Below are 69988 nucleotides of genomic sequence, written 5' to 3'. Positions count from 1 at the left end.
AGCTACGACGACGTACGAAAAACCACTTCGGTGGCCCTATGCCTCGGAGTCCGAGGCCTCTGGGGGGGGGGATAGTGTTACGAACGTAGACCTAGACCAACCAAGCATCGGACGACGTCGGATGTTCAGGGGTATTCACGTGACCCCAACGCTGAACGTATAAGGATCACACGATTCGCATGGATCGTGGGAACCCCAGCGTTCAGTCTCCGAGTGAGGGGACCCCTACGTTTTACGCACGACTCCCTCCCACCAGTTGCGGGCATCGTACCTACTTAGCTCTTTCGTATCCCTAATCCTGGGAAAACCTACGTGACATACGACCGGTTCCCCTAACAATATGGTATCAATTCTGTCTATCCCCCATGTAGCAACAAGCCTATCCTTGATCTTTTGCATATCAATGCAACATCATTCAACATCCAGGGTAATCTTTCAAGCATCATGGAAATCAGCTTCAAAATTGGCGTGCATAACATGTTACCAAGCTCTGGATCTTTCAACATATCAATAGAAATGGGCCACTAAGTCAGTGACTACATCAGTCACTTGCATAAGTGCATTCATCAGCTCAACTTGGAGATCATATCAACAGTGTGGAGCTTGGTTATCAATGTATTCCATAGCTGCTGTTAGGTTATTGAAGAAATGGCCATCCAAGTTGACTCCACTGTCTCTGGTAACAACCAGGCCTTGGTTTTCAGTTGCTGGTGCTAAAGGAGGCAGGTTGCTTCATCCAGCTATTTTTGAAGAATATCAGGGATCAAAAAATTTGCAAATGTCAGAATAACAGAATAGAAGAAAATGTTGAATCTGTAAAAAGAATCAAGCTTGAATGTAAAAGAAAGTAAAAGCTTCAGCAAAGAAAAATTGACCTTTAAATATCTTCAGAAAAAGTGAATGCTAAGCAAATAATAAAGAAAGAGAAACTTCCCAAAAGAGCAAGCAAAAACTTCACTTTGCAGACAAATAAAAGAAACTTCCTAAATAAGCAAGCAAAAAACTTTATCTTTGCAAACAAAACACAACAAATTAAACATCTTGTGGAGGTATAACAACAGCAAAGCTCCAGTCATCTGGTATAACAGTTGGAAATTGTGTTTGCTCTATTTCTTCTTGATCATTTTTATTTTCACTCTGATCCAAGAAGCTAACATTCAAGAAACTGCTAGAGGGAATGTTAGGTCAACTTCTGATGGCATATCTTTAAGAGATGTTCTCCATCTCTACATCAGAATCTGCTGGACTATTATTGAATGGCTTCATTCCAGGTTTCATAAGATACTTCTTTAATCTGTTTCCTGTAATAGATTCTTTGAGTTCAGTGCTATCTAACTCTTCAAGATGATAGGCACCTAGTTCTTGATTGGCAGACTTAACCCTATAGGGTCCTAGCCATCAAAAGTGCAGGGTGTTATTCCTAGACATATTCTGTTCTTCTTTGGTATTGTGAAGCAAGACAAGGTCTTCAGGTAGAAGAGGGTTGGTCCAAACATTATGGGTATCATTAAAGTATTTCTTATTTCTAGTGCACATTCAGAGCTGATGATGAGCTGCTTTCAGGACATTCTCATCTCATCTTTTGATTTGCTGTGCTCACATCAGAAGCAGGTCTTCAGTTGTTTGAACCTTTCACCAGGGAATTGTTTGTCAAGTAGGAATCTTGAGTTCAATCAGAAGAACTGCCTCCTGGCCCATTAGCAATCTATAAGGGGAGACACCAGTACTAGCCTTAGTTGTCATTTGATCTGCCATCAGAATCACAGGAAGATGTTTAATCCAATCCCTTCCAGTGCCATTGGTAGCTTTAGCTAGCCTATCAGCCAAAGGCTTATGGCCAACTTCCACCATACCATTCACAGGAGGGTTATAGGGTAAAATAACAATGTGTTTAATGTTGAATTTCTTCAGTAAGGTCTCCACAACATTCTTATTTTCTGGTCCTCCATCCATAACAAATTTGGCAGGCAGGCCCCATTGACAGATGATATTCTCATAAAGAAATTTGGCCACAGCTTCAGCTGTTGTCTTTTTCAAGGCTCTAGCTTCCATCTATCTAGTGAAGTCACATCTGGCAACAACCAAATAATTTTGTTCTTGACAGGAAGGCATGTGCTTGATATTTACCCCAACTTTCTCCCAACAGATAGGGGCTCAGGTAGAATGAAGCTCTTTACTCAATCTTTGTGAATCTCTTTGTTGACATTGAGAACAGTGCTTCACATAAGCAGACACATCTTTATACATCCCTGACCACCAGAATTGAGCTTGTAGGGCAGAGTATGTTCCCTCTTGCTCTTTATGGCCAAATTCATTGTGCATCATGTGTAAAATTTGTTCACACTGTTCTTTATTGTCCACAACATGTCTTAGAGGCACACCAGATCCCACTTGCCTAAATAGCTGATTGGCCTCCACCACATATTTAATTGCTTTTCTTTGGAATCTCGCGTACTCTTTTCCTTCCATGCCCAATGGTTTTGATAGGGTGGTTAGGTATTGTGCAATTTTCTCTGATTCTTCTGAATATGTGGAGTCCAGTATCCTAAGGTCTTCACTATTGAGAGCTTGGCCAGCTAAAACTCTTATAGAATCCATAAAGGCAAACAGATCTTCATCTTCTTCAGATTCAGGCTGTTCTCCAATATCTAGTTCTTGGCAAGATAGTCTGTCAGCAGCTGTGTGTTTTGTCCCAGGAACATATTTAACAGTAAAGTTGAAGAGGTGTATCCAAGCTATTCAATTGGTAACCAAAGCTTCTGGAACATCTGTAGCAGTCCTATTAAGTTGGATGACAAGAGTTTTTGCATCAATTTTCAAGATAAAGGGCACTCCATAGATATAGTATTGGAATTTCTTGAAGACTTTCAAAACAGCTCTGCATTCTTGTTTGCCAGCATCATATGTTTTCTCTGAATCACTCCATACTCTGGATTTGTATCATGTAGGATGTTGAGCTCCTTGTTGCTCCTGAATAATGTATCCTCCCCATTCTAATCCACTGGCATCAACAGCCACAGTGATAAGCAAAGAATCCTGTTTGTAATTGATCAGGAGAACAATAGGGAATGAACATAACTTTTCTTTCAAAAGCATAAAGGTGTCATTTTGCTCTTCAGTCCATGTTTATGTAACATTTTGTTGAAGCAGATAATGTAAAGGTTCAGTTATCCAACTATAATGCTTTATGAGTATTCAAAAATATCCAGCAAGCCCTAGGAATCCTCATAATTCTGTAACACTTGTAGGAGTAGGCTAATTTGCAATTTTAGCCACCTTGGCTTTCTCAGATTGTTGTTCATTATAGTCACAGACCCATCCAACAATATTGACTCCAGACATGCAGAATTGAGATTTGGCACCAGAGATTCTGGCCCCAGAGATTTTGACAAGCCATAGAATGTAGTTCAGGTTCTGCAGATGGTTATAAATAAATCTTCTTATTCCTGGGAGGACTTCAGTTTCATCTTTGACACACAATTCTTTTACCCCAAGGTCATTCATAAAGGCTCAAGCAATCTCTGGAAAAACCTTGTGTATTATCTTCATTATCCTGTGTTGGGCTTGAGCTGGTGAATTTGTTGCCCCTTGAACTAAAGTTGTATGGCAAAAGAGCCCAATAGGGGTTGCAATGGCTGTTATATCTCTGCTTTCTTCAGCTAATGGAAAATTATCATATCCAGAGAATAAGTTGTATAGGCTAGCCATAACAAGTCCACTGAAGTCTTCAGTGTATTTGTCAACATTAGGAGGAATAAAAGCATCTCAAATAGTAACTTTGTTGTACATATGTGCTGCATCAACTAAATGATATTTGCCTTTCTATTTCTTTGCGACCAGAAAATAGGGATTGGTATATGAATCATGGCAAGGCTTCAATATTTTAGCTTCTAACCTGTCCTGAATGATTTTAATTAGCTTATTATGTAGAGCACAAGAAATTCAGTAAGTCTTAGTCTGCCAAGCCTCATGGGGCTCTGTCTGAATAACCTGGAGAGGCAAGCATTCAGAATGAACACCACATAGGTCTTTGAATGACCAAGCCAACACCCCTTCATGTTTATAAAGGACTGATATGAAAAATTCCTTCTCCTGACTTGTCAGTTTGAATCCAATTTTGAGCTTCTCAATTCTCTCATTTGTTAGCCATTCTCTAACAAGAAAGGGTGTGATTCTAGGCCTAATATTGTCATCAAATTCATAATTAAACACAACACATTTCTTCTCAGAGTAATACTTATCTAAACAAACATCCACTCAATTATCTAGGCCTTCTGGCTTGCTTCCATCAGATTTTCCAGGTGCTAATGGCCTTATCTTATCAGCTTTCCACTTATAAGCAGTGCACACTCTCCAGACCTCTGAAGAAGGTGGTCTGATGTCCCATCCACTATTGAAAATGTCTATCTGACACAATTTCTTTGTGACAAAATCATGATTTTTGTTCAGAGATGCATAAATTGATCAAGCACTTCATGAAATAGGTTTGTGAATTAAACTGGAATTTATATTGTGTGTGTAATGTTTGCAGTGAGCCATGACACTGTCTGGATCAGGAAGCAGAGGTCAGAAAATCCAAACTCCTGATGCAAAATTATCCTTGTCTTCTGATTGGTCCATTTGATTCACCAGCGCGCTGGTCAATCCAATTAGGCTTAGCACACTTTTGGATTCACCAATGCTGGAATTATGTTTCTCCTCATCACCATAAGCACTAACACTGGCAATGCTGCCAATGCTCCTGACTTCCCTATTCTTTTCAATCTCCTGACCTTCAATCTTCTCATCATTAATTCTTATACCCATTATCTTCATCACATCTTCTTCATTCTTCTCAGGCCTTATATCCACAGGCACCCGCCTGATTAAATGCCTGTTGAATCATTTAAATGATCACTGTTCAATTTATCAGTCACATATCTCATATTGCTCAAGTTTAGCTTAAAGTCTTCAAAAACTAGGCAACACATTCATCCTTCATTATAAATTTCACAGTTCACTTCACTGTCTTCTGAGATGTTGCACCCCCAACAGGCAGCAAATTACCAAGATCTTCCAAGAATAAGTTACTGATCCCCTTCCTCAAATATAAGGAAAGGGGTATGTGTAACAATATCTCCAATTTGAACAGGCACTTTGTCACAAAATGTGTAAAAAGGAGCAACTTCTCCCATTTGAACAACCATGGTCACTTGTGGCTTATTTTCCATTGGCAATTTCAACATTTCAGCATACTTTCAAGACAACAAATTGATTTCTGAACCAGTATCAATCAACATCATTAATTCTTGTTGATTTATAGTGACTGGTGCATATAACAAACACATTCCATATGCTGTTTTGGATTTTGGCACCATGGGCTTTGAAGTAAGTCAACCAGAATTGATCTTTAGCTCAGGCTGAACTGGTTCAGAGACTCCAACCCTTGCATGACTTTTGCTAGTACTGTTATTCCAGCCTGATCCAAAGAACACTCAATAAAGCTTTGGTGATACATCTATAAGCTTCTTGACTGACAATTCAACTTTTCCATTGAGAATTCAACTCATTAATTCATTGGCATCCATTGAATCACAGATCTGAGAGGATAAGCAATCTGTTGCAGAATATCTTGGTCTTTGTTTCTCCACAGACTTGTTCTGAATTTCAGGCTTCTTCTAATTGATTGGTTCAACATCTTCCATGACATTGTCATCAACACTAGCCTGATTATCCCAGTAAGTAATAAATTGTCCAGTACACTGAGTATGGGGCATTGCAATCTTAGCTCTTTGATTGTTCTTAGCTTCTCCAACTGTTCCAATATTGACTGATGTCCTTTCTTCCAATGGTTCATATTTCTTATCTGAATCAGATTCTTCATCAGACATTAGATATGCAAGCCATCCTGCTTGGACCTTCATACTGATTGAATTTGCAGAAGGTATCTCTTCTTGCTGATTAATCTTCTTTTTAGGGCTTGTTGACTCTGGAATCACCCATTCATCCTCTTCCATAGACTGCACAATATACATGTTTGGGATTCCAGGTTTAGGAGTGACAGCTCAATAGTTTTGACCCTTAGAGCCCATGCATAAGTTCCCTTCATCATTAATATGGCAGTATCCATTACTCATATTGGATTGGTATTCATAACACTGAGATTGACAATGTCCAGGTTTTCCACAGTAGAAGCATGAGGGACATGTCAAAATTCCTCCAGTTCAAGCTCCTCCTCATCCACAAGAACTACTATAGCCTGTCATAGGAGAGCCATTTTGAGCCAAATAGGGGTTGACTGGCAGTTGAGTATTCTCTTGTACAGTTGTAGGATTAACAGTCACATTTGTTGGATAATTTGGTATAGGTTTCAGAGATCCTTCTCTCTGCAGCATATAATATTGATCAGAATTCTCTTGTATCTGATTTGATTGTACTCTCATGGCCAATGCCAAATTTGTGAACTCATTGGTCATCTTTTCAATAGCAGCTTCAATATTGGCACTGTCAGAGCTCTTGGCTTTGGCTTTCAATTCAGATTCTTCAGTCTTCACAAAACTAGCTGTTTTCTTTGGAGCTTCAACTGTAGGGGGCTTGTTAGCCAATTGATATTGCTCACCAAGCTTCTCCATTTCCTTCTGTTTCATTTCATCTTCTTTAAAGACCTTCTTATTCCCTTCATACTAGTCAATCAAATCCATGGTCACCCAAACAACTTTTCTAAAATCAATAGGCAACATATCATCTGAAAGATTGAGCTTGGCCTTGTCAATAACCTTATTCTGGAGCTTCTCAGGTAGCCCCTGAAGGAACCAAGACACCTTAGTGAATTCATTAAGCCTTTCATTTGCTTGAACTGTACTGGTGATAGTAGTGTATTCTCAAACATAGGCATGAATGTTGCCATCCCAAGCACATGGTTTCTTTGTAATTGCCTGGAGGTAATCCTGATGGTGAATCTTGTAAGTAATGTCTTGATCATGAAATTCATGAATAATCTCTTTGGAGAATACTTCCCAATTACCTTCTTTGTAGCCTTCCAAGGTCTTCATCCATTCTCCAATCCATGTAACACAGTACCTAGCCAACCATTCAATAATGTTTTTAGGGTCAATTACCCCATGATCCTTGCACATCTGATAAAACCTTTCAATAAACAGAGTAGCATCTCTGCTGTCAAACCAAGATGCATTTGCTGTGCCAGGGGAAGGCATAAAAATGTGGGAATGAACCACAATTCTCTTGTCCTCACCCAGTAACATAGTTGCATATGATCCTGTAGTACCTTCAGCCATAGTTGATTCTGATTCCAATTTCTTGATTTCTTGATCTTTAATCATGTCACACAGTATGTTCTGTCTATTAGTCAATATTAGGCTGGTATTCGGGACCGGGACAGGATCCCATTTCCCATTGAACCTGGTCCCGGTCCCGAATTTAGAAACAGCCGGGATCCCAAATATGAAATCTCAGTCCCATGTCCCATCCCACTCAAGAGCTTGAGGTCCCGTTCCCATCCCTATCCCAGAAATTATTTCCCGGTCCCATCCTCAAATAGAAAATTATGTCCCACATCCCATCCCAGCAGAGATGGTAGACTCCCATTTCCCATCCCGGCCGGGTCCATAGTGGGACCGGGATGGGACCAGGATTCCCGGTCCCATCGTGTCAAATTCATAGGGAAGAGTCAAACTGATCAAATTTTGTGTGGACCGTTACCAAATTTCGTTACTTTTTTGATGAAGGCGGAACCCATAGAAAAATCAATTTGATTGTCAAAAGAAACAAAGTATTAAAACTAACTAATGGCCGAAGCCAGCAAACAAACAGGAACTGCCTAAATGGCAAGTTAATCATCATCGTCATCATCTTCATCATCATCATCGTCCTCCTCCTCCCCCTCCTCCTCCTCCTCCCACTCCTCCTCCTCCTCCTCCTCCTCCTCCTCCTCCTCCTCCTCCTGCTCCTCCAGAACCGGCTTTGTGAACCGGACAGGGGCTCTAATACCCGCCATTTGACGGGCGGAGACCCTGACGGCGCCGGGGGAGGCAGGGAGGCGGTGGTGGGCGGGGCGGGGGCAGCACGCAGGCGGCGGGTGGTGGCGGCAGGGGCGGGGCGATCAGGCGCATCAATCGGGCCGAAATAGTTCGACCCGATTTTGGCACCGATGCCAAGAACGAGCTTCATATCGTCGGCGTTGACCGTAACGCGCTTACGGTGCGCCATTGCCATAACAGAGCCTATATTACTCAGTATAATTGTTGGTGCCATTGCTAAGGGTGACTTACACTCAAACAGAGCGCACAAGGTTGCTTCAGCCGCCTCCTGAAGTGACTCAATGGCAGTACGTTGCCAGCGATATTCATGTCCTTGGTGACAGGACAAAGTAATTTCCCGAACCAATCGCTGGAACGGGGCCACCGGCAAGATTAGCTCGGTAGAGCTCTGGAAGTGGCGGATTTCCTTGATGGCACCTATTTTCACCAATTAGCATCAAGACCGTTACCAAAAATCGTTACTTTTTGACATACGAGTGCCGGCCTTCCAATTTTGAACGGGGGGGCGGGGGCGGGGATTCTCCTGGTCAAAGTTGGCCAGGTCAACATCTTTATTGGCTTTACGCCAATTGCCCTTCTTCAGGGCCCATTCTTTCAATGCGGCCTTGTGCCGCTCCTCTCCAGCTGTGCGAAATGGACGTGCACGGGGAAAACTAACATCTTGTCAGTAAACAATGTGCGCCAGAGCAGTATTCTGCAAGCACTCACCTCTTAACGCGACCCATTTTGTCGCAGTATATGTTCGTTGTACGCGCGGACGTCGAAGCGCAGTAAATAAAAAGGTGGTTGGGGGGGGAGGGGGGGAATCGTCAACGTTAGCCCTGAAGAGAAAGAAGAAGAAGAGGAAGAGGAAGAGAAGAGAAGAGAGACTGACCTGATGTTATTATCCTGTAGCCAGCATAGCAACAATGTGTTGATCTTGCCCATAGCAACATGCCTGTAGAATGTAAACAATGTGTATAGTAACCATCCTACAGTACTTGGTCAATACACTCTATAATCCCATTATCCTGTAGCCAGCATAGCAACAACGCGTTGAGCTTGCCCATAGCAACGTGCCTGTAGAATGTAAACAATGAGTATAGTAACCATCCTATGCAAGTACTTGGTCAATATACTCTATAATCTCATTATCCTGTAGCCAGCAATTCAACTCATCGCATACGATCGTGAAGATGGGGCCAAAACAATATTCAATGAGAGAGAAGACCCGTGCGGCACGGGAGCACCGCCAGGCCTTGGAAGGCCATCAAAAAGACATATTCAAGGCAGGAGAGGCGGATCGCAAGGCACGCCATGACGTGCTGAAGAGGATCCGAGCAAAACATGAGTGGTATGCACCCTCAGTGGTTTGCGTTGAATCATATTGACATCCATTGCAGGCAGAATAGCAGCGAGGAGGATCGCAAGATGATTGAAGATAAAGCCATTGAAGAGTTGATGGCCAAGCGATTTGCCAAGGGCAAGTCAAAGGAGTACCATGAGCACCAGCTCATGGTCTCTCAGCAAAAGGAGAGGGAGGAAGAGAAGAAGCGTCGCCGAGAAGAGGCCACAGAGGCCGAGAATGAAGCTCGGCAGAAAAAGAAGGTAGGATCCAAAAGTAACGAAATTTGGTAACGGTCCTGACATATTTAGGCCAAAACAAGCCAGGCGCAGCATCCTATTGCTGCACGTAGGGAGGCCCGATTCTGCCAAATGATAGCCAGGCTTGAGGCCAAGGTCATGGCCCATGGTCATGATTGTCTTGCTGCGGTCGGTGTGTCGAGAGAGGGGGTTGAGGAGGAGATGAGGGGATTCCTGGGCCAATTACAGGGTCCGAGTGAAGACAACAACAGCCCACCTGCCCCAGAGGAGGTGGAGGAAGATGATTTTGAGGTTGTGGTGTCCTCTGATGAGGATGATGAGGAGGACAATGAGGCGGAGGATGATTGGATTATTGATGCCTAGGGGAGGAAGTTAGGTTTTTAGTTCTTTTTTCATATTAATTTGAGAATGGGGTGCCATTAAATTGGCAAAATGTTTTATTTTCCTGAAGAAGAATGTTCCATTTTGTAGAAGAAGAAGATTTTGTAGTTGGTTGCTGTACTTACAGAGTAAAATGAGGCTAACTACCTAGAGATTGTCAAATTTTGCGTGGGCTCTGACCACATTTTGTTACTTTTTTGACTAAGGCAGAACTTAGAGAAAAATCAATTTGATTGTGAAAAAAAAAAAAAAAGAAAGAAAAACCTAATGGCTGAAGCCAGCAAACAAGCAAAATCTACAGAGGTTCCTTCAGAATTGACCATAGTTCAACATGGAAAAAAACAATTTGTATTGTGGAAGGAGCTGCATCATAAGTTGTTTGTTACTTGGTGGTTGACTACTGAAGCTGCTCAGTTGGTTAATGATAAGAAGCGTGGTGACCCCAACTGGAAGGCAAAGCAACGCCATTCTGATTTTTGGTCAAAATTTGATCAGGTGGCAGAGCATTCTAAGGGCACTCCAGGGGTGATTTGCAAGCATTGCCAAACCTTTCTCAGCCATCCAAGCTTTTCTCGAAACGGTACAAGTGGTCTGAAGAAGCATTTAACGAGCAAAGATTGTACAAAAACTGGTGACGGACAGGGTAACACTCTGGTTAACATGATGGTAGGTCATGGATCCTAATTTCCCAAATGTAACGAATTTTAGTAACGGTCCTGGTGTCTTAGCAACAGTTTCCGAAGCGTCCTCGAACAGATTCAGATCTGCCTGTTCCTGAATGCAATCGAGACAATTTCCTCCGGCAGCTTGTGCAAACATTAATATCCTTGAATCTCTCATTTCGTGCTATTGAGAATCCAGCATTCCGCACATTAATAACCATGCTCAACCCTGCAATGGCTTTACAGATACCCACACGAGGAACATTATATCAGGTCATGAATGATATGTACAATCAGCTATTCCGAAATCTTCTCTTTGACCATGACCCAACAACCAAGGTATCTCTGGCAGTGGATAATTGGACAAGTCCCAATAACCTTGCCTTTATGGCAATTAATGGTTATTACATTACAAAGGATTGGGAGTACCGTGAGCATTTACTGGGTTTTGAAAGTTTAGAGGGTGCTCATACTGGCAAGAATATGGCAGAGATTCTCCAACAATCACTAGCAGCATGGAGGCTTGAGAGCAATCTTCTTGCAATTACAAGTGACAATGCATCAAACAATGGTACCATGCGAGCACATCTTACACATCAGTTGAGGCCAGCATTGCAGCAGTTGAACAAGACAACTGATTGGGATGCAGAGAGTGGGACAATACCCTGTCTTGCTCATGTGATTCAACTTGTGGTTCGAGAGCTGGTTTGCAATCTCAAGATTCAGCCAGACAATGATGCTCTACCCACTACCTTTGATGAGAGCTCAATTACTGATGACCTAGCATCAACAGACACATTTGCAAATACTCTTAGAAAGGTAACGAAATTTGGTAACGGTCTTGATATACTTGAGTTGATTTACTAATCTTTGCTTGACAATAGATTCGTCTTGTTGCCAATGCAACCAATGCCTCCCCCCAACTCGCTGCACGTTTCCGAGAATATCAACAAGAGAACCAGCGCAAGATGATCCAAGATGTTCGCACAAGATGGAATTCCACCTATGAGATGTGTGTTCGTGCCTTGTTGCTTCGACAAGCTGTGGACTTATGGATCCAGGACTCATCACCAAAATACCAAAGGCTTCGCTTATTGGACCATGACTGGAAGCAGCTAGAGTATATGGTTGGACTGTTGCAGCCATTCAGTCGATTTACCAAGGTACTGTCCAAAACAACAGGCCCAACAATTCATCTGGTATGGGCAACGTACAATCATCTTTTCCAGCATTTAGAAAGAGAGGAGGACAAGGCCCAACAGTTGACAACAAGAGAGAACATTCAAGAAGCTATCAAAGCTGCCAACTTGAAATTCCAGAAATACTATGGTGATACTGAGCATCCAAAGGGTGAGCTGCTAGCTGTAGCTGCTGCCCTCCATCCATCACGCCGCATGAGAGCATATGATTCAGAGGATTGGACCAGTGATGAGCGTGAAACATACCGACAATATATTTTGAGGTTTTACAAAAAGCATTATGAGAAATATGAACAGCCAAGAGAAGTAATACTTGATGTGAATGATGTATGTTTGTTATAAGTATTATTCTGATTTCTTCTCTGCTAACTTCTCTAGGATATTGAGCAAATGATTTTTGAGAGACCCCATCAAAGACGAGCAAATTTCCAAAATGAAATGGAGCGATATTTAAATGACGAGAATTTGACATCACCTCGAGCTCCAATTCTGGAACAGTGGAGGATGCTAGAGCCTGATTTTCCAACTGTTGCTCGGATGGCAAGGGACATTCTGGCTATACCTTTGACAGGGGTTGGGGTAGAACGGGTTTTCAATGTTGCTCGGGATACATGTCATTATCGACGATCGCGGCTCCATGCATCTACAATCAAGAAGATCATGCTGCTTAAACATGGAGATAAGGTGCATATGCTGGATGAAGCACTCATATCGCATGAGGAGTTGGCCAAGGAAGTCATCCAAGACAATCAAGATGATCAAGATACCCCAGAGATTGTACGGGAAGAGATTGCAAGCCTGCTAAATCCACTACTCAATCCAGATGAGGAACAGGAAATACGTCAACGTTATCAATAGATGATAGACTCAAGTAGCTAATAGCTTGCAATATGATCCAATTATGCAAAGAGCATTACCAAATTTCGGTACTTTTCCGAAGTTGAATAAATTGATAAAATTATGTTAGGACCGTTACCAAATTTCGTTACTTTTTGACAACACAAATGGACCGGGGTTCCCGGTCCCATCCTACACTTTACTGGTCCCGTCCCATATACAATATTGAAATCCCGGTCCTATCCCATTTTGTCATGTCAGGTCCCGGGCCCGTCCTACTAGCTAGATTTTGATCCCGGTCCCAATGCCATCCCAATCCCAATTCCCACGGAACTGTCCCAATATGCTGTTAAACAACCCGGTCCCATCCCATTAAGCTGAGCTTCAACCTGATCCCGTCCTCGGGACGGGAATTGGGACGGGAATCTGGGACCGGGACGGGAAATCCCGGAACCGGATACCACTCTAGTCAATATCTTCCAAAAACCTGTTTATCAGGCAAGCTCTAGATAAGAGGCATTCAAATCTAAGCTCCCTAACCTTATTCCTAAAAAAAAAACTGATTAGTACTGTGTTCCTAGTCCATAAGATCTTACCTTGAAATAGTGTATCACTTCATGTGTCTCAGAATTTGTTTTTCTCTTCCTTGGCAGTCACCAAATCACTGCATCATCATCTTCAGGTCTCAGCTTGGTCACCAAATGGAGCGGGGTATGATGAGATGCCTTGTCAAAGTAGGTGAGTTGGTTGATATGGTGAGAGCACAAGAAAGGTGAAAAATCACCACATAGTAAGGGTATGGTTGAGTAGTAAGTGTAGAGATAGATATGTTCTAACAGACACCTAAGCTTGCAAGGAGTAATAGTACTAAAGAGCCCTGTACTAATACAGGCAGCTCTAATGAGGAACAGTAGCACATTTCATGAACAAGAAATCTTCATATTCTCTAACTAATAGCCGAACTGGTAGTAAGGAACGAGTGTGTAGAAAAGAGTAATGGTGCGTGAAGGTAATAAGCAAGATGCAGGGGCTACAGATGGTTTATATAGCTCAAGAATAGTAGCTTTGGGGTGGTTTGTGCCTCAGACCAGAACAACCTTTGTCCTAATAAGGTACCGGAATCCCCACTACAATACTTATAGTTGATTTGTTATAGATCTTTTTGTTTTTTGTTACTGTGTTTGCACACACACAGAGAATCCAGGATCTCCTGCAATTTCTTTATTAAGTCTTCCCAGTATCTTTGGCTGATGCTCCCTGGACTGACTTAATTATCTTGGTGCCACCAGGTCTCCCCTATGCCACCTCTACTCCACTGCTTTGAACAGTATGAGCAGCATGTACTTGAATATCTTCTTTATTAAAGAAAGTTCCTTCAAATAGATTCCACTCTGGAACATCATCTGTGTAATGTTGTTTGAGTATATATGTTGGCAGATCAATGTCTTCTTCTAGTTTAACATAATCTGGTCTTTGTGATAATGTTTTGGCTGGGTTATGCTTCCCAGGGTGGTAGAGAATCTTAAAGTTATATACCCTGAGAATCTCTATTCATCTTATGTGTTGTTGTTGTGCCATCTTGTTTGTGAACTTCATAAATGAACAAAGATTTGCATAATCTGTAATAATCTCTACAGAGTACTTCATTTCTTCTAAGTACTGCTGCCAATGAATAAACACTCAGATGATGACCAACATCTTCTTATCTGGCATGTTATAGACTTGTTGGGTCTGGTCAAACTTGAATAACCAGTAGATAACTGGATGCCACTTATCTTTAAACAGCTGTAGCAATATTATACCTGCAGCATGTTCTGAAGCATCTGTCTCCAGATGTATTCTACATTCTGAATTATAGTGTCAGATGACAGGCTCTCTAAAGAAGATCATCTGCAACTTGTGAAATACTTCTCTGACAGCAGATGTCAGAAGAAAAGATTCTTTCTTTCTTTTCTTTTCACTGCTCTTCAAGAGATCTGTTAATAGTGCTATAATAACTGAGTACTTTTGTATAAATCTCTGATAGAAGTTTGCAAAACTCAGAAATATCTGAATATTATAGAAACTTCATGACAAGGGCCACTTCATGATCATCTGTACCTGCTTTGAGTCCATCTTAATACCTTTGTTATTAATGATATATCTGAGGTATGAGATTATTCACCTTTTGAAAGCACACTTAGCAAGCTTTGCAAACAACTGGTATTCTCTTAGATACTTCATAACTAGTCTAACATATTTCTCATGCTCTTCCTCTGAGGCTGAGAAAATAAGAATATCATCTAGATAAACTACACAGCATACATCAATCAGGCCTGCCAGCACTCTATTGATATAGAACTGGAAGATCACTGGTGCATTTGACAACTCAAAAGATATGACAAGATACTCAAAACTCTCAAACTTTGTACAAAATATGGTCTTTCATTTATCTTCTTCTTTGATCCTAATCCAGTGGTAGACATTATATAGATCTATCTTGAAAAAGTAGCATGCTCCCACCAACCAGCTTAACATCTCATCTATCAATGGCAAGGGGTAACAGTCCTTCACTGTGATTGCATTAAGATCATAATAATCAATACAGAGTCTGAGTTCTCCATCAGCTTTAGATGCAAACAATACTGAAGCCCCTGTCAGACTTTATAACAGATGTATTCAACTCTTGCATAACTTGTTCTTGATGTACTCTTGTAGAACCTCTGTCTGCTTGGGTGATAGTTTATAGATTGACATGTACAGAGACTTGTGACTGTTTTTAAGAACAATCAGATAACTGATCTTCATTAATTCTAGCAACTCTGCTGCTTTTTCTTCTGAGAAAATATCTTTATAGTCCCTCAACCACTCAGGCACTTCTGTCAGAACTTGGTTGTCATCTGATGTGAAAATAACATAAGAGAATTCATTCTTGATGTGCACTGCTTGAAGAAATCTATCTGCATTCAGAAGTTCCATCATTTTCTCTAAGAGTCAGTAACACCACATCTTGTTCTTTCAGTTTATGTCCAGATTGAAATCTTCTAATCATGGCATGCCTAGAACTATATTCACATCAACCATGTCAATCACCACAAATGTATGTTTTACCATCTTTGTGATCCCCATGAAGTCTGTCATAGTGAGTTGGATCTTGTAGATGCTGTACCAATCAGCCTCAGCTTCATTCAACATCTCAATGACTTCCATGGGTGTCTCTGGTTGATCCCAGTCCAATTAGGATGCCAGTTTGTAGAAGATACTGTTCACTGTGATATCTGAGTTCAACAGTGCAGCTTGCTCCATAAGATCACCTGACAGTGTAGTCAGTATGGCTGACAGACACATACTGCACCTGCTTGTCTTCTCTATTAGGTTAACACCCCATCTTTTTAATGTTTGACCTGGGTCTTGCATGAGCTTTGTGGCCCTAGCCTTCATCTGATTCTTGTTCTTTTTGTCTGTCCACTGGAACTTGTTGAAGCTGTTTGTACAGAACTTTGCTCTATAGTCTGATTGGCCACATCTTAGACAGAGCTCTTTATTTATTTATTGTTTGTGTTTCTCTTCTGATATTTTTGAAAGTGGTTTCACCAGTATCTTCTTCATTCATGGATAATCTTCTTTATTATCTTGTTGGGATGCATCTTTCTCTTGAGAGATTGAGATTTTCTGTTTCTTCTTATTTTGATTCTTGTTCCACTGATGTTGCTTCTTCTTTTCTAGAATGGACTCAATAAGCATTGCTTGTTCTCATAATTCCACAACTGTTTTTAGTTAGTGTTGTAGTTTATCTAGTTCAGCCTGAATGATTAATCTGAGCTTTGTCTGTAGAAAGAATACATAAAAGAATTCATCTGGTAAACTATCCAGATTCTGTTTGAGTTCAGCAATGTATATAAAAAACAAGAGTATGAGTTGGTTCTCTTGTTGGACAGTATCATGATAATACTGCATTGTGCCTTGACTATGAGTTATCTTGAGTTCAATGTCATTCTTATACCACATCTCAAATTTGTTTCATAATGTGAGTAGTTGTTCTCTCTCTATTTTCAACCTCTGCCAATACATCTGGGGTTTGTTATGAAAATGACTGGACATCTAATCAATTCTGACCATATCTGGTGTCTTTTGTAATGATTTTCTCAGGCAAAACTGCTGTCTTATTGAAGCTAATCATAATTTGCACTCACCAAGTAATTTGTCATAGTAGTAAGGTGCTTTTGGTGGCTTCACATCATTAAAATTATCTGACTCCTCTATTGGTCTTGTGTGTAAGAGAAACTCTAAAGAAAAATCATTATTTGCTATTCTCTGTTTGTATTCTATCTGCTTCTGCAGCCTGCATATCTTGTTTTATTCATATATATCTGCTAGATTCTTTTGCAGACATGTCTTCTTTTCTTTAAAGGTCTTTTTTCTTTAGGTTTTATCCAATATATTGAGAGATATATTGTAGTGGGGATTCCGGTACCTCATTAGGACAAAGGTTGTTCCAGTCCAAGGCGCAAACCACCCCAAAGCTACTATCCTTGAGCTATATAAACCATCTGTAGCCCCTGCATCTTGCTTATTACCTTCACACACCATTGCTCTTTTCTACACACTCATTCCTTACTACCAGTTCAGCTATTAGTTAGAGAATATGAAGATTTCTTGTTTATGAAATGTGCTACTGTTCCTCATTAGAGCTGCCTGTGTTAGTACAGGGCTCTTTAGTACTATTACTTCTTGCAAGCTTAGGTGTCTGTTAGAACATATCTATCTCTACACTTACTACTCAACCATACCCTTACTATATGGTGATTTTTCACCTTTCTTGTGCTCTCACCATATCAACCAACTCACCTACTTTGACAAGGCATCCCATTGTACCCCACTCCATTTGGTGACCAAGCTGAGACCTGAAGATGATGATGTGGTGATTTGGTGACTGCCAAGGAAGAGAAAAACAAATTCTGAGACACATAAAGTGATACACTATTTCAAGGTAAGATCTTATGGACTAGGAACACAGTACTAATCAGTTTTTTTTTTAGGAATAAGATTAGGGAGCTTAGATTTGAATGCCTCTTATCTAGAGCTTGCCCAATAAACAGATTTTTGGAAGATATTGACTAATAGACAGAACATACTGTGTGACATGACCAAAGATCAAGAAACCAAGAAATTGGAATCAGAATCAACTATGGCTGAAGGTACTACAGGATCATATGCAACTATGTCACTGGATGAGAACAAGAGAATTGTGGTTCATTCCCACATTCCTATGCCTTCCCCTGGCACAGCAAATGCACCTTGATTTGACAGCAGAGATGCTACCCTGTTTATTGAAAGATTTTATCAGATGTGCAAGGATCATGGGGTAATTGACCCTAAAAACATTATTGAACAGTTGGCTAGGTACTGTGTTACATGGATTGGAGAATGGATGAAGACCTTGGAAGGCTACAAAGAAGGTAATTGGGAAGTATTCTCCAAAGAGATTATTCATGAATTTCATGATCAAGACATTACTTACAAGATTCACCATCAGGATTACCTCCAGGCAATTACAAAGAAACCACATGCTTGGGATGGCAACATTCATGCCTATGTTCAAGAATACACTACTATTGCCAGTACAGTTCAAGCAAATGGAAGGCTTGATGAATTCACTAAGATGTCTTGGTTCCTTCAGGGGCTACCTGAGAAGCTCTGGAATAAGGTTATTGACAAGGCCAAGCTCAATCTTTCAGATGATATGTTGCCTATTGATTTTAGGAAAGTTGTTCAGGTGACCATGGATTTGATTGACTAGTATGAAGGGAATAAGAAGGTCTTTGAAGAAGATGAAATGAAACAGAAGGAAATGGAGAAGCTTGGTGAGCAATATTAATTAACTAACAAGCTCCCTACAGTTGAAGCTCCAAAGAAAACAGCTAGTTTTGTGAAGACTGAAGAATCTGAATTGAAAGCCAAAGCCAAGAGCTCTGACAGCACCAATATTGAAGCTGCTATTAAAAAGATGACCAATGAGTTCACAAATTTGGCATTGGCCATGAGAGTACAATCAAATCAGATACAAGGGAATTCTGATCAGTATTATATGCTGCAGAGAGAAGGATCTCTGAAACCTATACCAAATTATCCAACAAATGTGACTGTTAATCCTACAACTGTACAAGAGAATACTCAACTGCCAGTCAACCCCTATTTGGCTCAAAATGGCTCTCCTATGACAGGCTATAGTAGTGCTTGTGGATAAGGAGGAGCTTGAACTGGAGGAATTTCAACATATCCCTCATGCTTCTACTGTGAAAAACCTGGACATCATCAATCTCAGTGTTATGAATACCAATCCAATATGAGTAATGGATACTGCCATATTGATGACAAAGAGAACTTACACATGGGCTCTAAGAGTCAAAACTATCAAGCTGTCACTCCTAAACCTGGAATCCCAAACATGTATATTGTGCAGTCTATGGAAGAGAATGAATAGGCAATTCCAGAGTCAACAAGCTCTAAAAAGGAGATCAATCAGCAAGAAGAAACACCTCCCATAAATTCAACCAGTGTGAAGGTTCAAGCAGGACAGCTTGTATATCTAATGTCTGATGGAGAATCTGATTCAGATAAGAAATATGAACCATTGAAAGAAAGAACATCAGTCAATGTTGGAACAGTTGGAGAAGCTAAGAATAATCAAAGAGCTAAGATTGCAACACCTCATACTCAGCATACTGGACAATTTATTACTTACCAGAATAATCAGGCTAGTGTTGATGACAATGTTATGGAAGACATTGAATCAATCAATCAGAAGAAGCCTGAAATTCAGAACAAGTCTGCAGAGAAACAAAGACCAAGATATTCTGCAACAGATCACTTATCCTCTCAGATCCATGATTCAACAGATGCCAATGAATTAATGGGTCAAATTCTCAATGGAAAAGTCAAATTGTCAGTCAAGAAGCTTATAGGTGTATCACCAAAGCTTCATCAAGCATTCTTCAGATCAGGCTGGAATAACAGTACTAGCAAAAGCCATGCAAGGGTTGGAGTCTCTGAACCAGTTCAGCCTGAGCTAAAGATCAATTCCAGTCAACTTACTTCAAAGCCCATGGTGCCAAAATCCAAAACAGCATATGGAATGCATTCATTATATGTGCCAGTCACTATAAACCAACAAGAATTAATGGTGTTGATCAATACTGGTTCAGAAATCAATTTGTTGTCTCAGAAGTATGCTGAAATGTTGAAATTGCCAATGGAAAATAAGCTGCAAGTGACTATGATTGTTCAAACAGGAGAAGTCACTTCTTTTTACACATTTTGTGATGAAGTGCCTGTTCAAATTGGAGATATTGTTACACATACCCCTTTCCTTATATTCAAGAGAGGGGATCAGCAACTTATTCTTGAAAGACCTTGGCAATTTGCTGCCTGTTGGGGGTGCAACACCTCAGAAGACAACAGAGTGAACTGTGAAATTTATAACAAAAAACAAACACATCACCTAGTTTTCAAAGGCTTTAAGCCAAACTCAAGCAACATGAGATATGCAACTGATAAATCAAACAGCAATCATTTAAACAATTCAACAGGCATTTAATCAGACAGGTGTCTGTGGATACAAGGCCTGAGGAGGATGAAGAAGATGTGATGAAGACAATGGGTATAAGAATTAATGATGAGAAGGTTGAAGGTCAGGAGATTGAAAAGAATAGGGAAGTCAGGAGTGTTGGCAGCATTGCTGGCATTGGTGCTTACAGCAATGAGGAGAAACATAATTCTGGTGTTGGTGAATCCAAAAGCACACTAAGTCTAATTGGATTGACCAGCACACTGGTGAATCAAATGGACCAATCAGAAGACAAGGATAATTTTGCATCAGGAGTTCAGATTTTCCAACCTCCACTTCCCAATCCAGACAGCATCACAGCTCACTGCAAACATTACACATGTGATATAAATTCCAGTTTAATTCACAAACCTATTCCACAAAGTGCTCAATCAATTTACACATCTCTGAACAAAAATCACAATTTTGTCACAAAGAAATCATGTCAGATAGACATTTTCAATAGTGGATGGGACATCAGACCATCTTCTTCAGAGGTCTGGAGAGTGTGCACTGCTTATAAGCAGAAAGCTGATAAGATAAGACCATTAGCACCTGGAAAATCTGATGGAAGCAAGCCAGAAGGCCTAGATAATTGGGTGGATGTTTGTTTGAATAAGTATTACCCTGAGAAGAAACACATCACATTTAATTGTGAATTTGATGACCATATTAGACCTAGGATCACACCCTTTCCTGTTGGAGAACAGCTAACAAATAAGAGAATTGAGAAGCTCAAAATTGGATTCAAACTGACAAGTCAGAAGAAGGAATTTTTCATATCAGTCCTTTATAAACATGAAGGGGCATTGGCTTGGTCATTCAAAGATCTATATGGCATTCATCCTGAATGCTTGCCTCCCCAGGTTATTCAGACAGAGCCCCATGAGGCTTGGCAGACTAAGACTTACCAAATTTCTCATGCTTTACATGATAAGCTAATTAAAATCATTCAGGACAGATTAGAAGCTAAAACATTGGAGCCTTGCCATGGTTCATATACCAATTCCTATTTTCTGGTTGCAAAGAAACAGAAAGGCAAATATCATTTAGTTGACACAGTACATATGTACAACAAAGTTACTATTCAGGACACTTTTATTTCTCCTAATGTTGACAAATACACTGAAGACTTCAGCAGACTTGTTATGGCTAGTCTATGCAACTTATTCTCTGGATACAATAATTTTCCATTAGCTGAAGAAAGCAGAGATATGACAGCCATTGCAATCTCTATTGGGCTCTTTCACCATACAACTTTAGTCCAAGGGGCAATGAATTTGCCAGCTCAAGCCCAACACAGAATAATGAAGATAATACACAAGGTTTTTCCAGAGATTGCTCAAGCCTTTATGGATAACCTTGGGGTAAAAGAATCACATATCAAAGATAAAACTGAAGTCCTCCCAGGAATAAGAAGATTTGTTTATGACCATCTGCAGAACCTGGACTACATTCTATGGCTTGTCAAAATCTCTGGGGCCAGGATCTCCAGCACCAAATCTCAATTCTGCATGTCTGGAGTCAATGTTGTTGGATAGATCTGCAACTATAACAGACAACAACCTGAGGAAGCCAAGATGGCTAAAATTGCAAATTAGCCTACTCCTACAAGCATTACAGAATTACAAGGATTCCTAGGGCTTGCTGGATATTTCCAAATACTTATAGAGTATTATAGTTGGATAACCAAACCTTTACATTATCTGCTTCAACAAAATATTACATGGACATGGACTGAAGAGCAAAATGACACCTTTATACTTTTGAAAGAAAAGTTATGTTCATTCCCTATCATTCTCCCAATCAATTACAAACAGGATCCTTTGCTTATCACTGTGGCTGTTAATGCCAGTGGATTAGAATAGGGAGGATGCATTATTCAGGAGCAACAAGGAGCTCAACATCCTGCACAATACAAATCTGGAGTATGGAGTGATTCAGAGAAAACATATGATGCTGGCAAACAAGAATGCAGAGCTGTTTTGAAAGCCTTCAAGAAATTTCAACACCATATCTATAGAGTGCCCTTTACCTTGGAAATTGATGCAAAAACTCTTGTCACCCAACTTAATAGAACTGCTACAGATGTTCCAGGAGCTTTGATTATTAATTGAATAGCTTGGATACACCTCTTCAACTTTACTGTTAAACATGTTCCTGGGACAAAACACACAGCTGCTGACAGACTATCTCACTGAGGACTAGATATTAGGGAACAGCCTGAATCTGAAGAAGATGAAGATCTGTTTGCCTTTATGAATTCTATAAGAGTTTTAGCTGGCCAAGCTCTCAATAGTGAAGACCTTAGGATACTGGACTCCACATATTCAGAAGAATCAGAGAAAATTGCACAATACCTAACCACCCTATCAAAACCATTGGGCATGGAAGGAAAAGAGTACATGAGATTCCAAAGAAAAGCAATTAAATATGTGGTGGAGGCCAATCAGCTATTTAGGCAAGCAGGATCTGGTGTGTCTCTAAGACATGTTGTGGACAACAAAGAACAGTGTGAACAAATTTTACACATAATGCATGATGAATTTAGCCATAAAGGGCAAGAGGGAACATACTCTGCCCTACAAGCTCAATACTGATGGTCAGAGATGTATAAAGATGTGTCTGCTTATGTGAAGCACTGTTCTCAATGTCAATAAAAAGATTCACAAAGGTTGAGTGAAGAGCTTCATTCTACCTGGGCCCCTATCTGTTGGGAGAAAGTTGGGGTGGATATCAAGCACATGCCTTTCTGTCAAGAACAAAATTATTTGGTTGTTGCCAGATGTGACTTCACTGGATGAGTGGAAGCTAGAGTCTTGAAAAAGGCAACAGCTGAAGCTGTGGCCAAATTTCTTTATGAGGATATCATCTGTCAATGGGGCCTGCCTGCCAAATTTGTTATGGATGGAGGACCAGAAAATAAGGACATTGTAGAGATCTTACTGAAGAAATTCAACATTAAACACATTATTATTTTGCCTTATAACCCTCCTGCAAATGGTATGGTGGAAGTTGGCCATAAGTCTTTGGCTGATGGGCTAGCTAAAGCTACCAATGGCACTGGAAGGGATTGGATTAAACATCTTTCTGTGATTCTGATGGCAGATCAAATAACAATTAAGACTAGTACTGGTGTCTCCCCTTATAGATTGCTAATGGGCCAGGAGGCAGTTCTTCTAATTGAACTCAAGATTCCTACTTGGCAAACAATTCCCTGGTGAAAGATTCAAACAACTGAAGACCTGCTTCTGATGCAAGCACAGCAAATTGAAAGATAAGATGAGAATGTCCTGAAAGCAGCTCATTATCAGCTTCAAATGCATACTAGAAATAAGAAATACTTTAATGATACCTATAATGTTCAGACCAACCCTCTTCTACCTGGAGACCTTGTCTTGCTTCACAATACTAAAGAAGAACAGAATATGTCTAGAAATAACATCCTGCACTTTTAATGACTAGAACCCTATAGAGTTAAGTCTGCCAATCAAGAACTAGGTGCCTATCATCTTGAAGAGTTAGACAGCACTGAACTCAAAGAATCTATTGCAGGAAACAGATTAAAGAAGTATCTTATGAAACCTGGAATGAAGTCATTTAATGATAGCCCAGCAGATTCTGATGTAGAGATGGAGAACATCTCTCAAAGATATGCCACCAGAAGTCAACCTAACATTCTCTCTAGCAGTTCCTTGAATGTTAGCTTCTTGGATCAGAGTGAAAATGAAAATGATCAAGAAAAAATGGAGCAAACACAATTTCCAACTGTTATACCAGATAACTGAAGCTTTGCTGTTGTTATACCTCCACAAGATGTTTAATTTGTTGTGTTTTGTTTGCAAAAGTGAAGTTTTTTGCTTGCTTATTCAGGAAGTTTCTTTTATTTGCCTGCAAAGTGAAGTTTTTGCTTGCTCTTTCAGAAAGTTTCTCTTTCTTTGTTATTTGCTTAGCATTCACTTTTTCTGAAGATATTTAAAGGTCAATTTTTCTTTGCTGGAGCTTTTACTTTCTTTTACATTCAAGCTTGATTCTTTTTACAGATTCAACATTTCCTTCTATTCTGTTATTCTGACATTTGCAAATTTTTTGATCTCTGATATTCTTCAAAAATAGCTGGATGAAGCAACCTGCCTCCTTTAGCACCAGCAACCAAAAACCAAGGCCTGGTCATTACCAGAGACAGTGGAGTTAATTTGGATAGCCATTTCTTCAATAACCTAACAGCAGCTATGGAATACATCAATAACCAAGCTCCACACCATCAATATGGTCTACAAGTTGAGCTGATGAACACACTTATGCAAGTGACTGATGTAGTCACTGACTTAGTGGCCCATTTCTATTGATATGTTGAAAGATTCAGAGCTTGGCAACATGTTACACACACCAATTTTGAAGCCAATTTCTATGATGCTCAAAAGGTTACCCTGGATGTCAAACAACATCACATTGATATGCAAAAGATCAAGGATAGGCTTGTCACTACATGGGGGATAGACAGGATTGATGCCATATGGTCAAAAGTGAAGAGCCTGTGGGCCACACAAAAGCTTCACCATACTCTAAATATCTACAAGAATTGGGATAAGTTTGCCAACAATATTAACAGCACAGTGCTCCAAAGACTAGATGCTACAGGAGCTGGACATCACCAGAGCTTAGCTATATTGCCAGGCAATTATACTACAGCTGACAAAGAAGTCAATCACACTTGCAAACTTTCTTCAAGAGATGCTCTACACCAACAAGAACTGACTATTGGAAACTATGGTCTTCTACAGCCATTGGCTCTTCCACAGTCATCTAGCTCCCAACATTCAATTCAGAATATTACTAGGAGCCCTCCCACTGCAAGCAGCCCCCAAGATCTACTAGAAGAACCACAGTCACCAAGATCATCAAGAGATGTTCCAATAGGTGGGATGTCAATGCTGCATAGCTGCAATGTATCAGGAGCCTCTATACATAGTACAATGTCAATTAGATTGCATGGATTGGAAACTGGCCAATCACAGCCACCATTTGGATTCACCAGTGTGCTGGCCAATCCACCCAGCTAATCAGAAGCTCTGAAGCACTGCAGTGAAAGAATCACAGCCATGTCAGCACACCAAACCCTCCAAGGTCTAGATGATGAAGATGAGTCCATTATTCCTCCTGAAAGTGACAAGGAAATACCCCAACATGAACAAGAAGAATCTGTCATGGCAGTACACTCTGATACTTACCATTGCCATGATTTCAAACAGCAGCTTCTCCAAAAGATAAAGAGTACAAAAACACATTCAGAGTTGGAGCTTATTCACATTCTGAAGCAGTTAGGAAAGGCCTTTAGCAATAAGAAAGCTGACATCTATCTATACTATAATCATGCTAAACTAATGGCTTCAAAACTTGGTTTACAGACTCACACACTTAATAGAGAGGAGCTTCTCAACTATTTGGCTTACATCCATAGGAATCATTGCAACATTGGCTCAGTCAAGACTGATGACAGCACCTATCTCTGGTTCTAGGAATTGCTGCTATCACTCTTCTTATTCTTATTTCCTATGTTTTTCCTTACCAGACTGCTCATTACTATTTATTATTCTCTTATTTTACTAAATTGGTTTTGTTTTATTTTATATGTTGTTTGTTGTCAGGGGACACCAACATTGAAGGCCAGAAGAAAATGTAGTGGGGATTCCAGTATCTTATTAAGACAAAGGTTGTTCCAGTCTGAGGTGCAAACCACCCCAAAGCTACTATTCTTGAGCTATATAAACCACCTGTAGCCCCTGCATCTTGCTTATTACCTTCACACACCATTGCTCTTTTCTACACACTCATTCCTTACTACCAGTTCGGCTATTAGTTAGAGAATATGAAGATTTCTTGTTCATGAAATGTGCTACTGTTTCTCATTAGAGCTGCCTGTGTTAGTACAGGGCTCTTTAGTACTATTACTCCTTGCAAGCTTAGGTGTCTGTTAGAACATATCTATCTCTACACTTACTACTCGACCATACCCTTACTATGTGGTGATTTTTCACCTTTCTTGTGCTCTCACCATATCAACCAACTCGCCTACTTTGACGAGGCATCCCATCGTACCCCGCTCCAGTATGTTGGATCTGCTGCTAGAAGCACAGAGAGATAATCCCTCTGTACAAGCAAGATTCATCAAGACAGAATCTCAGCAGTCAGAGTGGAAAATAGATGAATGAGGTCTTTTGATAAAGAGCAGCAGGATCTACATCTCTAATAATCTGGCTCTAAGACAGGAACTACTACAAGTCCACCACAACAACCCATTTGCAGATCACTTTAGCATGGCAAAGACATTTGCCTTGCTCCAGCAAAAATACAATTAGTAATTGATGAGACAAGATGTTCAGACATACATACACAAATGCCAAACCTGCCAATGAGAGAAGACTCCAACACACAAACCATATAGGTTGCTCACATTATTGCCAACATCCAGTGATCCCTGGTGTTCAATATCCATGGACTTTATAATGGACCTCTCTCCAAGTGGAGAGAAGAGGAACTTATATGATGCAGTTCTGGTTGTTGTGGATCAATTTACAAAGCTTGCACATTTTCTTGTATGTAGAAAGAAGATTGACACACCAGAGATGGCAAATCTTCTGTTCAGAAGAGTATTTAAAGACTTCAGATTTTTAAACAATATTATTTCAGACTGGAGATCTGTTTTCACAAGTGAATACTGGTCAGAGCTATATTTTTACATGAAAGTTAGATGAAAACTTAGCACAGTATTCCACCCACAAACAGACAGCCAAACAGAGGCACTGAACAAGATTTTGGAGAGATATCTTCATGCTTATTATAGTCATAGACAAGATGACTGGGAGGAGTGGCTTGTATATGCAGAATTTGCATACAACAGATCAGAACACTCCACAACACACATGTTCCCATTCAAAGCAATGTACAGCTTCAAATCTAGGGAATCAGACAAGATCCAGAAGTCAGTCAATGACAATAATGATGATGCACAGACAGTGCCTGACAGAAGACTGAGAATGATCTCTGTATTAAGAGATAGTCTGGTAGAATATTTGACAAAAGCAAAAGAGGACCAAGCATGATTCTATAATCAAAGATATCAAGATAAAGTGTATGCATCTGATGATGAAGTAATGTTGTCATCAAGAAACCTACAAACAATATGTTCTTGCAAGAAGTTAGACAACAAGTACTATGGATCTTTCTCAGTGATAGAGGCCATAGAAAATAACATATATCAACTGAAGCTTCCTCCAAGCTATCAGATTCATAATGTTTTCCATGTCTCATTGTTGGAACTGTACTGCATGAGAATAGGTGAGACACCAATGTATCCTCCTGCAGTACTGGTAGACAACCATCATGAGTGGGAAGTAGATGAAATCTTGAACAACAAAACACACTACTGCAAGAGATATTACCTAGTGAAGTGGAAAGAATTCTCTATTAAGGAATTGATGTGGGAACCTGAGGAAAATCTCAAAAATGCACAAGAAACTCTTAAGAATTATCTAAAGAAAAGACAAAATTACAAGAAGATAAACAAACCTATATACAGAAAGAAAGATAAATGTGACATGAAACAAATATAAAGATTACAACATATCTACAAAATCAAGAATTTAACAGCAAGAAGACATACCACAAGAGCATCTGAGATATAGCTGTGACAGTGGCAAATCAGCTATAGATGAGTGAGGCTCAGAAGTTACAGATACATTTGATATGATGATAGACAGAATCACAACAGAAGATGCAGTCATAGAGAAAGATATCACAGATAAAGAAGTATAAAGAGAACAAAGTATTTCTACAATACTTCAAAAACTAGAAGAAACAACATCAGTTAGATAATTAATAGAAGATATAAGATTGGCCTAAGCAGAAGTTAGTCTGAGAATAAGTAAGATAATACAGAAGATCTATAAGATTAGTTTCTGTGCTGTCTTGAAGAGCTTTGGTTCCACTCATTAAACAAGTCATAAGATAATCAAGTAAGACTCAGATATTTGCAACTTCATCTTCTACTCAAGAGAGAACAGTACAAACTGGGCTTGATAAATAAAGAAACTCAGACAGGCTATCTTTAATAAATTCTGTCTTGGACATGAGATTCACAGTCTTGACTACATAGCATGAGACAGAACAACAATGTTTCATGAAAGATTCTTTAACAGTAGAAGTAGTCTGACAGTGACAATATTTAGCAGCTTCTGAGTCAAGCCCACAAAATTCACACATGAGTATACTCATGCACTTGACATTGTACAGATGATGTGGATCAGCTGTGTCAAAACTATAGTATTCTTCTCAAAGTTACAAGAGCTAACAAACTAGTTTGACAGCAGATTCTGGAATCTACAGTTATGTCAGAACAATAAGAAGAATGGATAAAGATGTACTTATATTATAACAGATACAGATTTGACATTCTAAATAATAAGAACAAGATTTCTTCTCAGCATCTTATAGACAAGACTTGCCTTCATCCAGACAGTCTGTAAATATTGAGTAAACACAGACAGAGTATAAAAGAGTGTCTTCTTTATTGTGTGTAACAAGATCTTTTGACAACAACATTATAACAAGTTATAAAACAAATGAGAAACAATGCCTGAGCCCAAACAAAGCAGAAGAAAAGAAGAAAGAAAAGAGTCAGAAACTCTCTATTTATATTTATTATAACATACCAAGATTGCTAGTCCCATGACTTGTTGATAAACAATGTGATAATGAACAACAGATGATATAGCAACCAGACAAGCAAACAAACAAAGAAATAAGTACATGATGAAATGCTGGACTTTTATAATAAAATAATTGCTGTTCTATAATGAAGAATGTCTACTGCAACTGGTGGTGATATGCATGCAGAATGTCTATATAGACAAGCAGTAAGTAATGCAGAAGCTTACACATTCAAGAATCTATAATGCTCCACCAATGATAGAGAAGCTATGATGATGTACAAAAAATCACTTTAGTGGCTCTATATCTCAGAGTCTGAGGCCTCTGGGGGGGGGGGATAGTGTTACAAATGTAGATCTAGACCAACCAAGTATCAGATGATATCAGATGTTCAGAGATATTCATGTGACCCCAACACTGAATATATAAGAATCACATGATTTGCATGGATTGTGGGAACCCCAGTGTTCAGTCTCTGAGTGAGGGAACCCCTACATTTTACATACAACTCTCTCCCATCAGTTGCAGGCATCATACCTACTTAGCTCTTTCATACCCCTAATTCTGGGAAAACCTATGTGACCTATGACCAGTTCACCTAACAATAAAGAAGATTCTCAGAAGCTTATAATTCTATCTGTATACACTAGTAATGAAAAAAGTTCTCAGATTTTATGTTTTAGGGCTGCTTTACATACAAGAAGAAGGGACTCTGCTATATTTAGAAACTAGAGACTGCAGCAGCCAAACATCAAGCTCAAAAGAAACTGAATGTCTTGAATATTGACTGTGAGATAAAGACAAGAAAGAAATAAGAGCTTGTCAATGGGATTCACCATCTACAAATTCACTCAAACTGTGGAAGAAAGCTAACTTTTAAATTCACTGTGAAAACTGGCAAGCTTGTTCAACAAGGCAAGGAGGGAGTTGATTAATATAGGTATCAGAAGATGTTAAGATTCTATCATCTTACTATTGAATTCTCTAGCTAATCTGATACTTCTTTCATTCCAGAAGATCTCTCTTGCCAAATTATTCTCTTTCATCAAGAAATGTCTTGAATCCTGATTCAATACTGTTGTTCTAGAAGATGGAGCTCCAGCACATATCTATTTTTACCAACAAGAGCTGTATAATATACACAAGATCAACTGCTTACTTTGATCTGGCAATTCACCAGATTTGAATATGATTGAGCTTGCTTGAATGTGGCTCAAGTGATGTATAACTGCTAAAGATGCCCCACAAGAATCTAAGACTGCTGAATATAAATAAAAGAAAGTCTGGAAAGAGCTGCCACAAGCAAAGATTCAACAGTGGATTGAGTGGATTCCACATCATATTCAAGAGATTATATGCTTGGAAGGGGGTAATGAGTATAGAGAGGGTGGCTATAAGACACCTTGTGTATGGAAGGGTCAATGACTTAAGAGAAAGCTCTCTCAACAGCAGGATCTTGGGGTAGATTCTTGGGCAGCTGGTCTAGAGACTTTGGAAGCTGCTGAAGCTCTAGCTGTCTATATAATTTGGGTAGAGAGGATCCTTGAGAGGATTTGGAACAGGATTCAGATGAGAGTAACTAGTCAATTTCAGGGGTACTTTGAGTTTCCTAGCAAATTTGGTGGGGTAGTAGGTATTTGTAAAACAGTATTGTCTGTATAAGCTTTCCGGGAACTTTTGTTCCACACCTCCGTACTCCGTATCAATAGGGTTTATGGCGTGGGATTAGGGTTATCCACCATTATCCCCCCTACCATTGCAGGTACATAAAGAGGACAAGTCGACGATGATTGTAATGATGACGATGATGATAATGATGATGATGATGATGATGATATCTTTCTTGGAACGGCATCACGAGGGACTCCGCTGCCACAAGCTTAACTGGATTCGCCGGTTAACTTACCAAACGGCCTCCACCCGCTGGCTAACTCGTTGCTCTCTCAGCGCCATCTGACTGGCGGGTGAAACCCCCCGAGGAGCAGGTAACTCATGAACTGGGTTCTCTTGTGTCAAGTAGTTTAACTATGTATGGGAGTGCGGAGTACTCTGTGATAATCTCGAGTTTAAAATAAAATACAAACAAAGAAACAAAGGAACAAAGAAACCAAAAGAAAAGAAAAAGGGCCAGCAGAAGCAGGAGAGTTAACCTCGTTTGACTTGCTCCATTGCTTCGCCTGTGGCGCGTAGGCAGTCAGTCCGCTAGTTAATGCTTTTGAATACCAAAGACCAAAAAAAACAGTCAGACAGAAAGAGATGCCGGTAACCCTGTATGTAGTTTTGTCGTGTCGACCACGGAGGTCATTTTGCGCTGTCGCTAGCCATCCCAAGCCTTGACCCCCGTCGGTTCCCCTGTTCGTCGACCATGTACGAAGTACCCCGTAACTGGTTAACTAACTACTAGCTCGTCGACAACCTCATCGCGTGCGTGGACCGCCCACAGCAGTACTGTACTTACCTGACTACCGGGACCGCCTCAACAACGTCTCAACTCTCTTCTACATATGTAGCTGGTGGGGTATAGTTCTCTGCCCCGACAATTTCACCACCGCCGTCTGCCAGATGAAGCCCGCCACGCTCGATCTTCCCGCTCTCTCTGGGCCGCGATCTCCCCTTTCCTTCCCCGCTCCGCCCCGGCTCGACTGAACCCGCATTCCTCCCCGCGGCCGCCCGAGAGAGAATGCCTCGACCAAAGAAGCCCGGTGCTCCAGAGCCCAAAAGGAGAAGCAGGAATGGCTGCTGGTTGGTATTCACCCGCCCATCACCAAATCATTTCATTTTTTTTTTTTTTTTTTGTCTTGACCCTTGCTGACTGGTCTTTCCTCGGCGGGAGGCCCTGCAAGGCGAGAAAGGTGAAATGGTGCGTGCGAATTCTCCCCCCCAATCTGCGTTGGCTCCTGAGATAGCGACGCTGGAAGAAATTCCCGCCGTGATGCTGATGGTCGATACCTGCGCTAGTGGTGAGGAGAAGCCGGTTTGCGTCAATTGCCAGAGACAGGGCGACACATGCGACTACAGCATCAGGCTGAACTGGGAGGGGCGCGGGAAGAAGAAATCGGTAAATCCGTCATCGACGGGAACGACTGTAGCCAAATCAGTTGCAACAGCATCAGGAGGAGGAGGAGGAGGAGAAGTGGCCATGCAGGCATCCGCTTCCTCTCCGTCGAGACGACCAACAGCCGAGGGTGTGCAGCCTAATCGACTTGTCAACGACAAGCTCTGGGGGGACGGTGTCCGTCATGCCTCGCCGACAGAGAACGGTAAAAGTAATCACAGTCTGATGCCTGCATTCTCTGCACATCATCGTCGTCATCATCATCTTCCTCCAAGGACTACAACAACATATCCTCAGTCGGCTTCGAATTATACGACCGCGAACAGTTATCCATCGCCTGCGTCCGTTGTTTTCCCGAGAGACGACTCGTCAACACTCCCCCAGGTCCAACTTTCTCCGTATCCTTCACCCTCTGACTCCGCAGTTGCCAGCCCAGGGATCTCCCCGTTTCAGCCGACGAGCACTTCTCCGCCATTTACATTCTTGCAGACCACGCTCAGCTCTCCTCCAGTTTATCCCAGGCGGGCCCTGACCGGAGAATCTCATCGCGACGCCAAAAGGATTAAGATATCACCACAGGGTTTTCAGGATCTAGATGTGATGAGCCCGGGATCTTACTCTCAGCCAGGATCTGGCCCACGCGATTCAAGCAATACGCCTGGAGGAACCCTCTTTTCATCCACCGATTCCTCTGATACGACTTCTGAAGAAGCTTATCCCCCCCACCAGCAGGTACTTGGTCACCAGGATGCGAGTGCGCGCCCTGAACTCCAGCGGGTGTCCGTACAGTCATTACTGTCACATTCTATTGCCGATGGGGCCTTGCCGCCATCTGCTGATATTTGTCCCACCACCCGGGAGAACTCCGCTTCTGTCATCGTGACTGGATCGAGCGAAACAGCGGTTAGCTTTGGATTCGACTGTGGCCGCGTCGACCTTGACATCAACAGAAACGACGATTCAGCGGCAATCGAGTACAAGATTGCCACGCTGCAGCTGGCCTGCCCCGTCACTAGTCCTACCATGACGTCGAGTTCGACCGACTCTGAGCGGGATACCAAGAAGAGAGTGACTGCTCTATTTACAAAGGGAGGATACTATGCTAGACCGGTACCCATTAATATCCCACGATATCTAATACCCTTGCCGGCCGCATTGCAAGAGAGCCCCATCAATCTATTGTACTTTTACCATTTTCTAAACCACACCTCGAAGATATTGGTGCCCCACGATTGCTCCAATAATCCATTCTCTAACGTATTACCAGCGAGTTAAGTTCCCCCACCCCTCACCCCCTAAACTGGATCATACTAGGAGAGCTGTCTCTAACTCTGAAGATACAGTGGCCGTACAAGATACAAACCTTCTGAACCTCTTACTCGCGTACTCCGCCAGCCATCGCGCACGGCTGCTCGGTCACGCGGAGCCGTATAACCGCATTGCACACTGGACCCGCCATGTCTTCCCCAAACTTCGCCATGCGTTGGATGACCCAAACGAAAAGATCTCCGACACCAACCTTGCAACCGCCATCATGCTAGCATCTCTCAAGATCATCAGCCCCAGCACATTCGAGGTCCCAATTCCATGGGAAAGCCACTTAAAATTGGCCCGCGGGCTGTTCCTGGCTAGGAGGCAGATGCAGGTAAAGTATTCGTCAGACCAGGTGGAGTTCTTTCTGTGTCGCTGGCTCGGATACCTGGATATCCTGGGTAGCTTGTCGTCACGGCAAACCGAACCTCCCCTGCTCGGTGGCAACTATTGGTCCACCGTCGCTCTTGACGAGCCCCGGAACCCCGGAAGTGATCTCGAGATCGATTGCTTCACGGGATTCACCCTCGAATGCCGCTCGTTCTTCGTCCGTCTTGCGGAACTGATCCACGAGTGCGATGTCTGCCAAGTTGACCCCGTCACAGGTCGTCCCATCTCGGCCTGGACGCCTCCTCCGCTCATCCTCACGCGCGCCGAGAGACTGTTGTTCGACATGACATCGTCTCGCTCGCGCAACTACCATCACCGCACGCACCATGGCCTTCCTGAGCTTGGTGATATGGCGGCGCTGGACGACTCGTACCGCCTTACAGGCATCGTGCAGTTGTACAGACGAGTGTTCTGCCTGAGTGCCTCCGACACCAAAGTCGTGGAGTCGATAAACATGCTGATCGACTCGCTAGATCGCGTTTCGCGCGGTGGAGCCACCGAAGTGTGTGCTTTGCTACCGCTCTTCACCGCAGGATGCGAGACGCGGGATACGACCCAGAGGCAGGCGATTCGTGCGAGATTCAAAGGGTTCGAGGGAGTGGGGATGAAACAGGTGCGTATTGTATTTATACTACTCCCCCTCTGCGGTTTCTATTTGTTTACTTATTCTATATTATTTCAATTTACTTTTATAGTCCCGTTGATACTGACTTAACATACAGATTCGACGAGCGCGTAAGCTAATGCAGCGATCGTGGCAGGAGAACTTACCGTGGACGATGCTTGCCAACGGTGAGTTTCTTGGATGATGGGTTCCCTAAGGGCACACCAATCTACTATTGTCTGCGTACTTTGCCTACGTATATATATGTATGTATGGACTCACGATGTACATGTATAGCCTTCGAGGACAAGGCCATACCAATCATAAAACACCGAGGCGCTGATCAGGCATGTCGGAGGGGATTTGACGTCCAGTGTGCCTGCAATATCCAGTAAAGATTCGATATAATACTTGCACTATATCTTAAAAAAAAAGGTCAATATAACCTATCGCATCGATTTTGATACTGGTCAGAGAATCTATTTAGCCTTCCATGCAGTATCACCAACATTAGAAATGCTCAGGAGACACAGGAAAATGGATCTAAAGAGTGAAGTGAAATGAAGAGAGCGACTCCATCACCCCCCCCCGCATTAAAACATTCGTAAGTACATGTATACATGAACTTTGAGAAACAACAGCAGTAAAACCAAAAAAAAAAAAAAAAAAAAAAAAAAAAAAAAAAAAAAAAATGCCGGCAAAACTCCTTAAAACCTATGTATACCAACATGAATATCATATATCAAGGCATATACACAGAACCAGTCTAGACTAGATCGGGCACACAGGCCTAGATCGCGACGCAAGTCAGTTCGAAATTCATAGACGAGGAATACGAATAACAACGGTCCGATAATCGTCACACAGCATATGCCACATGGCACCTAAGCGTTGTCTCGATCTTTGCTCTTCGAGCGTTCACGATCCTCTTGATCGCGGCGATGATGCCCGGGAGCAAAGAACTGCGCGAAGGGATGCTTCCGTGATTTCTCTTCCTGGCTGGCTGATTTGATCCGTTCGAGGCTGCTGTCTGTCTTCTTGCGCTCGAGGCTGCTGGAGTTGCTTGCGGTTTTTTCGATGGGAGCGTGTGCAGTGGCGTCGTCCCCGGAGTGGATGATGTCGCGAGTGGAGCGATAATAGATATTTGCTGCGCCGCCTATTGGCAGGTGTTTGGATCAGTAGATGTATCAAGTATTGCTTGTGGTTGGGCTGTTTCGATAAATATGGCCGTTTGCGTACCTCTTCCGGTGTGAAACCATCCCTCGTCGGCTGTTCCCGCCACAACTGGCGGGGGAACATCAACATCTTGCCTTGCCCTTGTGATTTCAGGATCATCGTTGGAGACCATGTTCCCGGAGCCGCCTCGGCCGGTGGTGTAGACTTCTGCTTTGATTGTTGGGCAGGACATGTCCCCGACGGTTTCGGGTGCGGGCGAGATTCGGGACATATTCCCTAGCCAAAAACATATCAACATGTGTCAAACGGAGACGATGTTAGGTTCATTGAGTCTGATATCCATACCTGCGCCCCCGCGACCGTACGAAATATGTCTGGTGTCTGCCATTCTGGGTGGCGGAGGACGTGCGGGGGATCTGGGATAGGAGGAAAGCGTGAGAGGCTCTTTGCGAGGTTGGGACGGTAGGTATAGAGCTAACAGCCCATAAAAATTTTCAAGAGTCACCGCTCAGCGGGATAAGGATTGTGTGGGGATGGCGCAACGCACCGGCTAACTATGCCTTTGTGCCTGGTGTTTCTTGGGGATGCGCAGGAGACAAGAGATTGCGGGGGGCGCCAGAACGATGTCAGCTGAGAGTCAACCGCCTGGTTTACCCTTGGGAGATCCAAGCCCCAAAGACGGACAGTTTTGCCTCTTTCCAAAGGGCAGCGAAAAATTGCAAATTTGCAACGGCGAGTCTCTCAGTGGCTTATACACCAGCGGCATCCCTGATCCTCTGGTGCGCCTGGACGGTTGAGTGATCCTTGCAGCAGCGGATCCATCCGTAAGGCTGAAAAATGACATCAAGCGAGAAGTGCCTTTTTGCTGCGCCTTCGTCGGCGTCTTCTCTTCACTTTTCCTTCTCTTCTCCCCTCTTTACTTCTTCGCTCTTCGGTGCTGGCGCTTCTGGAGGACAGGAATTGTATTTTACTACTGTCAATCTTTTTCTAATCTGCTATTTCTCTGCTCTCTTTTGGCTTAGTGATTTTCTTTAAAATACATAATACTTATTCGTGTTGAAACGACTGCATCGGACAAAACGGCCAAGGCACGATCTCTGCTCACTCTAACCTGCCATGGCTTCCACCGCAGGATCTGTTGCCGCAGAAGGCAGACATCCTCTTCAGAAGCTCTCTTCGCCGTCTTTTGGCATTTCCGCAATGGTCCATGTTAGTACTTTTTAGCGTCTACGACGGCAAGTTGGGGCTCCTCTCGTACACAGAGGTTACCCACCGCTCTCCTTTGACTTTTTAAAAGGAGCATGTCAAATGGCGATTTTATATCCTTCTTTTTCTTTGGATCATATGATACTTGGTGAGGAAAACGCTGGTTGACTTGGGTTGCCTTATGATGTCCATAGTTAGCCGGTCTCTCGAGCTTTATCGCGTCGTTCAAATTGTAAGTTGACACTCGTCGCCTGCGGTGAAGATTTTAAAATAAAAGGACTCGTTGAGGGTGGCCATTGGCTTACATGCATTGTCGGTAGTATGGTCGATCATCCAAATTTTGCGTGAGTGCCCATTCATATCGGAGCTTGATCGAGTACACGGTGTCCTGACTGTCCGTCCGCCGCCGTCATAGAAACGAAGCATATGGCTGGCACTTCCAGTACCTGACGATCATTGGCATTACCTTGGCGACCATGACATTCACCGCGGGCCTGGCTGCCGATTTGCTCTCATCTCGCCGGCTGTTCCTCGTCAAGAATATACTATCCGTGTGTGGCACCCCGCTTGAGGTGTTGATAGCTGTGCTGTACTGGGGGCTAAAGATGGTAGCACCCATCCATGGTTCTGGAATTCTTCGCTTCAAGTGTGCATAGCTGACTCTACAGAGCAGGTCGACGAGAAGCTGGTTGTCCCAGAGTGGGCAGAAACGGCGCTGATACCGGGTACGGCGAAGCATCGACTCGTTGATCTCTGACGTTTGGGCAGACGAAGATAGGAGCGTAACTGACCAAACTGGTACAGATCTCGGGTTCCACGCGGTCCCCGCACTGGCCCTGGTAATTGATCTGCTGCTGTTCTCGCCTCCGTGGACCATCACGGCCATGCCGTCGTTCGGCCTAGCTACTTCCATCGCCTTTGCTTACTGGTTCTGGGTCGAGCAGTGCTACAGGTATAACGGATGGTAAGTTTTTCACTCCTGAACCCCAAGGTGGCCGCGCCGGCAGTTAATGACCGTGTTCCATGATTTCCCCTTGTTTTCTTTTTTTCCCAAAATAAACAGGTATCCATATCCCCTATTTGAGAAATTGACCACACCGTGGCGAGTGGCGCTGTTCCTCGTCAGCGCTGCGTTGATGACCCTAAACACGGCCCTGCTCAAGTGGCTCTATTCCAAGGTGAACGGAGAGCACAAGCCAGCCATGTCCGAGGCCCAGTTTGATAAGGAGCAGAAAGCGACAAACGGGTCACTGAAGGGTAGCTAGGTTAACTCAGCTAGACGAGGGAGCCCAGCACTAATCCTATAGAACGACCGTACGGAGTACACAGTATGACATTGGATGGATAGTTCAGACAGACACGCAGGGTGGTTTGTGTTAGGGGGAGAGCTGAAACTCCCCCGCTGCGGAGTAGAAGACTTGGGCCAAATTTGCGTGGGTGTGGTCGATTAGGTAATTATCGGTCGGCTTTAGGATAAATAGATATTCCGTCTGCTGCTCCGCCCGACGTAGTTCCTTAAAGGGCTGACTAAGATATTTCCACGTGACCATCAGCTTGTTTCCAATTGCGGCTGCGGGCGGCAAAAAGAGTATCTCTCTCTCTCTCTCTCGAGCGAACCGAACCTGGCAGAACGAGACGCTGCCGCAGCCCCCAACGAACACAACAGACCACTCTCGCACCCGCAATTGAGCTCACGATGCATCTGGCGGCTATGACCTGCCCTGCCCGCACCGCTGTCCTGGGCGGTCGAGCCTCCTCGTCCACCTGGATCTCCCTCGCCGTCGTCTCTTCTCAGCCTTCTTCTCCCATCGCCCACGCCGCCGATCGGTGCCGGAACTACAGATACACGTCGAACGGCTACTCCCAGCAACGAAGGGCTGCCAGCTCCAGCTCAAGCTCCAGCTCCAGCGCGAGAGCTGCCCTCCGGCAGTTCATCCCTCGCCAGCCATTACCTTCTCCGGCGTCTATCACAGTTACGTCAAGCTCCATCGTTGCCCGGGCCACTTCCATACGCCATGCTTCTTCTTCATCATCCGCCGCGCCCTCCTCCTCGTCTGCACACGAGTCTGCTTCCGCCTCCGCCTCTTCAGCCCAAGCTCCTGTTCAGCTGGACTGGAATTCCTTCTTCACCCTCCGTGCCTCCCGCAGAAAATACTCCCTCGTCTCCTCCATCCTTGCCTCTCTCACCACCACCGCGACAGGCGCACAGGTCATCGCCTCCCAGAACTTTGAGGCTTTGGGCGCGCAGATCATGGGATTTGACCCGTTCGTCGTCATGGGCCTGACGACTGTTGCCTGTGGTGCAGTTGGCTGGCTCGCCGGCCCTGTCTTGGGTAATGCAGTTTGGGGGATGGTTTATAGAAAGTACAAGGGTGCCGTTGCTGTGGTATGTCCATTCACTCCTTTTAAGTCCCGCAACCTGTTCGTCTGTTTGTCTCCTAGCTGCAGCGGGTGCTAACGTGATACCTCTTGCTGTCCGTAGAAAGAAAAGGAGTTTTACGATAGAATCAAGCGCTTCCGAGTCGACCCTTCGGCCAACTCTTTCGCGAATCCCGTACCGGATTACTATGGCGAGAAGATCGGGAGTGTCCAGGGCTACCGCCAATGGCTAAAAGATCAGAGAGCTTATAATCGGAAGAAGCGAAATTTCGTCTAGCTGTCAAGGTTTTTGTAATATTTTCTTTTTTTTTTTTTGTTGTTAATAAAGATCCTCTTATCGGTTGTCTTCCTCGGGAGTGGGGTTTGTTTGGGATGGGATGGCAGTATAGTTGTTGCCATATGCTTAGTTGAAGCTGATGACTGCTTGCAGAATCTAAGTTCCTTTCGTCGCCTGCTCTCATGATTATGTTCCTTGGGCCATGCGGATGATGATACTTCCAGTCTTAACTATGTAGGTACCTTTAATCTGATGGTGATGTTCTTTATCACCGATCATGCAGCCCCATATACACTTGTATCAGTTATTCTTGCTACGGGCTCAAAAATTTTCCTATTCATACATCGTGCTCCGTTTCCCGAAGCCCTCTTCCGTTCCATCTAGCTCTACACTTGCCTGTTGTGCCTTTAAACGCATTTACTTCCTCTCGATACTTGTCAATTATGAACCGTCGTTGTGGTGGCAATCAACTCACCACGACGCCGATATTCAAGGCATGGTCACTTCATGATCGGTTGTACGGAGTATATTTTCTATACTTCCTTCCAAACAATTCTGGACATTACAGATGCGCTCTTAGATACCCTTGAGAGTCAAGGAGCTGGCCTGCCCAGGAGGGCACCAGATCGGGAGGACAGCAAAGCCTTCTCCGGCAACAACAAGTTGAAGTGCTCAGCGGCGGAGAAAATACTGAGGTGACTTATGGAATTCATGTTCAAAGAATATGCCGTGATGTCCTTGGAGGCATGAAATAAACCTTTTGGAGCGAATGCCCCGACAGAAAGGAGACAAAAACATATTACCTGAACCCAAATCCCTTTCTGAGGCACATTCTTCTCGACTTTGGATTTTTGTGGTATCCTTTAAATCCCCGCGCCGGTTACGCGCATTGCCTAAAGCATTCTGTCTCCTAAGCCAGCGAAATCCACCATCTAACCATTCTTCAAGCCGCCTCCCCTTCCAACGGCACGAACAAGCATATCAAAATGGAAGCACACCGAAAATGTGATGAGGTGCAGCCGCAGCCAACCCAGACATCCTTGAGCATCTATTTCTGACTTATATTTCAGCCGCTTCAGTTCCCTTCCTTACTCCCGGGAAGGGGTTCAGAGCAAGGGTCGCGGTCGAAATACATATCGCATTCAGCAAGAAGGGGAAACCTTTCCAGCTTCTCCATCGCGGCACCAGCGGCCCGAATTGAATTAAACCTGATTGTGATCTCCGTTTCCGTGTCGTTTTCCACCATTCGGTCACCTAGATCAAAGGACATCCGGATATTGTCTTTCATGAATTTGGCAACCATGGTATATCTTTCCGGATCATACTCTCCCCGAATAGTCACGCAACGGGTATGGCCGAACTCAAATATGTTCCGCTCCATGATTTGAGGGATTGGGTATGTTGGCGTTTTGAATAGCACGACCTTTGCGCGTTTACCGTTGAAGTAAACGCCATTTTTTGCCGCAAACTCCGTATATGCAACAGCATGAACCTGGAAGTTAAAGGTCACAATACCCATGTGTGATCCGGATAGTTGTAATGTGTTGTGCAGGTATGCTGAATACACGTCGCCTCCTCGTATTCCCTTGAGAAAAGTTTTCATGTCGATATTCCCCGGAAGCCCAAGGATAGCAACAGTTCGATATATATTGGCATCCCCTTCACGAGGCTCATAGACTAGGCCGTCATCAAATAAAGCCGGTGAAATTCCGGGTGCTTGGCTTTTACGCGCCGCAGCAATGCTCCGAGCATCTGAGAATACAGACTTTGTTGTCCAGGAAATGGTTCCGTTCCAGGGAAGTGGATCTGGAAGCAGGAAGGAATCCGACGCCTGCTTTTCACTGTCGGAGGATAGGCTGATCAAGGGTGAAATATCGTTGCCACGGGGGCTATCTCCCATACCAAGAAGCATATTGGAATCCTGGTGAGTCCTGCTGTCAATCCGTCGATGGTGGGTGAGCTGTGTAGGAGAACCGATCCCTCCCAGCAGCGTCCCTGTAGCCTCGAGATCCTCCTGTGCCGACGAATCTTGGATACCCGGGTGAGATTCCCGCCCGAAGATCTCATCGAAGCCTGCCAGACAGTCGGGAAGAGGCGAAGGGCTGAGTTCACTTGGAGTAGGTGTAGATTTCAGCTGGATAAGGTTCATTATGACTTCATTTCTTTGTGCGTCAAGAACGGGGCTTGGATCTAGCTGGTTGTGGGTGTCGAGGAGATCTACACAGGAAATGGTATTCGTGAACGTCGATCTTGCTGCGGAGAGTAACGTTTCTGGGGGTTGTGAAAGCCGTTCCTCCAATTCCTGGATACGAGATTCCTGTTTTGTGACTCGACGCTCAAGGATCGATAAGGTCGACAATGCTCTCTCCAACGCGGGAGAGGAATATTCCGTTACATTTAAGGGTCCGGTCTCAGACGCCGGCGCGTCCCCCACGGCAACCGAGTGTCCAGAGCTGGCCGGCCGAGGTGTTTGCTGGCAAGTAACGGCACTCTGCGGCGTGAAGCATGCTCTTTCTAGCTGCGATGGAGAAAGCGCAGATAGACTGAACCTCCCAACGGGATTGCGAGCGTCGCCAGCAGTTCGCGAGGGTACCGTGGCAGATTCCTGCAGAAACGATAGACGGAGACAGGTGAGCAACTGAAAAGATCACGAAAAAGCCGAGGGCGATGGCTAGATGGCGAGAGAGGGCAATCAGGGGCAGTAACGGGCCAAGAAATAAATCAGGGATTCGCAGAGAGCAATGCACACTTACCAGTAGGGTCGGCTGGTCCATTGGGCGGACTATTTGGCCAACAGAACCCGATAGAGGCGCGTGGCCGAGATTCCCTCCGGTTGGGAGGTTGAAATGGGGAAATGCATAGCCCCAGCCAGCAGACATGGTGGTTTCGAATGACAGTTCAACACAAAGCAAAGAGAATCGACAAGGGCATCAGCTGCTGAGGTGCACTAGATTTAGCTGGAGGTTGTCGGAGATGGGTCCAGAAATGAGAGTAGAAAAGGCGGAAGAGAAATTGAGAGCATTGACTTATGAAATGAGACAGACACGCACACAGAGAGAGAGAGAAAAGAAGAAGAAGAAGATGATGATGATGATGAAAGATGACGGTAAATGATGCGGCCGCGACTGTTGAGAGGCCAAAACAAGATCACGCGTTGCGCATGTCCCAGCGTTGGAAAGTAAAGTGAGCAGCGGATGGATCACTCACTCTCACTCACAGACTCACTCCTCAATTCACTTGCTCAGCTGCAGTGGTCTCTGTGGCCCAGAAAGGTGCACTGGTGGAGAATCTGAACTGTCTTGCGGATACAGTTCTAGCAGGCCACCACAACGCCTGCAGTACCGATTGGGAGCACTCTAGCGGGATAGAGGCTGTTCCCTTGGATGTGTGCTCAAAGCAGATTTGGGATGGATACGCGCGCGAAGAGAGATTTAAAATGTAACATAATAAATAATGGCCTGGCACCTTAGCTTTTCACCACACACCAGCTTCAGCAAAACAGTCAGATTCAAACCCTGTAATTTCCAAAATAATGGCAACATTTGAAACAAATTGCTTAAGGAATAGACATGCATAAATTCAGATGTTAGTGGTTGTCAACTGCAACTCAGCATATCGCAGTCTTGCTGTCACTCTGTTTTTGCTCAGTACTCCTTGTAGACCATGAAGTTCCAGAACCATTCTTGTCTCTGCAAAATTGCGGCAGAGAAACTAGGAGGGGAAAAACCAGGGCACTTTCTGTTTCTTGAAGCAATTGAAAATTCCATTTCTGCTAGTTCTATCATCCCTCCTTTTCACAGCTGGAGTATCTGGGCCAAACAATGATAGGAGATTGCAGGGCAACCATTTATCATTTCGAGCCAGTGATGCTTGGGGGACAGACATTCTTATTAAACAGAGAGCACCCTAGAATCTCCATGAGAGGACCACAGACAGAGACTGCCAGCTGGAGGAGTGATGCTAGCAAGCACTTGACTGCCCAAGCAGTCAGGATTGCTGATATTTCCATGAAACATATTGGCAATGTATTTTTCAACTGTGTTTGCCTATAGAGTTGGTGAGAGGTCCACAAGTTGCGCTGTGAACGAGAGCACAATGGGTAGCAAGGCAGCTAACTAGCAGTGTTCATGTTCGTCAAATCCCAAACTCATAACCAGCATGTCTCATGGACACTGCAGCTGGGTGAGGTGAGACAATAACTATCCCGCTAATTGTGCTACTGCAAGTCCTCATCAGCTCCAAAGAGAATTCATCCAAGCTATATGTAAGTATAGCCTAGATGCATAGACCAGGTCAGAGTACTATCCCCAATAATGGCAACTTACCATAGTTGCAAAAGAAAAGATGTTACAAGACTTTGAAGGGAGCCTCTGAATCACTGCAGCTAGCATTTCTTTAATACGCCTCCCTTTCAGGAGGAATCTGTATTTTCAAGATCAATGACCTGAATTCATCTTCCTGACCCTGGCGTCGCAAACAATAAGGTTAGCCCCCATACCGGAAAAATGAGATTTCTGGGCAACCTTCAGGAAACGTTTATCCGACAACCACCAGTTTCTCAACTGAGAACTGTAGATCTACAGTATAGCAACCATTTCTTCTCATATATGTATAAAGGGTCTGAAACATATAAAATTGGAATGTATCATGCACCAGCTGAGGTTTTTGATCAGGCTTCCTAACTAAATATGGTATAGCTTTGAAAATCTTTCAAGATCAAAGGGCTTTGTTTGTTCTTTCATGTTGATTTTTCCTTCCAAAATCAACCAACCTACCAATCAACCACCCTACCTAGCTGCTGAGATTTGCTAAGTTGATTACCTAGTTAGATTGATTATTGATGGATTTGCTGATGGTTTTGTTGATAGATTCATCCCTTCAATCTTCAGACCCTACACATTCGTTGAATCAATTCCTAGATTTCTAGGATCCTACATGCTCGTTGAATTGATTCCTAGACCCCTAGGAATCCTACAAGTTCATTGAATCGATTCCTAGATTCCTAGGATACTACATGCTCGTTGAATCAGTTCCTAGACCCCTAGGAATCCTACAAGTTTGTTGAATTGATTCCTAGATTCCTAGGATCCTACATGCTTGTTGAATCGATTCCTAAACCCCTAGGAATCCTACATGCTCGTTGAATTGATTCCTAGACCCCTAGGAATCCTACAAGTTCATTGAATCAATTCCTAGATTCCTAGGATACTACATGCTCGTTGAATTGATTCCTAGACCCCTAGGAATCCTACATGCTTGTTGAATTGATTCTTAGACCCCTAGGAATCCTACAAGTTCATTGAATCGATTCCTAGATTCCTAGGATACTACATGCTCGTTGAATCGATTCCTAGATCCCTAGGATCCTACATGCTTGTTGAATCAATTTCTAGATTCCTAGGATCCTACATGCTTGTTGAATCAGTTCCTAGACCCCTAGGATCCTACATGCTCGTTGAATCAGTTTCTAGACCCCTAGGAATCCTACAAGTTTGTTGAATTGATTCCTAGATTCCTAGGATCCTACATGCTTGTTGAATCAATTCCTAGACCCCTAGGAATCCTACAAGTTCATTGAATCAATTCCTAGATTCCTAGGATCCTACATGCTTGTTGAATCAGTTCCTAGACCCCTAGGAATCCTACATGCTTGTTGAATCAATTCCTAGACCCCTAGGAATCCTACAAGTTTGTTGAATCAATTCCTAGATTCCTAGGATCCTACATGCTTGTTAAATCATTTTTAGATCAATTTTTGTACATAGTGAATTTGCAAATAGTCATGTAATATACTCTGTAATCCACTCTGTAATCCACTCTAATCCACTTGTAATGGTTGATAAACCAAAAGTAGTGTGCGGAATGTTTCCAAGCTGGAAATGTAGATAAAAATATACTAAGGTTCTACGGTTTCCATGGATATATATTGATCCCAAAATCCACATATCAGAACTGGTGGATCTACGGTTTCCGAATCCCCCCAAAATCCGCTATGGCCGTAAGTAAGGATCACATGATTCACACAGATCATGGGAACCTCAGTGTTCAGTCTCCTAGTTAGAGGACCCCTACATTCTACGCATGACTCCCTCCCGTCAGTTGCGGGCATCGGACCTACTTAGCTCTTTTGTACCCAAAATCCTGGGAAAACCTACGTGACCTACGTCCGGTTCCCTAACAAACATTTGGTTTTTGTTTAGAAATAAGATTAGGGAGCTTAGATTTAAATGACTCTTATCTAGAGCTTGCCTGATAAACAAGTTTTGGAAGATATTCACTCATCAAGAAACAACAGAATATACTGTGTGATATGACCAAGAATTCAGAAATCAAGAAATCAGACTCAGAATTGACTATGACTGAAGGTACTACTGGATCTTATGCAACTATGTCACAGGGTGAGGACAAGAGCATTGTGGTTCATTTCCACATTCCTATGCCTTCTCCAGGCACAGCAAATGCGCCTTGGTTTGACAGTAGGGATGCTACCTTGTTCACTGAAAGATTTGAAGACCTTGAAAGGCTACAAAGAAGGTAATTGGGAGGTATTCTCCAAAGAGATTATTCATGAATTTCGCGATCAAGATATAACTTACAAGATTCACTGTTGGGATTATCTTTGAGTAATCACAAAGAAACTGTGTGCTTGGGATGGCAACATTCACACCTATGTCTGAGAATACACTACTATCACCAGTACTGTACAAGCTAATGGAAGACTGTTACAAATATAGACCTAGATCAACCAAGCATCAGACAACATTAGATGTTCAGAGGTATTCACATGGCCCCAACTCTGAATGTATAAGGATCACACAATTCACATGGATCATGGGAACCCCAGCATTCAGTCTCCTAGTTAGAGGACCCCTACATTCTATACATGACTTCCTTCTATCAGTTGCAGATATCATACATACTTAGCTCTTTTGTATCTCTAATTCTGGGAAAACCTACATAATCTATAACCAGTTCTTCTAATATTTTGAACACTCTGACATACAATTATCTAAGTTAATACAATGCTATCAAGATCTACAAGATAAACCACAACAACATTCTACATTACAGACCCAACAGAGATAGACACCAACATGAAGAAGATGAATATTAATAAAGATGCTGGTAGCAGTGGAGTTATTATCAGTAAGATACTAGCAGATAATATGAGCAATAAAAGTACATCTCTTAATACATTGAACAAAATCCAAAGAGAGAAGATTTTTGAAGAAAAGAAAACATACCTGCAAAAGAATCTAGCAGACATATATAAATAAAACAAGATACACAGACTGCAGAAGCAGATAGAATATAAACAGAGAATAGCAAACAACAATTTCTCTTTAGAGTTTCTCTTACACATATGACTAATAGAGAAGTCAGACAACTTTGATAATGTAAAGCTCCCAAAAGCATCTTACTATTATGGTAAATTACTTGGTAAGTGCAAATTATAATTAGCTTTAATAAGACAGCAGTTTCATCTGAGAAAATTATTACAAAAGGCACCAGATATTGAAGTGGGGTACAATGGGATGCCTTGTCAAGGTAGGCAAGTTGGTTGATATGGTGAGAGCACAAGAAAGGTGAAAAATCACAACATAGTAAGGGTATAGTTGAGTAGTAAGTGTAGAGATAGGTATGTTCTAACAGATATCTAAGCTCATAAGAAGTAATGGTACTAAAGAGTCCTGTACTAATACAGGCAGCTCTAATAAGAAACAGTAGCACATTTCATAAATTAGGCTGGTATTCGGGACCGGGACAGGATCCCATTTCCCATTGAACCTGGTCCCGGTCCCGAATTTAGAAACAGCCGGGATCCCAAATATGAAATCTCAGTCCCATGTCCCATCCCACTCAAGAGCTTGAGGTCCCGTTCCCATCCCTATCCCAGAAATTATTTCCCGGTCCCATCCTCAAATAGAAAATTATGTCCCACATCCCATCCCAGCAGAGATGGTAGACTCCCATTTCCCATCCCGGCCGGGTCCATAGTGGGACCGGGATGGGACCAGGATTCCCGGTCCCATCGTGTCAAATTCATAGGGAAGAGTCAAACTGATCAAATTTTGTGTGGACCGTTACCAAATTTCGTTACTTTTTTGATGAAGGCGGAACCCATAGAAAAATCAATTTGATTGTCAAAAGAAACAAAGTATTAAAACTAACTAATGGCCGAAGCCAGCAAACAAACAGGAACTGCCTAAATGGCAAGTTAATCATCATCGTCATCATCTTCATCATCATCATCGTCCTCCTCCTCCCCCTCCTCCTCCTCCTCCCACTCCTCCTCCTCCTCCTCCTCCTCCTCCTCCTCCTCCTCCTCCTGCTCCTCCAGAACCGGCTTTGTGAACCGGACAGGGGCTCTAATACCCGCCATTTGACGGGCGGAGACCCTGACGGCGCCGGGGGGAGGCAGGGAGGCGGTGGTGGGCGGGGCGGGGGCAGCACGCAGGCGGCGGGTGGTGGCGGCAGGGGCGGGGCGATCAGGCGCATCAATCGGGCCGAAATAGTTCGACCCGATTTTGGCACCGATGCCAAGAACGAGCTTCATATCGTCGGCGTTGACCGTAACGCGCTTACGGTGCGCCATTGCCATAACAGAGCCTATATTACTCAGTATAATTGTTGGTGCCATTGCTAAGGGTGACTTACACTCAAACAGAGCGCACAAGGTTGCTTCAGCCGCCTCCTGAAGTGACTCAATGGCAGTACGTTGCCAGCGATATTCATGTCCTTGGTGACAGGACAAAGTAATTTCCCGAACCAATCGCTGGAACGGGGCCACCGGCAAGATTAGCTCGGTAGAGCTCTGGAAGTGGCGGATTTCCTTGATGGCACCTATTTTCACCAATTAGCATCAAGACCGTTACCAAAAATCGTTACTTTTTGACATACGAGTGCCGGCCTTCCAATTTTGAACGGGGGGGCGGGGGCGGGGATTCTCCTGGTCAAAGTTGGCCAGGTCAACATCTTTATTGGCTTTACGCCAATTGCCCTTCTTCAGGGCCCATTCTTTCAATGCGGCCTTGTGCCGCTCCTCTCCAGCTGTGCGAAATGGACGTGCACGGGGAAAACTAACATCTTGTCAGTAAACAATGTGCGCCAGAGCAGTATTCTGCAAGCACTCACCTCTTAACGCGACCCATTTTGTCGCAGTATATGTTCGTTGTACGCGCGGACGTCGAAGCGCAGTAAATAAAAAGGTGGTTGGGGGGGGAAGGGGGGAATCGTCAACGTTAGCCCTGAAGAGAAAGAAGAAGAAGAGGAAGAGGAAGAGAAGAGAAGAGAGACTGACCTGATGTTATTATCCTGTAGCCAGCATAGCAACAATGTGTTGATCTTGCCCATAGCAACATGCCTGTAGAATGTAAACAATGTGTATAGTAACCATCCTACAGTACTTGGTCAATACACTCTATAATCCCATTATCCTGTAGCCAGCATAGCAACAACGCGTTGAGCTTGCCCATAGCAACGTGCCTGTAGAATGTAAACAATGAGTATAGTAACCATCCTATGCAAGTACTTGGTCAATATACTCTATAATCTCATTATCCTGTAGCCAGCAATTCAACTCATCGCATACGATCGTGAAGATGGGGCCAAAACAATATTCAATGAGAGAGAAGACCCGTGCGGCACGGGAGCACCGCCAGGCCTTGGAAGGCCATCAAAAAGACATATTCAAGGCAGGAGAGGCGGATCGCAAGGCACGCCATGACGTGCTGAAGAGGATCCGAGCAAAACATGAGTGGTATGCACCCTCAGTGGTTTGCGTTGAATCATATTGACATCCATTGCAGGCAGAATAGCAGCGAGGAGGATCGCAAGATGATTGAAGATAAAGCCATTGAAGAGTTGATGGCCAAGCGATTTGCCAAGGGCAAGTCAAAGGAGTACCATGAGCACCAGCTCATGGTCTCTCAGCAAAAGGAGAGGGAGGAAGAGAAGAAGCGTCGCCGAGAAGAGGCCACAGAGGCCGAGAATGAAGCTCGGCAGAAAAAGAAGGTAGGATCCAAAAGTAACGAAATTTGGTAACGGTCCTGACATATTTAGGCCAAAACAAGCCAGGCGCAGCATCCTATTGCTGCACGTAGGGAGGCCCGATTCTGCCAAATGATAGCCAGGCTTGAGGCCAAGGTCATGGCCCATGGTCATGATTGTCTTGCTGCGGTCGGTGTGTCGAGAGAGGGGGTTGAGGAGGAGATGAGGGGATTCCTGGGCCAATTACAGGGTCCGAGTGAAGACAACAACAGCCCACCTGCCCCAGAGGAGGTGGAGGAAGATGATTTTGAGGTTGTGGTGTCCTCTGATGAGGATGATGAGGAGGACAATGAGGCGGAGGATGATTGGATTATTGATGCCTAGGGGAGGAAGTTAGGTTTTTAGTTCTTTTTTCATATTAATTTGAGAATGGGGTGCCATTAAATTGGCAAAATGTTTTATTTTCCTGAAGAAGAATGTTCCATTTTGTAGAAGAAGAAGATTTTGTAGTTGGTTGCTGTACTTACAGAGTAAAATGAGGCTAACTACCTAGAGATTGTCAAATTTTGCGTGGGCTCTGACCACATTTTGTTACTTTTTTGACTAAGGCAGAACTTAGAGAAAAATCAATTTGATTGTGAAAAAAAAAAAAAAAGAAAGAAAAACCTAATGGCTGAAGCCAGCAAACAAGCAAAATCTACAGAGGTTCCTTCAGAATTGACCATAGTTCAACATGGAAAAAAACAATTTGTATTGTGGAAGGAGCTGCATCATAAGTTGTTTGTTACTTGGTGGTTGACTACTGAAGCTGCTCAGTTGGTTAATGATAAGAAGCGTGGTGACCCCAACTGGAAGGCAAAGCAACGCCATTCTGATTTTTGGTCAAAATTTGATCAGGTGGCAGAGCATTCTAAGGGCACTCCAGGGGTGATTTGCAAGCATTGCCAAACCTTTCTCAGCCATCCAAGCTTTTCTCGAAACGGTACAAGTGGTCTGAAGAAGCATTTAACGAGCAAAGATTGTACAAAAACTGGTGACGGACAGGGTAACACTCTGGTTAACATGATGGTAGGTCATGGATCCTAATTTCCCAAATGTAACGAATTTTAGTAACGGTCCTGGTGTCTTAGCAACAGTTTCCGAAGCGTCCTCGAACAGATTCAGATCTGCCTGTTCCTGAATGCAATCGAGACAATTTCCTCCGGCAGCTTGTGCAAACATTAATATCCTTGAATCTCTCATTTCGTGCTATTGAGAATCCAGCATTCCGCACATTAATAACCATGCTCAACCCTGCAATGGCTTTACAGATACCCACACGAGGAACATTATATCAGGTCATGAATGATATGTACAATCAGCTATTCCGAAATCTTCTCTTTGACCATGACCCAACAACCAAGGTATCTCTGGCAGTGGATAATTGGACAAGTCCCAATAACCTTGCCTTTATGGCAATTAATGGTTATTACATTACAAAGGATTGGGAGTACCGTGAGCATTTACTGGGTTTTGAAAGTTTAGAGGGTGCTCATACTGGCAAGAATATGGCAGAGATTCTCCAACAATCACTAGCAGCATGGAGGCTTGAGAGCAATCTTCTTGCAATTACAAGTGACAATGCATCAAACAATGGTACCATGCGAGCACATCTTACACATCAGTTGAGGCCAGCATTGCAGCAGTTGAACAAGACAACTGATTGGGATGCAGAGAGTGGGACAATACCCTGTCTTGCTCATGTGATTCAACTTGTGGTTCGAGAGCTGGTTTGCAATCTCAAGATTCAGCCAGACAATGATGCTCTACCCACTACCTTTGATGAGAGCTCAATTACTGATGACCTAGCATCAACAGACACATTTGCAAATACTCTTAGAAAGGTAACGAAATTTGGTAACGGTCTTGATATACTTGAGTTGATTTACTAATCTTTGCTTGACAATAGATTCGTCTTGTTGCCAATGCAACCAATGCCTCCCCCCAACTCGCTGCACGTTTCCGAGAATATCAACAAGAGAACCAGCGCAAGATGATCCAAGATGTTCGCACAAGATGGAATTCCACCTATGAGATGTGTGTTCGTGCCTTGTTGCTTCGACAAGCTGTGGACTTATGGATCCAGGACTCATCACCAAAATACCAAAGGCTTCGCTTATTGGACCATGACTGGAAGCAGCTAGAGTATATGGTTGGACTGTTGCAGCCATTCAGTCGATTTACCAAGGTACTGTCCAAAACAACAGGCCCAACAATTCATCTGGTATGGGCAACGTACAATCATCTTTTCCAGCATTTAGAAAGAGAGGAGGACAAGGCCCAACAGTTGACAACAAGAGAGAACATTCAAGAAGCTATCAAAGCTGCCAACTTGAAATTCCAGAAATACTATGGTGATACTGAGCATCCAAAGGGTGAGCTGCTAGCTGTAGCTGCTGCCCTCCATCCATCACGCCGCATGAGAGCATATGATTCAGAGGATTGGACCAGTGATGAGCGTGAAACATACCGACAATATATTTTGAGGTTTTACAAAAAGCATTATGAGAAATATGAACAGCCAAGAGAAGTAATACTTGATGTGAATGATGTATGTTTGTTATAAGTATTATTCTGATTTCTTCTCTGCTAACTTCTCTAGGATATTGAGCAAATGATTTTTGAGAGACCCCATCAAAGACGAGCAAATTTCCAAAATGAAATGGAGCGATATTTAAATGACGAGAATTTGACATCACCTCGAGCTCCAATTCTGGAACAGTGGAGGATGCTAGAGCCTGATTTTCCAACTGTTGCTCGGATGGCAAGGGACATTCTGGCTATACCTTTGACAGGGGTTGGGGTAGAACGGGTTTTCAATGTTGCTCGGGATACATGTCATTATCGACGATCGCGGCTCCATGCATCTACAATCAAGAAGATCATGCTGCTTAAACATGGAGATAAGGTGCATATGCTGGATGAAGCACTCATATCGCATGAGGAGTTGGCCAAGGAAGTCATCCAAGACAATCAAGATGATCAAGATACCCCAGAGATTGTACGGGAAGAGATTGCAAGCCTGCTAAATCCACTACTCAATCCAGATGAGGAACAGGAAATACGTCAACGTTATCAATAGATGATAGACTCAAGTAGCTAATAGCTTGCAATATGATCCAATTATGCAAAGAGCATTACCAAATTTCGGTACTTTTCCGAAGTTGAATAAATTGATAAAATTATGTTAGGACCGTTACCAAATTTCGTTACTTTTTGACAACACAAATGGACCGGGGTTCCCGGTCCCATCCTACACTTTACTGGTCCCGTCCCATATACAATATTGAAATCCCGGTCCTATCCCATTTTGTCATGTCAGGTCCCGGGCCCGTCCTACTAGCTAGATTTTGATCCCGGTCCCAATGCCATCCCAATCCCAATTCCCACGGAACTGTCCCAATATGCTGTTAAACAACCCGGTCCCATCCCATTAAGCTGAGCTTCAACCTGATCCCGTCCTCGGGACGGGAATTGGGACGGGAATCTGGGACCGGGACGGGAAATCCCGGAACCGGATACCACTCTACATGTACATCTCTCAGAATGAGACTCTGCAAATAGAGCTGATTAGATGTTATCATGACCTACCCTTTACAGAGTGTTTTGCTACAGCAAGAATGTATAAGCTTATAGCTCACAAATACTTTTGGCCAAGAATGAGAGAACTGGTAAAGAAGTGTTGCAAAGTCTGTAGAGTTTACCAGAGCTCAAGAAGAGTTTACAGAAAGTCTCAAGAAGAACTATCACTCTTACCAATCTCAAATTACTCTTGGGAATTCATTAGCATGAATGTTATTACAGATCTCCCCACAAGCCTGAATTTTGAAAAGGTGCAGTTTGACTGTATCTTGATTGTAGTGGACCAGTTCACAAAGATGACTCACTTTATCCCTACAACAAAGAAGCTGACATTAGAGAAATTGGCCCATCTCTTTATTCATGAGATAGTGAGATTGCACAGATTACCTGCGAGCAATGTCTGTCCACTGAGAAAGCTACTCCAACAATTCCATAGTAGGAACCTGGACAAGCCTGGTTTGTGAAAGAGATGGATGGAGGTAGTGAAACTAGAAAATGAGTTAGAGAGAGAAAAAGCATAGTTAAACTGAACTAAATTCAATTGATTTCAAAACAAAAGAAGAAAAAACTAAACTAAGACTATATAATTAGAGCCTCCAGCTCCTCTCATGAAGATCTGTAACAACTACCTATAATCTTACTGCTGGAAAGAGCAAGCAAGATGCTTATAGTATAGACAGTTGTTACATTTTTAACTCAAGCCTACAGAGATGCACTCTGTAAAGACTATATTATTATAGTCTTGCTGAGCTCTCTTGCAGACAGAGTACTTCTATCTAGATAGTAACTGGGCCCTAGCTTAAGTCATGAGAATTCTCTTACAGAGCTGAGTATGCACAGTCAACTAGTTTGAATTATCCAAACCAGCAATAAGTACAGATTTTTGAATAGACTTACAACACCATGCTCTTTTGCAGACAGACAAAGCTTGTACCTCTGTGTAGAGAGAGAGACCTGAGAGAATTACTGAATTAGCCCATGATACACCAGTAAAAGTAGCAGCTGATAGCATTTGAGTAAAGATGCTCTAAGACCATTATTGTTGATCTTGTGGGGAGGGTGCTGGATGATCCCAAGCACTCTGTAAAACCATAATACTTACAAATTCTGCTGGTGCAGGGGGAATAACAACAACAATCTAAAGAAGATTAGCCACAAACTAAAATATGATAGAGAATACTCATATTTCTAGCCAGAGCTGAAGCAACAACTGTAAGAGAGACAGACAGAGCAGTAGAACTCTAACTTCATCAGCACATGAATCAATATCAGCTTGTGAGAAGCACTTACAGCTTGAGCTGGCACAGAGAGAGTGGTGACAACTAGTGAAGAAGAAGAAGAGAGAATAATAATGCTCTAGAACTATCAGTAACAAATACTTCCCAAACTTCTTGTGACTACTTACTGAAGACTCAATCTCATCTGTGAAAGAAGAGATGGTGGTTCTCCTGAGAAAGAAAAGCAGAGATGAGTTACAAGAGAGAGAAGAAGGAGACTGCACACCAGCAGCAACTGCTAGCAAGCATCAGTCTCTCTGTGAACCAAATCCCAGGTGAAGCAGTACTTGAAGGGTTCACTTACCTTGGTAATAGTCATATAGGCTAGAGAAGAAAGAGAAGAAAAGAAGAAAAAGAGAAAGCAAGAGAAAGCTCTCTCTTAAGCTAGTATTCATTATCTAATAGTGACACAGGGCTAGTGAGAACAATAGAGACTTTCTACACATTGTTGTGTTATTGGGTTCTGTTGTGTTATTAAAGTTGTGTTGATATCACATCTCTAATGAGGCTGTACTCTTTTCCTTATGAGGAAATTTTTATTTTTCCCAAGAGGTTTTTTATTTTTCTACTCATGAAGGTTTTTAATGAGACAGCCATCTTGAGAAATCAAGACTTACAAGAGGGGGAAATCTGTAAGAATTTGCTACAAATCTCTTACACAGACAAACAGCACCTGCAAGAGCCAGAGAGCTCAGCTTGCAAGCTGCTGGAAGTTGCATATGTTCTTACAAGATACTAAGTTACATGCTCACAAGCACATATAAAAGATCATTACTGCACAAATCTCTTGCTGAGAGCCAGTGGCAATCTTGTTTACAAGTTATATATAGTTGCCAGAATACAGATCTTTTACCTTGCATACTCTTTTCTGTGTATATTTCTTCTAGAGATTCATTGTCACACTGATCCACATGTATGATCCTTACAACAGTACAAACTAAGATTAATAAATAAAGAAATTCAGATAAATTGTTTTTAATAGATTTGATTTCTGATACAAGATTCACAGTCTTGACTTTATAATATAAGATAGAATAACAATGTTTTGAAGAAGATTCTTTAAGAACAAAAGTTGCTTAATAATAATAATATTTTGCAGCTCTAGAGTTAAGTCTATAAAACTCTTGTACAAGTATACTCATATATTTTATATTATAAGAGTAGTATGAGTCAGCAGCATTAAAAGTATAATATTCTTTACAAAGATATAAAAGTCTATAAATAATATTAACAATAGACTCTAGAATCTATAGCTATATTAGAATAACAAGAAAGAATAAATAAAGATGCACTTATAATATAATAAGTATGAGTTTAATGCTCTAAATAATAAATAGAGAATTTCTTCTTAATATTCTATATACAAAGTTCTTTCTTGTCTAGATAATCTGTAAATATTAAATATATGCAGACAAAGTAAGAAAATATGTTCTTCTTAGAGTTAGGGACAGGATTTTTTAATAAAAATATAATAATAAACAAGAAACTAAAGAAAATAATAATACTTGTATACAAGATGTAGTAGAAGAAAAAAAAAGAATAAAAGTAAGAAAGTTTTTATTTATATCTGCACTGCAATATACTAAAGTTGCTAGTTCTATAATTTATTGGTAAATAACATAATAATAGACAATAAATAATATAGCAATCAGACAAGTAAATAAATAAAGAAATAAGTACATGACAAAATACTGAACTTTTATAATAAAATAATTAATATTTTATAATAAAGAATGTCTACTGCAACTGATGATAATATATATACAGAATATTTATATAGATAAGCAGTAGAAATGCAGGAGCTTACATATTCAAGAATCTATAATACTTCAGTAATAACAAAGAAGCCATAATAATAATATATGAAAAACTACTTCAGTAGCTCTATATCTTAAAATCTGAGATCTCTGGAAGAGAGAGATAATATTATAAATATAGGCTCAGATCAATCAAGCATCAGATAATGTTAAATATTCAGAAAAACTTAGATGATCTCCAACTCTAAATATATAAGAATTATATAATTCACATGAATTGTGGAAATCTCAGTATTCAATCCTCTAGTTGGGGGACTGTTGTGTAGATTTTTTGTGACTGGGAACCTCCCTAGGTTCTTTGGGATTTTGAGGGTATCAAAAAGCTCAAAGAAAACAACAACAGATTGAAGATAGTGATCAATAATTCAATGGTGCTCCAGTTGAGTGGGCAGTCTTGCTCTGATAATAAAGAGTTTCTGTACAGGTATATCAGAGTCAGGGCAAGGCTATCATGCCTTCTCAAGAGTAGCAGGATCAGATACAATCATACAGTATCACAAGACTTCAGTAGTATGGAAAGTAATCAAGATATGAAAGTATCTGATTCAAAGGTATCTGTAAGATAGATAAGAAGATTGATCATGATAAACAAGTCCATCAGATCTTTGATAATGAGCATTCTTATATATATGATGCTCCCCTGGTGATACTCACAATACTTCCTTCCAGATTACTTGTGTTGTAGTATCACAATACATGATACTTCCTTTCTTATATCTCATTTCACTCATATCACTTCCTGATCACATGACTTCCCATCTTAAGGTTTCTCCACAACAGCCCATGACTCTGTCTTGTCAGGTTTCATCAAATCATTCTGTATCTTTGGCTGCCGTGCCACAAGATTCATAACAGGGACCTCTATATTCTATGCATGACTTCCTCTTATCAGTTGCAGGCATTGGATCTACTTAGCTTTTTTGTACCCCAAATCCTGGGAAAACCCATGTAACCTAAGTCTGGTTTTCCTAACAATAGCTTTAATATCTGCTTGTATTTAAATTGCATGATTGTGGATGTTTTTGGGCTGGAGACCTCTCTGAGAAGCAGTTTGGCTGCTTGCTATGCTTTTCTTGATATTGAGTGATACCTTGAGCTCTGGCAAGCAGATTGAGCTACTGTGTAAGCCAGATAGGAAGGTGGTTGTGGAGATATTTCAAAAATTTGCTCCTGACAATATGAGGTAGTTTTGATGATTTGATGAAGCAGTATTGATTACATAATCTACCTCCTCCCTGGTCCAAACAGGTTATTTGGCGTTTGGTGGTAACCAGGCAGGAACCTGGGTCACTAGACCCCCCCCATCTAACCACTAGTTAGTGATTGGCTGCAATGCCAGCGGATTCCCCGCTTCCTTCCTCCATCAACACTGGTCGCCATGACAGAGAGGCAGCAGCTTTGTGTGTCCAAAGAGACACCATCTCCCTCGGGTGAACCTTCAAATTCATCTTTGTCTTCAGCCGCTTCCGCTCATTCTGGTGTGAAGTTCATTCTAGAACCCAGCATTGCTATTATTGAGAATTCTTCGGGTGTCAGCAAACAAAATTCCGTCAGGATGGCCACGCAACTGTATGAGAGCTTCACTGCTGATCAAATCACGGATGCTATGCTGGATGAAGCAGCAAAGCTCTTCAGCGAGAATTACGGAATTTGGGGAAAGCAGTCCCGGTGTCCAGGTAAGTGATATGCCCCTCGTCTCTCACCTCATCTCTAACACCCTCCAGGAAAGCCGGTTAAACTCAGTGGGCACCGACTGCGAGAACAAAACTTGCCCGAGGCCTCAGCAAGTCTTCATGTCAGAGTGACCGTTGATGGGAACCTTGCTGGAAGTGCATTCGCCTGCCGCTGGAAACATGATGGCAAAAATGTCTGTTGGATCACTCAGTTGGTGGTAGATAGAGACTATCGTGAGCGTGGACTTGCCGGTGGCCTTTTAAGGTCCATTCGATCGGATGGGGACGACATATATGGTATTATGAGCTCTCACCCTGCAGCTTGCTTGGCGGCTGCTTCAGCTTTTGGAAGTATGTTCAATCCTTTGTCAATAATGTAGAATCTAATTCTAATCCTGAGCAGCAAGTATTGAAAGAGTGTCTCTCAACTTCATTGCGGAAAATGCCGAAGCAATCATGAAAGTATCACCGATATCCTACGTTAGAGAGGCGAAATTGTGCGGCTCTCTCTTCGAACCCGAGGATCCGACAGGACTTATTTGCGGAGTCAATACTGGTTTTTTTGTTGACCATGAGGAGCCATTAGAGGCTTTGAAAATGGTTAAAGAAACCTGGGTGTGGCCATTTGGAGACTTGCTAGATGGTCATGAGTATCTTCTTGTTCTGCCAGCCAAACACCGCCGATCGAGATCACGCTCGTCCAAACCCAAAAGAGATATGCCGAGCTAGACGTACTATCTAGTACAACAATTGTTGGGGCTTGAGGTACGAGAGATTTGGGCAAGATAAACCATTAAAAAATTCATCAATTTGTTCTCAAGTTCACTGTAGATATTTCACTAGTGACAAACCACCCAATCTTAGACTGTATCTGATCGCACACACCATGAAAAAGATAGGTATCCAACCCCAGGATCAAAAATTGATGTTGCTTCCCCTCAATCACTCGAACTGCATTCTGGAAGCTATCCGTGCTCTTGTCGATATCTCCAAGCTTGTACCATGTGATACAAAGGAAAAGGTGGGCAACACCGCAAGCGAAAACTTCTTCCTCGAAAGGGTTGTAGAATCTATTCCAGTACAAGACCTCGTTCCACCGTTCCAATGCATCCTCGGCGGTTAGAGAGAGACGTGCGAGGGCAATGCGTACCCTGACATGACCAAGCCGATCCACTATGTCTGGCTCTTGTAAGTTGCCATATATGACTATTAGCTTCCTGGCTAACAGGCCAGCATCCCGATAATAGCCTTGCCTGATTTTGACCTCGGTAAGGGAAAGGAGTAAGCGTCGAAATCCTTTGAAATGCTGACCAGACGACGCTTTCAGCCGTTCAGTTTCTGGTTCCACGATTTCCTTTGCCTGGGAGAGAAAAGACCGATTCCCCGTTTGATAGTCCAACTCACAGTAAGTATCTGCAAGGGTTGACTGAACAATGAACCGCTGGGATTTGCGCAGTCCTGGACTTCCGAGGCAGGTCATGAAGCAGGTCTTTGCTTGCTCAAACCGTCCCTCTCCTCTCATAATCCGGCCGACGCAAAGTACTTGGTCCCAAGGCAGGTATTCCTGTGTTCTTGGAAAATTCGCAATTTTTCTAACTTCTTCATGTGCTTCCGCGAAATTGAAGTGATATAAGTGGTTTATTGCTTGTGATAGACACAGAGCTGTGAGGTCCTCGCGCCGTACCAAACCATCCAACTCAGAATTCAGGTTCAGCAAGAATGCCTTGATGATATCCCTGGAGAGCTTGACATCACCTTTAAGCCGCGTCAAAACACTCTGTTGATGGGTTATCCCAGCCTGGGACTGCAAAAATTTCCGGATAAAATCAAGAATCCATTGACAGCTGCTAAAATCCCAGAATGTAAGATTGGATGTTGCTAGCAAAGACTTAACAAAGTCAATTTGACTGGTATTGGGATGCCAGGTTGTGTAAAATAATTCGCCATGCCATTTAACAACAGTCTCTGCGATGGAAATCATGAGAAGATGCCAGGACACAGGTTGAGTGATTATGTCATCCACTGTCCCAGCCACTTTGTCAGCAGCTAACGTAATTCACCCCCGAGCGGCTCACACCACCGAGCGGCACACCAAATTTAATATATTTCTACAACTAGATTTTAACCGAAATTATCTATGATTAGCAACAAATAATTAAATTAAATTAAATTACACTAGATTCTGCACATTTTAGTCTTGTATGCCTGAGCATACCACAATTGCTGCACTTTGGTGGAGCTCATAACTGTAGCATATACTCTAAGGTATGAGATGAGGAGAATTGAATAACTGGCTGTTCAATAGGCTGAGCAGAAGAAATAATAAGATTCTAAGCTTCTTTTCTAGTTAGATCTTCTTTATATTAAATTCTGTAAGTAGATCTCTTGTATTTTTACTTTTCTTTCTTATTTGCAGCAAATATATCTTGATATTACTTTTTTATAATAGTGGTATTGACCATGCTATATTTACAAGCGTTAATAATTAGATCCAGGCCTTTCTCTAGATCAGGAAGACTTTTAAGTCTCTGTTCTACAAGATACTTAACCTTCTTCTATTAGTGCTGCAATTGATGAAGATTGCTAGATGTTTGTAAAATCAAGAATAATTGAAAATTGCTAGATTACCTAGCTGGAAAGTTAGATATATGAAGCTGAATATCAAGATGCTGAAGAACTTGATCTAGTTCAAATAAAGCTATATCAGTAGCTCTAAAACTGCTTTAAATATTCTGAGATTTTGTTAGAAGAACCAGATGTAGGTTATGTAGATGTTCTCAGAATTTGAGTTATGAAAGAACTAAGTAGATCTGATGCCTGTAACTGATGGGAGGAAGTCATGTGTAGAATATAAAGGTTCTTTAACTAGAAGACTGAATGCTAAGATTCTAACAATCTATATAAATCATGTGTTTCTTATACATTCAGAGTTGAGGTCATATAAGTATGTCTGAATATTTGATATTGTCTGATGCTTAATTGATCTAGATCTATATTTATAATACTATGTCCTTCAGAAGCCTCAGACTTTAAGATATAGAGCTACTGAAGTAGTTTTTTGTATGTTATTATTATACTCTTTTTGTTATTGATAAAATAGTATAAATTCTTGAATATCCAAGCTTCTGCATTTCTACGATTTATCTATATAAATATTTAGCATGTGTATCACTGCTGGTTGCAGTAGACATTCTTTATTATAGAATAGTAATCATTTTATTACAAAAGTCCAGTATTTTATTATATGCTTCTTTTTTTGTTTATTTGCCTGTCTGGTTACTATATTGTCTGTTATCTGTTATCATATTGTTTATCAATAAACTATAGAACTAGTGATTTTAGTACATTGTAATGTAAGTATAAATAGAGAGTTTCTCACTCTCTTCTTTTTCTTTTTCTTGTATCATATCTGAATATAAGTATTATTATCTTTTTTGGCTTCCAGTTTATTATAATATCTTTGTCAAGAGACTTTGTTTCTAATAACAAAGAGAATGTATTTCCCTGCTTTATTTACATATATTTGATGTTTACAAATTATTTGAATGAAGCTGAACCATGTATATGAGATATCAAGAAGAAATCTTGTACTTATTACTTAGAACATCAAATCCGTACCTGTTATAATATAAGTATGTCTTTATCTGTTCTTCTTGTTGGTCTGACATAACTATAGATTTCAGAGTCTGCTGTCAATATTTTTTGTTAGCTCTTATATCTTAGAGAAGAATATTATAATTTCAATACTGCCAATTTATATCACTCTTATAATGTAAAGTGCATGAGCATACTTGTGCAAGAGCTTTATAAACTTGATTCTGGAGCCACAAAATATTATTATTACCAGATTACTTCTGTTCTTAAAGAATCTTCTTTAGAACATTATTATTCTACCTCATATTATGAAGTCAAGACTGTGGATCTTGTACTTAAAATAGAATTTATTAAAGATAGTCTGTCTAAGTTTTCTTATTTATTAATCTTAGTCTGTACTGTTCTGTTTCAGATTGAAAGTAAAATTAAAAACATCTAAGTTTTGCTTAACTATCTTACTACTTTTTTGATGAGTGAGATCAAAACTTTTCTAGATAGCATAGAAATCAGTCTTGTAGATCTTTCTTACTATTTTTACTTGTTCTCAGACTAACTTCTGCTTAGACTAATCTTATGTCTTCTATCAACTATCTAATCAATACTGTTTCTTCTGGTTTTTAAAGTATTATAGAAATACTTTATTCTTCTTATAGTTCTTCATTTATTTTGTCTTCTTTTATAACTATATCTTTTGTTGTAATTCTATCTGTAGTTGTATTGTTATGAATATAGACCTAGACCTATCAAGCATCAGATGATGTTAGATGTTCAGAGGTACTTACATGATCTCAACTCTGAATGTATAAGAAACACATGATATACACATATTATAGAAATCTCAGCATTCAGTCTTCTAGTTAGAGGACTTCTATATTCTACACAAAACTCTCTTCTATTAGTTGCAGGCATTGAATCTACTTAGCTCTTTTATACTTCAAATTCTAAAGAAATCTACATAATCTATAACTGTGAGGACCCGCGACCCTTCTGGCTGAGCTGGCAGACTGGTGAAAGGTTGTTCTGGAGCAAGGCCCTAAACTCTAGGCAGAGGATTCACTAAGGGGATAAATGTTTATCTGACATGGAAGCTTGTTGTGTGTATATAGCAAGCCCTTGCCCTGAGCCCCTTTTCTAGAGCCTGTATTAGTATTTCATTATTATAGCTACCTAGTTGGCAACAAGAATTGCTTTCTATAGCATCTAGCTGAGTTTTTAACATAATACTAAGATCTTCAACATCTTTAGTTTTTTGGAGATTCATGATTAAAGTCTCCAGCAAACAAATAAATAAACCAATGAACTGATGAATGAATACTGAATACCAGAATGGTGAGCTTCAAGTCTGATGGAAAGATCTGGAGATTGGACTGGGAATTCATGATGTGAAAACCAGAGAATATAGGCTCTGTAATGATGATCTTAAAGAAAGACTTTCTCTGTGTCTTGAAGAAAGATACTGACTGTGTGTATATGAAGATAGTACAGTCTATAAATAGTGGAAGGTTCAACATGCAGTGACTGCAAGCTGAGAGAAACAAGCCACTTGAATGTGTTCAAGAACTAGATACACAGATTAATATTTTGATGATAGAGAAAGAGGATCTCCAGCAGACAGTTATTGATCTGGTGAAGTAGAACTGAGCTGGCAGTGTTGAAAGTATTAGTAGAAGAAAGAGTAGCAAGATAACTGACTCTGACTCTCTCTCTGATAGGAAAGACCCTGTGTTTGAGTATTGATCTCTCAAATAAAAAGTAAGTTATGAATTAATAGTGACCACTTTACTAATAAAAACAGCAAGATTACCTATATTGAGAGCTGAACAACAGAAGATACTGCAAAACATCTAACTCTCTGAATGTGAATTAATCATTCAGAAAGATTTACTATAGCAGATAAGATTTTTGAACACTTGATGAGTCTATATGAGAATTCAAACAAGATTCAAAAAGCCAAGTTAAACTACTGGTGTCTCTACATAAGAAATAGAGATAACTACACAAACTTTGTGACCAAATTCCTTCATTTGACAGGCAAAGCTAGGGTGAACAAGAAGAACTATAAAAATAACTTTTTGAACAAGATTTCAGATAAATTAATAATACTGTCTGCTGCTTTCTGCATGAACCTATCTATTTTTTAGAAGATTTAAAAGATATACTTCTGAGTGACTCATTTATCAAGCAAAATCAGTAGCTGAAAAGAATAGCAGCAACATGCATGTGAAGCAAGCATGGCAAGATCTCTCTGCTTAAAGCTTGTCAGCTTAAAATCTGGTAATCTGAAGTTTAATATTCTTCTATTCTGTGCTACCATCTCTAAACCAGCAGATTCTTCCATGAAGAATAATTAGATTAAGAATGTAGTATATTATAAATGCAGAGAAAAAGAACATCTTTCAAGAAACTGTCATTAGAGACCAAGCATACAGGTAGCTGTACAAGAGATTAGCTTTGAATTTGAAACTGAGTTAGGAAAAGAGAAAGTCTGAGAGAAGACTTTATTTCAGGCTCAAAGGTTGTTCTAGATGAATTAAACTTAAGCAGATTGGTAGATGGAAGGCCCTTTGTTGTATCTAACAAAATAGCCTTCAATGGATATGCTATAACTATAAAATCCCTAGGTGACTCCAGAGTAAATGAATATGTATTTATTGATTGAAGTCTTGCATTGAACCTCTGCATTAAATATGGGTTGCATCTGAAGAGACTTTGAAAGAGTATCAGATGAAGAACTTTGAAGAGAAGAAAGAAAGGCTTATCACACATCTTATTTGACTACATCTCTGGGTTGATGAAGATTTCTGAACATTCTCATGCTACTAGCAGATCTTGAAAGCCATTCAATAATTCTTGAAAGAACCTGACTCACAAAGCAAAGAATCTAGCTTGATGTAGGAAAATGATAACTTGTCTAACCTGAACAGTGAGAAGTAATTAAGAAGTAATTTAACAAGGATACTGAACTGATTTAGCAAATGGATATGAGTTGCTATGACCTGTTGATAGAGATCAAGAATGTGAAGTTAAAAATAATACTAAATCTGAAAGAATTGGCCAGTGTGCTGGTGAATCAAACTGACCAATCAGAAGTCAGCAAGAGTCATATAATCTCAGCTCTAAGCTATAGAGCCAACCCCCAGCAGATATAAACACCTCTGGTAGTAAACATGGTATTTATTGACATGGCTTCTTTCTACAAGATAGTAAAGCAGCAAAAAGCAGCTATCTATATCACCAGCCTCTGTGAAATAGATAGCCTTCTCAAGAAGAAAAAGAAGACAATCATTATTGAAGCAGAAGGAGATAATAAGAGACTAATCAATAAGAACTTACCAGAATACTATAGAGAGTTCTGAGACATGTTCTTTAAGACAGTGTTGAACCAGCTATTTTCTTTCAAGTCTGGTGTTGACTACAAGATCAATCTGGTTAAAGAATCTGATTCTAACAGAGACATTGGTCATGTGCCACTCTACAAAATAAGTGTGGAGAAGCTAGAGATGGTTAAGAAGTATCTTGAAGCTAATTTGAATAAAGGCTTCATCTCTTTTACAGCAACATTATTTGTCTCTCCAATTCTGATTATGCATACTGGCAGAAAGATGAGATTCTGTATGAACTATAGAAAGCTGAATGCCATCTCAAACAAAGACTGGCATCTTCTTCTCTTGATTGATGAGATCATAGACCTTCTAAATAAGATAAGGTTCTTCACAAAGCTGGATATCTGGCAGAGCTTCTATTAAATTCTAATAGACTTTGTCTCTTGAGATCTGACCAGTTTCTGCACTTGATATGAAACTTATAAGTATAATATTATCCTATTTGAGCTAAGCAATGAACTCTCTATCTTCCAGAGATTCATCAACACCATCTTCTTTAACTTTCTAGATAAGTTTCTGGTGGCCTATATAGATAATCTGCTGATCTTTAGCAGGATTCTCAAAGAGTATAAGAAGCATGTGCACCAGGTATTAACTTAACTGTAGAAGGCAGGTCTTCAAGCAAGCATTATGAAATGTGAATTTCATGTACAGAAGACAAGATTCTTGAGATTTATTATTGACATTAATAATGTAGAGATTGACATGGAGAAAATTGCTGTCATCAGTAATTAAAAGATTTTCACTACAGTTCAAGAAGTCCAATCCTTCTTAGACTTTTGCAATTTCTACCAGAGGTTTGTGTGGTTATACAATTTGATTTCTAAGCTACTGCACTGGCTAATCTGGAAAAATCAATTATTTAAATAAACAGAACAGTGTGGACAAGTCTTTAACCAGTTGAAGAAAGCACTAATAAGACTTTAATTCTCTATTATTATGATTCAATTCTGGAAACAAGGGTGGAGACAGATGCATCTGACAGTATAATTAGTGAAGTTCTCTTCCAGAAGTTTGAGAATAGCCAGTAATATCTGGTGGCATTCTACTCAGCATTAATAAGTGAAGTGGAGTGAAACTACAAGATTTATGACAAAGAGATGTTAGCAATAGTACAAGCTCTAGTGGAATGGTGTGCTGAACTGAAAGAATTGTAATGAAAGAAAAGGTTCAAGATCTTCACTGACCACAGAGCATTGGAGTACTTTATAATTAAGAAGAAGCTGAATGCCTGACAGGCTTGTTGAGCTGAATTTCTATCCTGATTCTACTTTGTCATTCAATATTGGCCTGGAAGGCAGAATACTCTTGCTGATGTGTTAAGCTGCTCTGAAATCCAGAGATATTCAAAAGATCTCTGCCTGCAACTGCTACTGAAGCCAGAATGTATTAACTTCAGAATTCAAGAGAAACAGCTAAAGAAAGTTGACATGGCTACTCTGGAAAGAAAAGATATAGTGCTAATGAATCAGATTCTGACCACAAATTGCACTGCCAAATTATTGAAGAAATAGCAGAGCCAGGTAAAAAAGAACAGCAAATAAAGTATGAAAAATGAGTTGTTGTGTTTTAAAAGCTGTCTTGTCATCCCAACAGAGAAGAACCTCAGTATGAAAATCTGTTTACTTAAGAAGATTTATGACCAACTCTCTGTTACATATCCAGAGAAGAAGAGAACTACAGAGCTAGTTAGCAGAAGATTCTATTAGTCTAATTACTGAAGAGATATAGAATAGTTTGTGAGCAACTGTCTGATCTGCTAAAGAAACAAAAAACTCTAAGATAAAGCTTCAGAACTGTTGAAGTTACTGCTGGTCCCTGGAAGACTCTGGTAGTATATCTTTATGAATTTCATAAAGACCCTCATAAGTAAACAGAGCCACAATGTCATTTTGGTTATTGTTTGCTGACTGAGCAAGAAATCAATATCATTATTAACAATCTGCTGAGTGGATGCTGTAGAACTGGTCAAGCCATTTCTAGAAGAATACTACTGATATTATAAAGCACCTGATGCTATTGTCTCAGATTAAAAGCCCCAGTTTGTTTTGGAATTCTGGAAGAAGATCACAAAGATTCTTGGTGTTAAGCTGAAGCTCTCCACAGCTCACCATACTTAGACAGATGGACAAACTGAGATTACAAACTAGTATCTGGCCACATGCCTGAGGCTGTATGTTAATCACTACCAGGATAATTGGGATGACCTTCTGCTGATAATGAATCATGTAGTGGCTACAGTTAGCACCAGTACTAGGATCTTGCCATTCCAGATGATAAATAAATATGAATCAAGAATCTTTTTTGATTGAGAGAAGCAACTACTAGAGAATGCTCTGTTGTTCTGAAACAGGAGAATTAGTCAGAAGAAGACTCAGAAATAAATAAAATCTCTACAGAAGATATGGAACAAGATCTGACAAGACATGAAGAAGACACAGAAAGTTATAAAGATTCAAGCAAATAAGCATCACTGTAAATCTGATTTTAGTGTTGAGAATAAGATATTCTTATTACTAAAGAACTCTAGTGTTGACTGACCAAGCAGGAAGCTAGCAGAGCAGAATAAAAACTTTTTTGAAATATTGAGTAAGGTTGGTAATAGCTACCAGCTCTGGCTACCAAGCTTTATGAAGATCCACCCAGTGTTCTTCCCAGATAAGCTAAGAAAAGCTGTGGATAACCTTCTTCCTGGCCAGAGTACAGATTCTTCTAACCCTGTTATAATCTATAATGAGAATGAATGAGAAGTAGATGAGATTCTGGCAAGCTAGATCTATAGAAGAAAGCTTCAATACTGCATTAAATAGCTAGAGTTTGATCCAGACTATACATGGTATCTTGTACAGAATCTGAAGAGTTGCCCACACAAGATTTGTGTCTTCCATGTGGCAAATTCTAAAAGCCTGGGCCACTGAAACAGTTGGGGCAATGGCAGAGAGCATGGGAGATTGAGAAATATCTTTCAGATAAGACAGCTGATGACTTGCTGGCATAAAGACATATCTGAAGCTTGTAGAGAAGTAATGTGAGGATCTGTAACTCTTCTAGCTAAGCTGGCAGACTGGTGAAAGGTTGTTCTGAGGCAAGGCCCTAAACTCTAGGCAAAGAATTTGCTAAGAGGATAAATGTTTATCTGATACAGAAGCTTGTTGTATGTATATAGCAAGCCCTTGCCCTGAGCTCCTTTTCTAGAGCCTGTCTTAGTATTTTGTTATTATAGCTACCTAGTTAGCAACAAGGATTACTTTTTATAGTGTCTAGCTGAGCTTCTAACAATAACCAGTTCTTTTAACATTCTGAACACTCCGACATATGATTATCTAAGTCAGTATAATATTATCAAGATCTACAAGATGAACTACAACATCACTCTATATTGTAGATTCAACAGAGATAGACATTAATATATACAAGATAAACATTAATGAAGATGCTGATAGTAGTGGAGCTATTATCAGCAAAACACCAGCAAACAGCACAAATAACAGAGATACACTCCTCACTATATTAAATGAAATCCAGAGAGAAGAAATCTTTAAAGAAAAGAAAACACATCTGCAAAAAAATCTAGCAGATATATATAAATAAAATAAAATACACAGAGTGCAGAAGTAGATAGAATATAAACAAAGAATAGCAAATAATAATTTCTTTTTAAAGTTTCTCTTATGCACAGAATCAATAAAGAAGTCAGATAATTTCAACAATATAAAGTCTCTAAAACCATCTTAGTTTCATGATAAATCACTTAATAAGTATAAATTATGGTTAGCTTTAATAAGACAGCAGTTTTACCTGAGAAAATCACTATAAAAGGCACCAGATGCAGTCAGAATTGATTGAGTATTTAGTTATTTTTATGACAAATCTCAGATGCATTAGCAGATGCTGGAAATAGAGGGAGAATAATTATCTATATCATAAAGCAAATTCAAGATGTGATGTAAGAACAATATTGAACTCAAGATAATATACAGTCAAGATATAATACAGTACTACTACAATGCTCTTCAATGAGAAAATTAGTTCATACTCTTGTTTTTCACATATATCATCAAACTCAAGCAGAATCTAAGCAGTCTATCAGACAAATTCTTTTATATACTTTTTCTACAGATGAAGCTCAGATCAGTCATCTAGACTAAACTTAATAAACTGCAACATCAACAAGCAACACTTATCAAGTTTGTTTTAGAAAGGAAGAAACAAAGTCAGTAAAATAAGAATTAAAGTGAGAGGAAACAGAAAATCTCTATCTCTTAAGAAAAAAATACATTTCAATAAGACAATAAAGAAGATTATCTATAAATGAAGAAGATATTAGTAAAACTACTTCCAAAAATGTCAGAAGAGAAATATAAATAATAAATAAACAAAAAGCTCTGTCTGAGATATAGCTAACTAGATTATAGAGCAAAGTTCTGTATAAACAGCTCCAACAAGTTCCAGCAGACAAATAAAAAGAATAAGAACTGGGTGAAGACTAGAGTCATAAAGCTCATGCAAGACCCAGATGAAACATTAAAAAGACAGGGTGTTAACTTAATAAAAAAGACAAGCAGATGCAGTATGTATCTGTCAGCTATACTAATTATATTGTCAGATAGTTTTACAGAGCAAGCTGCACTATTGAACTGAAATACTATAGTGAACAGTATTTTCTACAAACTGGTGTTTTAATTAAACTAGAATCAATCAGAGACATCTATAGAAGTTATTAAGATATTAAACAGAGCTGAAACTGATTGGTATAGTATCTACAAGACTCAACTTGCTATAACAGACTTTATAAAGACAGGATGCTCTTTTGATAACTCAGTCAATTTTTGTTCAAATTGGACAAAACTATATTCATTGGAAAGCCTTTTCTCTATCTAAGAATTTCTTCAATTTTCAGGAGATTTGCCTGGTGATTTGTTGAGATATAAGTGGAAATAAATGGTGCCAGCTTCACACCTGTCAGGAACACTTCCCACACTATTACTTAACAACCACATGGTTTTTTCATCTGAAATTTAAGATATAACCTCAATAGCACTCTTTATGCAAACTGTCAAATTTTTTTTATTATATCTTTATTAGTTGTTGTGTTATTACATTATTTCTATCTGAAAAATCTCTTCTCAGACACTCTTTTATTTTGATTTTCCTTGCCAAGGCTCCTGCTTACTCATATTTTTGTTGAGGTGTGTGAAGTAAGCTAGAGTTCTTATCTTATCTACTCTTATCTTATCTCTCT

At 41.3% G+C, this 69988-nt stretch overlaps 8 protein-coding genes across 8 annotated transcripts; 5 read left to right on the top strand and 3 right to left on the bottom strand.

Annotated features, from left to right (window-relative positions):
* Positions 1-31850: 31850 nt before the first annotated feature.
* On the top strand, positions 31851-34850 carry D8B26_007058 (uncharacterized protein; the record flags this gene model as incomplete). The annotated part of the gene is made up of 3 exons (XM_066125402.1): positions 31851-33158; positions 33316-34362; positions 34472-34850. The coding sequence occupies 3 exons, from the start codon at positions 31851-31853 to the stop codon at positions 34556-34558; spliced, it is 2442 nt and encodes an 813-aa protein (XP_065981484.1). The 3' UTR covers positions 34559-34850.
* Positions 34851-35130: 280 nt separating this feature from the next.
* On the bottom strand, positions 35131-36300 carry D8B26_007057 (uncharacterized protein). Its single transcript, XM_003071915.2, has 3 exons — positions 35875-36300; positions 35593-35805; positions 35131-35509 (listed from the first exon to the last, which is right to left on the bottom strand). The coding sequence occupies exons 1-3, from the start codon at positions 35915-35917 to the stop codon at positions 35238-35240; spliced, it is 528 nt and encodes a 175-aa protein (XP_003071961.1). The 5' UTR covers positions 35918-36300; the 3' UTR covers positions 35131-35237.
* A 585-nt stretch (positions 36301-36885) lies between these two features.
* Positions 36886-38241, top strand: D8B26_007056 (uncharacterized protein). The gene is made up of 6 exons (XM_066125401.1): positions 36886-36967; positions 37056-37079; positions 37151-37343; positions 37409-37460; positions 37540-37699; positions 37799-38241. Exons 2-6 carry the CDS (start codon positions 37057-37059, stop codon positions 37998-38000), a joined length of 630 nt encoding a protein of 209 aa, XP_065981483.1. The 5' UTR covers positions 36886-36967; position 37056; the 3' UTR covers positions 38001-38241.
* Positions 38242-38344: 103 nt separating this feature from the next.
* Positions 38345-39680, top strand: PAM17 (TIM23 complex component). The gene is made up of 2 exons (XM_003071913.2): positions 38345-39121; positions 39218-39680. Exons 1-2 carry the CDS (start codon positions 38432-38434, stop codon positions 39389-39391), a joined length of 864 nt encoding a protein of 287 aa, XP_003071959.1. The 5' UTR covers positions 38345-38431; the 3' UTR covers positions 39392-39680.
* A 786-nt stretch (positions 39681-40466) lies between these two features.
* D8B26_007054 (uncharacterized protein) lies at positions 40467-42270 on the bottom strand (the record flags this gene model as incomplete). The annotated part of the gene is made up of 2 exons (XM_003071911.2): positions 40467-41996; positions 42145-42270. The coding sequence occupies 2 exons, from the start codon at positions 42268-42270 to the stop codon at positions 40467-40469; spliced, it is 1656 nt and encodes a 551-aa protein (XP_003071957.2).
* An 8394-nt stretch (positions 42271-50664) lies between these two features.
* Positions 50665-52502, top strand: D8B26_007053 (uncharacterized protein; the record flags this gene model as incomplete). The annotated part of the gene is made up of 3 exons (XM_066125400.1): positions 50665-51264; positions 51330-51971; positions 52023-52502. The coding sequence occupies 3 exons, from the start codon at positions 50665-50667 to the stop codon at positions 52500-52502; spliced, it is 1722 nt and encodes a 573-aa protein (XP_065981482.1).
* Positions 52503-57468: 4966 nt separating this feature from the next.
* Positions 57469-59320, top strand: D8B26_007052 (uncharacterized protein). Its single transcript, XM_003071910.2, has 3 exons — positions 57469-57772; positions 57821-58120; positions 58173-59320. The coding sequence occupies exons 1-3, from the start codon at positions 57475-57477 to the stop codon at positions 58496-58498; spliced, it is 924 nt and encodes a 307-aa protein (XP_003071956.2). The 5' UTR covers positions 57469-57474; the 3' UTR covers positions 58499-59320.
* D8B26_007051 (uncharacterized protein) lies at positions 58575-59750 on the bottom strand (the record flags this gene model as incomplete). Its single annotated transcript, XM_066125399.1, has 1 exon — positions 58575-59750. The coding sequence occupies one exon, from the start codon at positions 59748-59750 to the stop codon at positions 58575-58577; it is 1176 nt and encodes a 391-aa protein (XP_065981481.1).
* Between the last annotated feature and the right edge of the window lie 10238 nt (positions 59751-69988).

The sequence above is a fragment of the Coccidioides posadasii genome, chromosome 4, assembly GCF_018416015.2.
Source record: "Coccidioides posadasii str. Silveira chromosome 4, complete sequence".
NCBI classification, from domain to species: domain Eukaryota; kingdom Fungi; phylum Ascomycota; class Eurotiomycetes; order Onygenales; family Onygenaceae; genus Coccidioides; species Coccidioides posadasii.
The sequence above is the reverse complement of the archived record's forward strand: the minus strand, read 5'-3'. Positions and strand labels throughout refer to the sequence as shown.

Coding starts and splice junctions, on each gene's coding strand:
- D8B26_007057 (XM_003071915.2), bottom strand. CDS start 35,917: ATGGCAGACACCAGACATATTTCGTACGGTCGCGGGGGCGCAG. Junction 35,806..35,874: donor GTACGGTCGCGGGGGCGCAG/GTATGGATATCA, acceptor GTTTTTGGCTAG/GGAATATGTCCCGAATCTCG. Junction 35,510..35,592: donor ATGGTTTCACACCGGAAGAG/GTACGCAAACGG, acceptor ACCTGCCAATAG/GCGGCGCAGCAAATATCTAT.
- D8B26_007056 (XM_066125401.1), top strand. CDS start 37,057: ATGGTCGATCATCCAAATTTTGC. Junction 37,080..37,150: donor GTCGATCATCCAAATTTTGC/GTGAGTGCCCAT, acceptor CCGCCGTCATAG/AAACGAAGCATATGGCTGGC. Junction 37,461..37,539: donor AGAAACGGCGCTGATACCGG/GTACGGCGAAGC, acceptor AAACTGGTACAG/ATCTCGGGTTCCACGCGGTC.
- PAM17 (XM_003071913.2), top strand. CDS start 38,432: ATGCATCTGGCGGCTATGACCTGCCCTGCCCGCACCGCTGTCCTGGGC. Junction 39,122..39,217: donor ACAAGGGTGCCGTTGCTGTG/GTATGTCCATTC, acceptor TGCTGTCCGTAG/AAAGAAAAGGAGTTTTACGA.
- D8B26_007052 (XM_003071910.2), top strand. CDS start 57,475: ATGACAGAGAGGCAGCAGCTTTGTGTGTCCAAAGAGACACCATCTCCC. Junction 57,773..57,820: donor AAAGCAGTCCCGGTGTCCAG/GTAAGTGATATG, acceptor AACACCCTCCAG/GAAAGCCGGTTAAACTCAGT. Junction 58,121..58,172: donor GGCTGCTTCAGCTTTTGGAA/GTATGTTCAATC, acceptor AATCCTGAGCAG/CAAGTATTGAAAGAGTGTCT.